We start from the raw sequence: 72089 nt of genomic DNA on the forward strand, positions 1-72089 counted from the left end.
CTGATCCGCAACTACAGAAAATGTTTGGTTGAGGTTATTGCTGCCACAGGAGCGTCAGCATACGTTTCCCACAATGCACTGTGAATGTTTACACGGTGTGTTCAATAAAGACATGAAAACATATGATTGTTTGTGTGTTGTTAGTTTAATCAAGCAGACTGTGTTTGTCTGTTGTTGTGACTTAGATGAAGATCAGATACAATTTTAGGACCAATTTATGCAGAAAGCCAGATAATTCTAAAGGGTATCACAACCTTTTTCTTCCCACTGTACACGATATAGAGTGCTACATACATTAGGATGTCTTATGGACAGGCTGACTGGGATGTGGAAGAAACAGAAGCTTCAACAGGAAATACATTTGGTTTTATATTCTGCACATGTGTTTTTATTAAGGTTCAGAATAAGAATGTGAAAGTCCTTGAGTGGCCAAAGCCCACATTTTTGGAAAGACTTGAAGTGCTGTTCACCGCCACTCCCCATCTAACTTAACATACATAGCCTGAGACAAAATCTGCAGAGAAGAATGGGAGAAAATTCTTAAATCCAGATGTACAAAGCTGATACAGACATACCCAAGACAACTCAAAGCTGATACAGACATACCCAAGACAACTCAAAGCTGATACAGACATACCCAAGACAGCTCAAAGCTGATACAGACATACCCAAGACAACTCAGAGCTGATACAGACATACCCAAGACAAGTCAAAGCTGACACAGACATACCCAAGACAACTCTAAGCTGATACAGACATACCCAAGACAAGTCAAAGCTGATACAGACATACCCAAGACAACTCTAAGCTGATACAGACATACCCAAGACAACTCTAAGCTGATACAGACATACCCAAGACAACTCTAAGCTGATACAGACATACCCAAGACAACTCTAAGCTGATACAGACATACCCAAGACAACTCTAAGCTGATACAGACATACCCAAGACAAGTCAAAGCTGATACAGACATACCCAAGACAACTCTAAGCTGATACAGACATACCCAAGACAACTCTAAGCTGATACAGACATACCCAAGACAAGTCAAAGCTGATACAGACATACCCAAGACAACTCTAAGCTGATACAGACATACCCAAGACAACTCTAAGCTGATACAGACATACCCAAGACAAGTCAAAGCTGATACAGACATACCCAAGACAACTCTAAGCTGATACAGACATACCCAAGTCAAGTCAAAGCTGATACAGACATACCCAAGACAACTCTAAGCTGATACAGACATACCCAAGACAACTTAAGCTGATACAGACATACCCAAGACAACTCTAAGCTGATACAGACATACCCAAGACAACTCTAAGCTGATACAGACATACCCAAGACAAGTCAAAGCTGATACAGACATACCCAAGACAACTCTAAGCTGATACAGACATACCCAAGACAACTCTAAGCTGATACAGACATACCCAAGACAAGTCAAGTTTGTCTGCTTTGTTTTATTCAGCTGATACAGACATACCCAAGACAACTCTAAGCTGATACAGACATACCCAAGACAACTCTAAGCTGATACAGACATACCCAAGTCAAGTCAAAGCTGATACAGACATACCCAAGACAACTCTAAGCTGATACAGACATACCCAAGACAAGTCAAAGCTGATACAGACATACCCAAGACAACTCTAAGCTGATACAGACATACCCAAGACAACTCTAAGCTGATACAGACATACCCAAGACAACTCTAAGCTGATACAGACATACCCAAGACAACTCTAAGCTGTAAACGCCTACAAAGGTGGTTCTACATCCCAGAGTATTGACTGTGTGAATACTTTTTTTTAAAGAAGAATAATTTTACCCCCTTTTTCTCTTCCCAATTTCGAAGTATCCAATTGTTAGTCGCTACTATCTTGTCTCATCGCTACAACTCCTGTACGGGCCCAGATTCTCTGGTGGCACAGCTGGCGCTGCAGTGCCCTTAGCAGTGGTTACGTAAATGTGATGTTTCTGTATTTTCAATATATTAGCAAAAATTTATAAAATAATGTTTTCAATATTTCATTATGAGGTATTGTGTGTAGATGGGTGAAGAAAATGTTTTTATCAATTTTAAATGCAGGCTGTGACACAACAAGATGTGGAATAAGTCAAGGAGTATGAATGCTTTCTGAAGACAATGGATCTCATGATGCACAGTAAAGATCTTTTGACTCTCTGACATGCAATTGGCCAGAAGAAGAGCAGGAGAACTCCAAATAAAGGTCATGTCAGTCAGAAGTGATCTCATCAGTTTGTCTGCTTTGTTTTATTACAATGTTATAAATACAGAAATGAAGTCCGAAGTACACTTTACGAATCAGACAATCACAGACACAGAGCCACTAGTATACAACTAAATACATAGCTAACTTTCCAGTTGTTTATCTTAAAGAGGAAACAGGGAGAGGATGGAGAGAGAGAGAAAGAGGAGTGAGGAGGAGAGAGGGGAGTGAGGGGAGAGAGAGAGGAGTGAGGGGGAGAGAGAGGAGTGAGGGGAGAGAGAGAGGAGTGAGGGGGGAGAAAGGAGTGATGGGGAAAGAGAGGAGTGATGGGGAGAGAGAGGAGTGAGGGGAGAGAGAGAGGAGTGAGGGGAGAGAGAGGAGTGAGGGGAGAGAGGGGAGTGAGGGGAGAGAGGGGAGTGAGGGGAGAGAGAGAGGAGGGAGGGGAGAGAGGGGAGTGAGGGGAGAGAGAGGAGTGAGGGGAGAGAGGGAGTGAGGGGAGAGAGAGAGAGAGTGAGGGGGAGAGAGAGGAGTGAGGGGGAGAGAGAGAGGAGTGAGGGGGAGAGAGAGGAGTGGGGAGAGAGGGAGAGAGGGGAGAGAGGAGTGAGGGGGAGAGAGAGGAGTGAGGGAGAGAGAGGGGAGTGAGGGGGAAGAGAGGGAGTGAGGGGAGAGAGAGAGGAGGAGGGGGAGAGAGAGGAGTGAGGGGGAGAGAGAGGAGTGAGGGGAGAGAGAGAGGAGTGAGGGGAGAGAGAGGAGTGAGGGGGAGAGAGGGGAGTGAGGGGAGAGAGAGAGGAGTGAGGAGGGGAGAAAGGAGTGATGGGGAGAGAGAGGAGTGAGGGGGAGGAGGGGGGAGTGAGGGGGAGAGAGAGGAGTGAGGGGGAGAGAGGGGAGTGAGGGGAGGAGAGAGAGGAGTGAGGGGGAGAGAGGGGAGTGAGGGGAGAGAGAGGAGTGAGGGGAGAGAGGGGAGTGAGGGGAGAGAGAGAAGAGTGAGGGGAGAGAGAGGAGTGAGGGGAGAGAGAGAGGAGTGAGGGGAGAGAGAGAGGAGGGAGGAGGGGAGAGAGAGGAGTGAGGGGGAGAGAGAGGAGTGAGGGGAGAGAGAGAGGAGTGAGGGGGAGAGGGGAGTGAGGGGGGGAGAGAGAGGAGGAGAGGGGAGAGAGAGGGGTGAGGGGGAGAGAGAGGAGTGAGGGGGGAGAGGGGAGAGAGGGGAGAGAGAGAGAGGAGTGAGGGGGAGAGAGGGGAGTGAGGGGGAGAAAGGAGTGATGGGGAAAGAGAGGAGTGAGGGGGAGAGAGAGAGGAGTGAGGGGGAGAGAGAGAGGGGACAGAGAGACAGAGAGTGGTAGAGATGCGCGAGAGAGGAGAGACAGACATTTGAAATATCTAAATTATTTTGTAAGTGTAATGTTTACTGTTCATTTCTGATTGTTCATTTTGTTTATTGTCTATTTCACTTGCCTTAGCAATGTAAACAATGTGACTGTACAAAAGACGAGGTGAATCCAGGTGAATCCAGGTGAGTCCAGATGAAAGCTTTGATCCCTTATTGATGTCACCTGTTAAATCCACTTCTATCAGTGTAGATGAAGGGGAGGAGACGGGTTAAAGAAGGTTTTTAAAGTCTTGACACAACTGAGACATGGATTTGTGTACGTGAGCCATTCAGAGGGTGAACGGGCAAGACAAAAGGTGTACATGCCTTTAAACGGGGTGTGGTAGTAGGTGGTAGTAGGTGGTAGTAGGGGGTAGTAGGTGGTAGTAGGTGGTAGTAGGTGGTAGTAGGTACCTGGCGCACCAGTTTGAGTGTCCCAAGAACTGCAAAGCTGCTGGGGTTTTCCACGATCAACAGTTTTTGGTGTGTATCAAGAATGGTCCACCACCCAAAGGGCATCCAGCCAACTTGACACATCTGTGGGAAGCATTGGAGTCAACATGGGCCAGCATCCCTGTGGAACGCTTTCAACACCTTGTAGAGTCCCCGTGGAATGCTTTCAACACCTTGTAGAGTTCATGCCCCAACGAATTGAGGCTGTTCTAAGGGCAAAGGGGGGTGCAACTCAGTATAAGACATGTGTTGCTAATGTTTTGTACACTCAGTGTATGTTTCCCATGCCAATAAAGCCCTTCAAATTAAATTGAGAGAGACAGAGGGAGAGGTGTGAAACAGGGAAGGGACTCAGGGGCTATGCTAATTTGGTAGAGAGAAGACCTAACTCACTCCATTAAATTAATCAATACAGAAACATTTTACATTTGGCTAGAAATTCAAAAGGAAATGATCTTAACAGAAACAAATGTTCTCCTGTGTGCTACCTATACCCCCCATTAGAATCCCCATACTTTAATGAAGACAGCTTCTCCATCCTAGAGGGGGAAATCAATCATTTCCAGGCCCAGGGACATGTACTAGTCTGTGGTGACCTAAATGCCAGAACTGGACAAAAACCTGACACCCTCAGCACACAGGGAGACAAACACCTACCTTGAGATGACATCATTCCCTCCCACATATGCCCCACTAGGCACAACTACGACAACATAACCATCAAAAACGGGTCACAACTCCTGCAGCTCTGTCGCACGCTGGGTATGTACATAGTCAATGGTGGGCTTTGAGGGGTATCCTATGGTAGGTACACCTATAGCTCATCTCTTGGCAGTAGTACTGTAGACTACTTTATCACTGACCTCAACCCAGAGTGTCTCAGAGTCAGCCCACGGACACCCCTATCAGACCACAGCAAAATCACAGTGTAGTTGAACAGAGCAATAATACTTCATCATGAGGCATCAAAGCCCAAGGAACTGAGTAATATTAAGAAATGGAAGGAATGTAGTTTGGAAACCTACCAAAAAAACAATTAGGCAACAACAAATTCAATCCATTTTAGACAACTTCCTGGACAAATCGTTCCACTGTAATTTGTATTTATTTATTTTATTTCACCTTTATTTAACCAGGTAGTAGATCATCCTTTATTTAACCAGGTAGACCAGATCACCTTTATTTAACCAGGTAGACCAGATCACCTTTATTTAACCAGGTAGATCAGATCACCTTTATTTAACCAGGTAGATCAGATCACCTTTATTTAACCAGGTAGACCAGATCACCTTTATTTAACCAGGTAGACCAGATCACCTTTATTTAACCAGGTAGACCAGATCACCTTTATTTAACCAGGTAGACCAGATCACCTTTATTTAACCAGGTAGACCAGATCACCTTTATTTAACCAGGTAGACCAGATCACCTTTAACCAGGTAGACCAGATTTAACCAGGTAGACCAGATCACCTTTATTTAACCCAGATCACCTTTATTTAACCAGGTAGACCAGATCACCTTTATTTAACCAGGTAGACCAGATCACCTTTATTTAACCAGGTAGACCAGATCACCTTTACCAGATTAACCAGGTAGACCAGATCACCTTTATTTAACCAGGTAGACCAGATCACCTTTATTTAACCAGGTAGACCAGATCACCTTTATTTAACCATCACCTTTATTTAACCAGGTAGACCAGATCACCTTTATTTAACCAGGTAGACCAGATCACCTTTATTTAACCAGGTAGACCAGATCACCTTTATTTAACCAGGTAGACCAGATCACCTTTATTTAACCAGGTAGACCAGATCACCTTTATTTAACCAGGTAGACCAGATCACCTTTATTTAACCAGGTAGACCAGATCACCTTTATTTAACCAGGTAGACCAGATCACCTTTATTTAACCAGGTAGACCAGATCACCTTTATTTAACCAGGTAGACCAGATCACCTTTATTTAACCAGGTAGACCAGATCACCTTTATTTAACCAGGTAGACCAGATCACCTTTATTTAACCAGGTAGACCAGATCACCTTTATTTAACCAGGTAGACCAGATCACCTTTATTTAACCAGGTAGACCAGATCACCTTTATTTAACCAGGTAGACCAGATCACCTTTATTTAACCTTTATTTAACCAGGTAGACCAGATCACCTTTATTTAACCAGGTAGACCAGATCACCTTTATTTAACCAGGTAGACCAGATCACCTTTATTTAACCAGGTAGACCAGATCACCTTTATTTATCACCAGGTAGACCAGATCACCTTTATTTAACCAGGTAGACCAGATCACCTTTATTTAACCAGGTAGACCAGATCACCTTTATTTAACCAGGTAGACCAGATCACCTTTATCACCAGATCACCTTTATTTAACCAGGTAGACCAGATCACCTTTATTTAACCAGGTAGACCAGATCACCTTTATTTAACCAGGTAGACCAGATCACCTTTATTTTAACCAGGTAGACCAGATCACCTTTATTTAACCAGGTAGACCAGATCACCTTTATTTAACCAGGTAGACCAGATCACCTTTATTTAACCAGGTAGACCAGATCACCTTTATTTAACCAGGTAGACCAGATCACCTTTATTTAACCAGGTAGACCAGATCACCTTTATTTAACCAGGTAGACCAGATCACCTTTATTTAACCAGGTAGACCAGATCACCTTTATTTAACCAGGTAGACCAGATCACCTTTATTTAACCAGGATCACCTTTATTTAGACCAGATCACCTTTATTTAACCAGGTAGACCAGATCACCTTTTATTTAACCAGGTAGACCAGATCACCTTTATTTAACCAGGTAGACCAGATCACCTTTATTTAACCAGGTAGACCAGATCACCTTTATTTAACCAGGTAACCAGGTAGACCAGATCACCTTTATTTAACCAGGTAGACCAGATCACCTTTATTTAACCAGGTAGACCAGATCACCTTTATTTAACCAGGTAGACCAGATCACCTTTATTTAACCAGGTAGACCAGATCACCTTTATTTAACCAGGTAGACCAGATCACCTTTATTTAACCAGGTAGACCAGATCACCTTTATTTAACCAGGTAGACCAGATCACCTTTATTTAACCAGGTAGACCAGATCACCTTTATTTAACCAGGTAGACCAGATCACCTTTATTTAACCAGGTAGACCAGATCACCTTTATTTAACCAGACCAGATCACCTTTATTTAACCAGATCACCTTTATTTAACCAGGTAGACCAGATCACCTTTATTTAACCAGGTAGACCAGATCACCTTTATTTCACCCTTTATTTAACCAGGTAGACCAGATCACCTTTATTTAACCAGGTAGACCAGATCACCTTTATTTAACCAGGTAGACCAGATCACCTTTATTTAACCAGGTAGACCAGATCACCTTTATTTAACCAGGTAGACCAGATCACCTTTATTTAACCAGGTAGACCAGATCACCTTTATTTAACCAGGTAGACCAGATCACCTTTATTTAACCAGGTAGACCAGATCACCTTTATTTAACCAGGTAGACCAGATCACCTTTATTTAACCAGGTAGACCAGATCACCTTTATTTAACCAGGTAGACCAGATCACCTTTATTTAACCAGGTAGACCAGATCACCTTTATTTAACCAGGTAGACCAGATCACCTTTATTTAACCAGGTAGACCAGATCACCTTTATTTAACCAGGTAGACCAGATCACCTTTATTTAACCAGGTAGACCAGATCACCTTTATTTAACCAGGTAGACCAGATCACCTTTATTTAACCAGGTAGACCAGATCACCTTTATTTAACCAGGTAGACCAGATCACCTTTATTTAACCAGGTAGACCAGATCACCTTTATTTAACCAGGATCACCTTTATTTAACCAGGACCAGATCACCTTTATTTAACCAGATCACCTTTATTTAACCAGGTAGACCAGATCACCTTTATTTAACCAGGTAGACCAGATCACCTTTATTTAACCAGGTAGACCAGATCACCTTTATTTAACCAGGTAGACCAGATCACCTTTATTTAACCAGGTAGACCAGATCACCTTTATTTAACCAGGTAGACCAGATCACCTTTATTTAACCAGGTAGACCAGATCACCTTTATTTAACCAGGTAGACCAGATCACCTTTATTTAACCAGGTAGACCAGATCACCTTTATTTAACCAGGTAGACCAGATCACCTTTATTTAACCAGGTAGACCAGATCACCTTTATTTAACCAGGTAGACCAGATCACCTTTATTTAACCAGGTAGACCAGATCACCTTTATTTAACCAACCAGGTAGACCAGTATTTAACCAGATCACCTTTATTTAACCAGGTAGACCAGATCACCTTTATTTAACCAGGTAGACCAGATCACCTTTATTTAACCAGGTAGACCAGATCACCTTTATTTAACCACAGATCACCTTTATTTAACCAGACCAGATCACCTTTATTTAACCAGGTAGACCAGATCACCTTTATTTAACCCAGATCACCTTTATTTAACCAGGTAGAGGCCAGATCACCTTTATTTAACCAGGTAGACCAGATCACCTTTATTTAACCAGGTAGACCAGATCACCTTTATTTAACCAGGTAGACCAGATCACCTTTATTTAACCAGGTAGACCAGATCACCTTTATTTAACCAGGTAGACCAGATCACCTTTATTTAACCAGGTAGACCAGATCACCTTTATTTAACCAGGTAGACCAGATCACCTTTATTTAACCAGGTAGACCAGATCACCTTTATTTAACCAGGTAGACCAGATCACCTTTATTTAACCAGGTAGACCAGATCACCTTTATTTTTAACCAGGTAGACCAGATCACCTTTATTTAACCAGGTAGACCAGATCACCTTTATTTAACCAGGTAGACCAGATCACCTTTATTTAACCAGGTAGACCAGATCACCTTTATTTAACCAGGTAGACCAGATCACCTTTATTTAACCAGGTAGACCAGATCACCTTTATTTAACCAGGTAGACCAGATCACCTTTATTTAACCAGGTAGACCAGATCACCTTTATTTAACCAGGTAGACCAGATCACCTTTATTTAACCAGGTAGGTAGACCAGATCACCTTTATTTAACCAGGTAGACCAGATCACCTTTATTTAACCAGGTATTTAACCAGGACCAGATCACCTTTATTTAACCAGGTAGACCAGATCACCTTTATTTAACCAGGTAGACCAGATCACCTTTATTTAACCAGGTAGACCAGATCACCTTTATTTAACCAGGTAGACCAGATCACCTTTATTTAACCAGGTAGACCAGATCACCTTTATTTAACCAGGTCCAGATCACCAGATCACCTCTATCTAACCAGGTAGACCAGATCACCTTTATTTAACCAGGTTAGGCCAGTTGAGACCAAGTTCTCATTTACAACTGCAACCTGGCCAATATAAAGCAAAGCAGTGCGACTCAAACAACAACAACAAAGTTACACATGGAATAAACAAACGTACAGTCAATAATACAATAGAAAGTGTATATATACAGTGTGTGGTAATGAGGTGAGATAAGGGAGGTAAGGCAATAAATAGGCCATGGTGGCGAAGTAAATACAATATAGCAATTAAACACTAGAGTGATAGAAGGTGAATGTGCAAGTAGAAATACTGGGGTGCAAAGGAGCAAAATAAATAAATAACGGTATGGGGATGAGGTAGTTGGATGGGCTGTTTACAGATGGGCTGTGTACAGGTGCAGTGGTCTGTGAGCTGCTCTGACAGCTGGAGCTTAAAGTTAGTGAGGGAGATATGATCCTCCAGCTTCAGTGATTTTTATAGTTTGTTCCAGTCATTGGCAGCAGAGAACTGGAAGGAAAGACGACCAAAAGAGGAATTTGCTTTGGGGGTGACCAGTGAAATATACCTGCTGGAGTGCATGCTATGAGTGGGTGCTGCTATGGTGACCAGTGAGCTGAGATAAGGCAGGGTTTTACCTAGCAAAGACTTGTAGATGACCTGGAGCCAGTGGGTTTGGCGACAAGTATGAACCGAGGGCCAGCCAACAAGAGCGTACAGCGTAATAGCGAAGGTGTGAACTTAGCAGTAGAAAATCTTAACAGTATATTTGACCTCTCAGCTTCCCTATCAAATCTAAAAATCTCAAATAGAAAACCGAAGAAAATGAACAACAATGGACAAATGGTTTGATGAAGAATGCAAAAACCCAAAAAAGATATTGAGAAACCTGTCCAACCAAAAAATATAGAGACCCGGAAACACTGAGTCTACGCCTTCTCTATGGTGAATCACTAAAACAATACAGAAATACACTACGGAAAAAGAAGGAACAGCATGTCAGAAATTAGCTCAATGTAATTGAAGAATCGATAGACTCTAACCACTTCTGGGGAAAATTGGAAAACACTAAACAAACAACAACACAAATAATTATCTATCCAAAATGGAGATGTATGGGTAAACCACTTCTCCAATCTTTTTGGTTCTATAACAAAGAACAAACAGCAAAAACATATACATGATCAAATACAAAGTTTAGAATCAACTATTAAAGACTACCAGAACCCACTGGATTCCAGAACCCACTTGATTCCAGAACCTGCTGGATTCTCCAATTACCTTGAATGAGCTACAGAACAAAATAAAAACCCTTCAACCCAAAAAGGCCTGTGGTGTCGATGGTATCCTTAATGAAATGATCAAATATACAGACAACAAATTCCAATTCGCTACACTAAAACTCCTTAACATCCTCCTCAGCTCTGGCATCTTCCCCAATATTTGGAACCAAGGACTGATCACCCCAATCCACAAAAGTGGTGACAAATTTGACCCCAATAACTACTGTGGGATTTGAGTCAACAGCAGCCTTGGGAAAATCCTCTGCATTATCATTAACAGCAGACCTGTACATTTCCTCAATGAAAGCAATGTACTGAGCAAATGTCAAAAAAAATGTTTAACCAAATTATCATATGACAGACCACGTATTCACCCTGCACACCCAAATTGACAAACAAACAAACCAAAACAAAGGCAAAGTCTTCACATGCTTTGTTGATTTAAAAATGCTTCGACTCAATTTGGCATGAGGGAAAGTGGTGTTGGGGGAAAAACATACAACATTATAAAATCCATTTACACAAACAACAAGTGTGCGGTTAAAATTGGCAAAAAACACACACATTTCTTCACACAGGGTCGTGGGGTTAGACAGGGATGCAGCTTAAGCCCCACCCTCTTCAACATATATATCAACGAATTGGCGAGGGCACTAGAACAGTCTGCAGCACCCGGCCTCACCCTACTAGAATGTGAAGTCAAATGTCTACTGTTTGCTGATGATCTGGTGCTTCTGTCCCCAACTAAGGAGGGCCTACAGCAGCACCTAGATCTTCTGTACAGATTCTATCAGACCTGGACCCTGACAGGAAATCCCAATAAGACCAAAATAACGGTGTTCCCAAAAAGGTCCAGTCGCCAGGAGCACAAATACAAATTCCATCTAGACACTGTTGCCCTAGAGCACACAACAAACTACAGGTAACTTCGAGAAAGCTGTGAACGATCTGAGAGACAAGGCAAGAAGGGCATTCTATGCCATCAAAAGGAACATAAAATTCAACATACCAATTAGGATCTGGCTAAAAATACTTGAATCAGTCATAGAGCCCATTGCCCTTTATGGTTGTGAGGTCTGGGGTCCGCTCACCAACCAAGAATTCACAAAATGGGACAAACACCAAATTGAGACTCTGCATGCAGAATTCGGCAAAAAATATCCTCTGTGTACAACGTAGAACACCAAATAATGCCTGCAGAGCAGAATTAGGCCGATAACAGCTAATGATCAAAATCCAGAAAAGAGATGTTAAATTCTACAACCATCTAAAAGGAAGTGATTCCCAAACCTTCCATGAACCTGGAGAAGAGTCCCCTAAACACGCTGGTCCTGGGGCTCTGTTCACAAACACAAACACGCCCCACAGAGCCCCAGGACAGCAACACAATTAGACCCAACCAAATCATGAGAACAAAAAGATAATTACTTGACACATTGGAAAGAATTAACAAAAAAACAGAGCAAACTGGAATGATATTTGGCCCTAAACAGAGAGTACTCAGTGGCAGAATACCTGACCACTGTGACTGACCCAAATTTAAGGAAATTTTTGACTATGTACAGACTCAGTGAGCATAGCCTTGCTATTGAGAAAGGCCGCCGTAGACAGACCTGGCTCTCAGGAGAAGACAGGCTTTGTTCACACTGCCCACAAAATGAGGTGGAAACTGAGCTGCACTTCCCAACCTCCTGCCCAATGTATGACCATATTAGAGACATATTTCCCTCAGATTACACAGATCCACAAAGAATTTGAAAACAAACCCGGTTTTGATAAACTCCCATATCTACTGGGTGAAATTCCACAGTGTGACATCACAGCAGCAAGATGTGTGACCTGTTGCCACAAGAAAAGGTCAACCAGTGAAGAATAAACACCATTGTAAATACAACCCATATTTATGTTGATTTATTTTCCCTTTTGTACTTTAACCATTTGCACATCGTTACAACACTGTATATAGACATATAATATGACATTTGTAATGTCTTTGTGTAATGTTGACTGTTAATTTGTATTGATTATTTCACTTTTGTATATTATCTACTTCACTAGCTTTGGCAATGTTAACATATGTTTCCCCTACCAATAAAGCCCCTTGAATTGAATTGAATTGAGAGAAAGGTAGAGAGAGAGAGAGCGAGGGAGAGAGAGAGAGGGAGAGAGAGAGGGAGAGAGAGAGAGAGAGAGCGAGGGAGAGAGAGAGAGGGAGAGAGAGAGGGAGAGAGAGAGAACACACGCTGCTCTTCCCCTGTCCCTGTATCCCTGTCTCTTTAAGAGCCTGCAGGAGGAGGGAGGGAGAGAAAGAGAACACACGCTGCTCTTCCCCTGTCCCTGTATCCCTGTCTCTTTAAGAGCCTGCCGGAGGAGGGGGTGAGACAGGGAGCGTGTGGGGGAGGGGTATTGGATGGGGTGGACCAGTCCTTCAGTAATGAGCAGATTTTAGAGCGAGAGAGAGAGAGAGAAAGCAAGGGAGAGAAGAGATCGAGAGACCAACATCATATGACTTGTGGGAAACTGGATATATTAATGACCCAGACATAAGGGGGTTGAGCTCTAAATACAGAAGATTAAGAGGAAAGGAAGACAATCATTATATATATATTTTGTTGTTGCATCAACCCTCCTCCCATGTTGTTCAGGAGAGAATGCAGCTCCATCGCTACAGCGCTGCAGGAGCACAGTGAGGAGGAGGAGGAGGAAGGAGAGAACAAGACAGAAGAAGAGGGGAGCAAAGGGGAATACACAGTCCGTTAGGTCGTCTGAGGTGTGTGTGTTCAGTGTGTGTGTGTGTGTGTGTGTTTACGGATGTGTGTGTTCGGATGTTTCCAGCCCATTCTATAGCTATAGCCCATCTCTGTTTATTTCTGGGGCGTACTGGTGAGGATCTCTCTCCCGATCTCTCCCTCCCGTCTCTATCCTCTCTCCCTCTCCCGTCTCTATCCTCTCTCCCTCTCCCGTCTCTATCCTCTCTCCCTCTCCGGTCTCTATCCTCCCTCTCCCATCTCTATCCTCTCTCCCGTCTCTATCCTCTCTCCCTCTCCCGTCTCTATCCTCTCTCCCTCTCCCGTCTCTATCCTCTCCCTCCCGTCTCTATCCTCTCTCTCCCTCTCCCGTCTCTATCCTCTCTCCCTCTCCCGTCTCTATCCTCTCTCCCTCTCCCGTCTCTATCCTCTCTCCCTCTCCCATCTCTATCTCCTCTCTCCCTCTCCCGTCTCTATCCTCTCTCCATTTCTGTGTGCCAGTACGGCACAGCTAGACGGGTGGTGGTGGTATGTCTGATTGAGCTCGCTGTGGCACTGCTGCCGTCAGGGCCTCTGGGACTATTAGAAAAGCCTGGGCCTAGCCTGTCTGGAGTGCCCCAGCCAACGGAGAGGTGAGTGGGTTAGTGCCATCCCAGCTGGCGAGGAGGGTGGAGGAGGAGGAGGAGGGTGGAGGAGGAGGAGGAGGAGGAGGAGGAGGAGGAGAGGAGGAGGAGCGCATACAGCCGTGGGAAGCAGAATGCTCGGCCGGCAGTAGCATCTAGCATCCTTAACGTCGCGCCAGGTCCAGACCGAGATCCAGACCCTGCCACCTCCATTGACAGACAGATGAAACCTCTCTCTCCGTCCCAGGTGATGTTCTCTGGACCAAGCCCTGATTTGTACAAGACGGGGAACCTGTTTTTGATTCCATTATCATTAAAAAAACAACAACAAGAAGGTAAAGGGAAATACTAGGAGATCTAAACCTCCATGATTCTATCTCCATCTTCGCCTCCCGGCCCTGATCTTTCTGTGTAAATCTGATTTACTCTTCTTGACGTTCTGAGGATTTTGCCTAAACCTGTTTCATGCATGTCCACTGGAGGCAGGTTTGACTTTGATGACGGGGGGTCGTACTGTGGAGGGTGGGAGCAGGGCAAGGCCCATGGCCGGGGGGTCTGCACAGGGCCACAGGGTCAGGGGGAGTACGCCGGGGCCTGGAGCCACGGCTTCGAGGTCCTGGGCGTCTACACCTGGCCCAGCGGGAATAGTTACCAGGGCACGTGGGCGCAGGGGAAACGCCACGGCGTCGGCGTGGAGAGCAAGGGCCGCTGGGACTACAGGGGGGAGTGGACGCAGGGCTTCAAGGGACGCTACGGCCAACTGGAGAGCACGGTCAGCGGGGCCCGTTACGAAGGGACCTGGAGCAACGGCCTGCAGGATGGATACGGGACTGAGACGTACTCTGATGGAGGTAAGGAAGGGACACAGCAAGCCATCACGCTGAGGTTGCTCTTTACTATGCATCACACTTGTATTCATTCTATGTTGGTGTTAAGCCACTATAAAACAGGTGCTATAAGGGTCACTCTACCCTCTCCTTATCCTGTACCTCTCATCCTCCTTTCAACCCTCATCCCATTGTATTCTGTTCTCTCCATCTCTCTTCATACAGTATCTCTACCTACCTCCCCTTGTATCTGAAATGGTTATCCCATATCTGAGAACTATTTCAGCTGGGATTGATAACAATATACAGGTCACCTCCCCAGTCGGCAGTAATAGGTCTGAAACATGCAGAGAATCAGATATGAGCCCCTGCAGACTGGCACTAGATCCTAGAGAACATTCAGGACTCTGTCTGGATCTGGGCTAGCTGAATCAGAGAGGAGCCCTGGAGACTGGCACTAGATCCTAGAGAACATTCAGGACTCTGTCTGGATCTGGGCTAGCTGAATCAGAGAGGAGCCCCTGTAGACTGGTACTAGATCCTAGAGAACATTCAGGACTCTGTCTGGATCTGAGCTAGCTGAATCAGAGAGGAGCCCCTGTAGACTGGTACTAGATCCTAGAGAACATTCAGGACTAGGTCTGGATCTGGGCTAGCTGAATCAGAGAGGAGCCCCTGTAGACTGGTACTAGATCCTAGAGAACATTCAGGACTCTGTCTGGATCTGAGCTAGCTGAATCAGAGAGGAGTCCCTGTAGACTGGCACTAGATCCTAGAGAACATTCAGGACTCTGTCTGGATCTGGGCTAGCTGAATCAGAGAGGAGCCCCTGTAGACTGGCACTAGATCCTAGAGAACATTCAGGACTCTGTCTGGATCTGGGCTAGCTGAATCAGAGAGGAGCCCCTGTAGACTGGCACTAGATCCTAGAGAACATTCAGGACTCTGTCTGGATCTGGGCTAGCTGAATCAGAGAGGAGCCCCTGTAGACTGGCACTAGATCCTAGAGAACATTCAGGACTCTGTCTGGATCTGGGCTAGCTGAATCAGAGAGGAGCCCCTGTAGACTGGCACTAGATCCTAGAGAACATTCAGGACTCTGTCTGGATCTGGGCTAGCTGAATCAGAGAGGAGTCCCTGTAGACTGGCACTAGATCCTAGAGAACATTCAGGACTCTGTCTGGATCTGGGCTAGCTGAATCAGAGAGGAGTCCCTGTAGACTGGCACTAGATCTTAGAGAACATTCAGGACTAGGTCTGGATCTGGGCTAGCTGAATCAGAGAGGAGTCCCTGTAGACTGGCACTAGATCCTAGAGAACATTCAGGACTAGGTCTGGATCTGGGCTAGGCCCTATGTGTGTGTGCAAGCTTTACAAAGACAGAGTATGTAGGCTATATTGCTATTTCCAGTTCTGTAATAAAGTGGTGTGAGAGAAGAACACTTCATGTGGACTAGCAGTATAGTACATGTTACCACGCTGAAAAGACAAACAATGATGCTGCCAGTAATAACATTCAGGACTCTGTCTTATCTGGCCTGCTGAATCAGTGCAGGAGCCCCTGTACTGGCACTAGATCTGACATTCAGGCCTCTGTCTTATCTGAAGCCTGCTGAATCATTTATCAGTCCCTGTACTCTCACTATTCCCCCTCCTCTATTCCCCAAACCTATATTCCTCCTCCTCTATTCCTCCTCCTCTATTCCTCCTATTCTCCTCCTCTTCATCCTCCTCTATTCCTCCTCCTCTATTTCTAGGTCCCCTCTCTTCCCTCCTCCTATTCCTCCTGCATTCCCCCTCTTATCAAAGACATTCCTCCTCCTCTATTCCCCTCCTATTCCTATTTCCAGTTCCCCCTGTATTCCTCCTCCTCTATTCCTCCTCCTCATTGCCCCTAGCTCTATAGTCCATGTTATTCCCCCTCCTCTATTCCCCTCCTGATGCTCCCCTCTATTCCTCACTCCTCTATTCCCCCTGCATCTATTGTTCCTCCTCTATTCATCCTACTATTAGCCTCTGACTGCCTGCCACCATTCCTCCTATCTATTCCCCCTCCTTGAATCGTTATATCCCTCAGCATCTCTATTCCCCCTCCTCTATTCCCCAAACCTCTATTCCTCCTCCTCTATTCCTATTCCTCCTCTATCCCCCTCCTCTATTCCTCCTCCTCTATTCCCCCTCCTCTATTCTTCCTCCTCTATTCCCCCTTCTATTCCCCCTCCTCTATTCCCAACCCTCTATTCCTCCTCCTCTATTCCCCCTCCTCTATTCCTCCTCCTCTATTCCTCCTCCTCTATTCCCCCTCCTCTATTCCCCTCTCCTCTATTCCCCCTCCTCTATTCCCCTCCTCTATCCCCCTTTATTCTCCTCTATTCCCCCTCCTCTATTCTCCTCTCTTCCCCCTCCTATATTCCCCCTCCTCTCTTCCTCCTCCTCTATTCCTCCTGTTCCATTCCCCCTTCTCTATCCCCCTCTCTTCCTCCTCCTCTATTCCCCCTCCTCTTTGCCTTCTCCTCTATTCCCCCTCCTCTATTCCTCTATTCTCCTCTATTCCCCCCCCCTCCTCCTCTATTGCCCCTTCTCTATTCATCCTTGTCTATTCCCCCTCCTCTATTCCCCCCTCCCCCTCTCTTCCCCCCTCTATTCCTCACTCCTCTATTCCCCCTCTTCCTATTCTTCCTCCTCTATTCCTCCTCCACTATTCCCCTCCTCTATGCCTTCTCCTCTATTCCTCCTCCTCTATTCCCCCTCCTCTATTCCCCCTCCTCTATTCCTCCTCCTCTATTCCCCCTCCTCTATTCCTCTCTCCTCTATTCCCCCTCCTCTATTCCTCCTCCTCTATTTCCCCCTCCTCTATCCCCCTCCTCTATTCTTCCTCCTCTATTCCCCCCCTATTCCTCTATTCTTCCTCCTCTATTTCCCCCTCTATTCCTCCTCCTCTATTCCCCCTCCTCTATTCTTCCTCCTCTATTCCTTCTCCTCTATTCCCCCTCCTCTATTCTTCCTCCTCTATTCCCCCTCCTCTATTCTTCCTCTTCTATTTCTCCTCTCTTCCTCTATTCCCCCTCCTCTATTCTTCCTCCTCTATTCCCCTCCTCTATTCTTTCTATTCTCCTCTATTCCCCCTCCTCTATTCTTCCCTTCCCCCTCTATTCCCCCCCCTCTATTCTTCCTCTCTATTCCTCCTCTATTCCTATTCTTCCTCCTCTATTCCCCCTCCTCTATTCTTCCTCCTCTATTCCCCCTCCCCCTCCTCTATTCTTCCCTACTATATCCTCTATTCATCCCTCCTCTATTCTTCCTCCTCTATTTCCTCTCTCCCTCTATTCCCTCCTCTATTCTTCCTCCTCATTCCCCCTCCTCTAGACACCTCCTCTACTGTAATTCCCGCTCCTCTATTCTTCCTCCTCTAGACCCCTCCTCAGCCCCTCCTCTATTCTTCCTCCTCTATTCTGCCTCCTGATTCCCCCTCCTTTGGCATTCCTCCTCTATTTTCTCTATTCTTCCTCCTCTAGGGACAGTTTGAAATTCCCCCTCCTCTATTCCCCTCCTCTATTTGTCTAGCTTTTTGTTTTCCCCTTCTAGGGATCCTCTATTTTCTATTCTTCCTCCTCTATTATTCTCCACAGGGGATCCCCCTCCTCATTCTTCCTCCTCTATTGGTTTCTATTCCCCCTCCCATTTTCCTCAGGTTTCCCCCAAAATATTCTTCTCAATATATTCCCATTTCCTCTATTCTGCCTCCTCTATTCTTCCTCCTCCCCTATTCCAAGGTCCTCTATGGCCTTTCCTATGCTCTACACTTTTCTACACGTTTAGTATACAGTCAACTCTATCCTGCCCTCTGTACATAGTGACAATAGTGGTAGGTGGATCGTTTGTCCAGATCTCAATAGGTTATTCTCCAATCATTCCCCCACATAAATTCTTTCAATTCTCCTCATTCTTTACTATATAACATCCATTCTCTTTCTCTCCCCATCCCTCTCTCGCTCTGCATTATACCACAGCCACCTCTGTACTGTAAATCGCCATGGTAACGCAGAGACAGCAGGTCAGCCTGTCACTGGAGACTCTCTGTGTTCTGCGCCCTGATTGGTGCTTTGGCATTGTCACTGGGGTTTTCTGACTTGGGCGCAAAGGGACAGTTTGAAATTGACTGAGGTGGGCCGGTCCAAAATAAGGGAGGTTTGTCTAGCTTTTGTTTTACTTTGGGTAGGGATGGGGGATTTTTATTTATTTGTATTATTAGGCACAGGGGAGGGTAATGCATTTTCCCTGGTTTACATTCCCCATTTTGCAGGTTTAACAAAATAATTTCTTCAATATAGCCACATTTCCTAATCTGCCTGCACGCTCCTCCCCTACCAAGGTGCTGTGGTATTTCCCTGGTGCTCTACACTTTTCTACACGTTTAGTATACAGTATCCTGCCCTGTAGTCAACTCTATCCTGCCCTCTGTACATAGTGACAATAGTGGTAGGTGGATCGTTTGTCCAGATCTGCAATAGGTTAACTAGCAATCAGGCCACATAAAATCATTCAAATCTGCATCAATTTTCTGATATAAATCCACAAGAACGTAGAGGAATAACTGATTGGCAGAGGAGAGGCCAGGGCAGAGGAGAGGCCAGGTGGAGAGGAGAGGCCAGGTGTAGAGGAGAGGCCAGGTAGAGAGGAGAGGCCAGGTGGTGGAGAGGAGAGGCCAGGTGTAGAGGAGAGGCCAGGTGGAGTGAGAGGCCAGGTGGAGAGGAGAGGCCAGGTGGAGAGGAGAGGCCAGGTGGAGAGGAGAGGCCAGGTGTAGAGGAGAGGCCAGGTGGAGAGGAGAGGCCAGGTGTAGAGGAGAGGCCAGGTGTAGAGGAGAGGCCAGGTGTAGAGTTGAGGCCAGGTGTAGAGGAGAGGCCAGGTGTAGAGGAGAGGCCAGGTGTAGAGGAGAGGCCAGGTGTAGAGGAGAGGCCAGGTGTAGAGGAGAGGCCAGGTAGAGGAGAGGCCAGGTGTAGAGGAGGGCCAGGTGGGAGGAGAGGAGAGGCCAGGTGTAGAGGAGAGGCCAGGTGGAGAGGAGAGGCCAGGTGGAGAGGAGAGGCCAGGTGTAGAGGAGAGGCCAGGTGTAGAGGAGAGGCCAGGTGTAGAGGAGAGGCCAGGTGTAGAGGAGAGGCCAGGTGCAGAGGAGAGGCCAGGTGTAGAGGAGAGGCCAGGTGTAGAGGAGAGGCCAGGTGTAGAGGAGAGGCCAGGTGTAGAGGAGAGGCCAGGTGTAGAGGAGAGGCCAGGTGCAGAGGAGAGGCCAGGTACTGAGGAGAGACCAGGTGTGTCATTACACATGAAATAAGAGTGAAGACACGCAGCTGAAACAAATGTATCTTACTGTATTTAAGGATTCCCTCATATAGAGAGTGGGTTCCCCTATTGGCACGATGCATTATGGGGTTTTCCTTTCACGCCAATGACCCGGGTTCACTCCCTTGTCCTGCCGTTCGGTGCATTGGTGTCAGAAGTGGGAATACTAAAAGGCTCAAATATATCGGTGAGGTACTATAAACTAAAGTGAAAATGCCATTGAATAATGGCGCAAAAGCCCCGATATTTGAATGTTTCATTCCGTCTGGATGAATTGTGGGTCTCCTCTTGATCTAGATGAGGCACCGTACAGGACAGTCTGGCTGTGTTTATCCTTCTGCCCGTCCTCATTCTCCCAAGTCGTCCTACATTGTGTAGCCACACAGTCTCATGCGCCCAGCAGGCCCAGTTATTCAGGAAAGATTAACGCGCGTTCTGCCTCCTTAACAATCAGAGTAGCTATTCCTTGACCTCAAACGCTTCAATATTGTCTAAATAATGGTCACTTAACTTAACTTTTGACATGTATTCATTTCACTAGGCTACTTAAAAAGGTGTCCTGTAGGCTACCTGCGCATGTTCATCCTCTCCACTGTAATATAAAGAGATAAAGAGACATCTGCCCCCCCCCACACACACACACACACACACACACACACACACACACACACACACACACACACACACACACACACACACACACACACACACACACACACACACACACACACACACACACACACACACACACACACACAGTAAATGTCAAACTGTCCCCAATCTAGGCCGTTTGATAACAAAGCAACTCCATTGAACCGGGATGAGCCGAGAGAGGCAGGGAGGGGTGCCAGGGGAAGGAAGGGAGGAAGAGAGGGAGGTAGAGTGAGGGAGGAAGAGAGGGAGGTAGAGTGAGGGAGGAAGAGAGGGAGGTGGAGTGAGGGAGGAAGAGAGGTAGAGATAGGGAAAGGTAGAGAGATAGAGTGAGGGAGGAAGAGAGGGAGGTAGAGGGAGGGAGGAAGAGAGGGAGGTAGAGGGAGGGAGGAAGAGAGGTAGAGACAGGGAAAGGTAGAGGTAGAGTGAGGGAGGAAGAGAGGGAGGTAGAGTGAGGAAGGAAGAGAGGGAGGTAGAGGGAGGGAGGAAGAGAGGTAGAGACAGGGAAAGGTAGAGGTAGAGTGAGGGAGGAAGAGAGGTAGGTAGAGTGAGGGAGGAAGAGAGGTAGAGATAGGGAAAGGTAGAGAGGGAGGTAGAGTGAGGGAGGAAGAAGAGAGGTAGAGATAGGGAGGGAGAGAGGTAGAGGTAGGTGAGGGAGGAAGAGAGGAAGGTAGAGTGAGGGAGGAAGAGAGGAGGTAGAGTGAGGGAGGGAGAGGTAGAGTGAGGGAGGAAGAGAGGTAGGTAGAGTGAGGGAGGAAGAGAGGGAGGTAGAGTGAGGGAGGAAGAGAGGTATAGATAGGGAAAGGTAGAGGTAGAGTGAGGGAGGAAGAGAGGGAGGTAGAGTGAGGGAGGAAGAGAGGTAGGTAGAGTGAGGGAGGAAGAGAGGTAGGTAGAGTGAGGGAGGAAAAGGGATAGAGGTAGAGTGAGGGAGGAAGAGAGGGAGGTAGAGTGAGGGAGGAAGAGAGGGAGGTAGAGTGAGGGAGGAAGAGAGGTAGGTAGATAGGGAAAGGTAGAGGTAGAGTGAGGGAGGAAGAGAGGGAGGTAGAGTGAGGGAGGAAGATAGGTAGGTAGAGTGAGGGAGGAAGAGAGGTAGGTAGAGTGAGGGAGGAAGAGAGGGAGGTAGAGTGAGGGAGGAAGAGAGGAAGGTAGAGTGAGGGAGGAAGAGAGGGAGGTAAAGTGAGGGAGGAAGAGAGGTAGGTAGAGTGAGGGAGAAAGAGAGGGAGGTAGAGTGAGGGAGGAAGAGAGGTAGGTAGAGTGAGGGAGGAAGAGAGGGAGGTAGAGTGAGGGAAAGGAAGAGGAGGTAGAGTGAGGGAGGAAGAGAGGTAGGTAGAGTGAGGGAGGAAGAGAGGGAGGTAGAGTGAGGGAGAAAGAGAGGGAGGTAGAGTGAGGGAGGAAGAGAGGAAGGTAGAGTGAGGGAGGAAGAGAGGTAGGTAGAGTGAGGGAGGAAGAGAGGGAGGTAGAGGGGGGGAGGAAGAGAGGTAGAGATAGGGAAAGGTAGAGAGATAGAGCAGAGGGAGGAAGAGAGGGAGGTAGAGTCAGATGGGAGGAAGATAAGGGAGGTAGAGTGAGGTAATAACACTCCAGAATTAGATAAAATAAAGTTCGGTCTCTCAGGAAGAGAGGTAGAGATAGGGAAAGGTAGAGAGATAGAGTGAGGGAGGAAGAGAGGGAGGTAGAGTGAGGGATTGGCTATAAAAGAGGGAGGTAGATTGTGGGAGGGAGGAACAGAATCGGTATTTAGAGATAGGGAAAGGTAGAGAGCACCATGGGGTCAATAAGTGATGCAGAGGGGACCATGGAAACCAGATCCGTGGCTGCTGTGTTGAAAGAGGTTGTTTACCAGCGTAGCCTGTTTAGTTCTAATATCAGATGTACCGCAATGGTTTAAATAACCAGCAGATAACCTTGGTGTTATTTGGTTTATGATTTAGCGGAGGCGACCGTAATAACACTCCAGAATTAGATCAAAAATAAATCAAAATAAAGACTGCGTCACGAGAGAGAGTTCGGTCATCTCACCTGGGAGATTAATATAGCATGCACGAGCTGACACATTTTCCACTACCCAATAGACGTGCTATTGTCGCTATTTACCAACAGCTACACATGATATTTAACCTGTTGTGTGAGTGTAGGCTAATAACATGACGTGTGCGTCGTGTATTTACATGGGGTCGGCGCAGCATAGCTTTGTCTATTGCGATCTGCATTTCAGCACCATGGACAGGTCCCGATCTCTTACACTTTGACAGACGTGACACCGGTCAGCGAAGGTTCACGAGACGTCATTCCTCTGTTTTTAGATGATTGAAATGGAGGTGAAATAACCGTTTATTAGGCCACTAAAACGTGTTTATGTTCGCGTTAAAAACCTCATTTACTGAAATTAGATGTAAACAATCTTTATGGCGTGAATCCACTGATATTTAAAACAACATAAGATAAAACGGATCATTATTTGCGGTCCGGGTTGTCAGCGTGATGTTGTGAAATAAAACCTAACATCTTAGTTTTAACCTGGTTGTCATAATGCCTGCGTGAAAATGATATTTAACCTGTTGTCATGGCGTGATTGCGGTCCGTGATATTTAACCTGTTGTCATGGCGTGATGTGCGGTCCGTGATATTTAACCTGTTGTCATGACGTGATGTGCGGTCCGTGATATTTAACCTGTTGTCATGACGTGATGTGCGGTCCGTGATATTTAACCTGTTGTCATGACGTGATCCATGATATTTAACCTGTTGTCCGTGATATTTAACCTGTTGTCATGGCGTGATGTGCGGTCATGATATTTAACCTGTTGTCATGGCGGTGATGTTGTCATGCGGTCCATGATATTTAACCTGTTGTCATGACGTGATGTGCGGTCCGTGATATTTAACCTGTTGTCATGACGTGATGTGCGGTCATGATATTTAACCACTGTGTGACGCGTTGATATTTAACACTTTTTGTTATTCTCCCGATCTTCTCGGGTCTGATGGTCTGATGGACCCACAACATTATTAGGTTTTTAAATCAATTCAGCCATAACAATTTAAGTAAACATACTTAATACTAAATACTTAGATGTTGACTTATATAAATTACAAGCAGTATAGACAGCATACATGGCTAATATTTGCCATTTACCTGCTCGATCACACTTATCAATAAAATTGCTATTATTTCTTTTTTTATAAAATGTAATTATAATCAAATTGGAAGGACAAATTTTACATATAGTATTTTATGGAAATGATAAATGAGCCCCATTGAACACAAATGAAGGCCAGTTGACACACCACATGAGAGACAGAGTTTCTGTGTTTTACAAATGTATTTATATAAGGACACAAGACGAGACCCCGATGCAGACACACAAGAGAATGGCCATGGACAGGCAAAAGGTCAAAACCAGTTCAGAGTCCAGGAGGTACAGAGTGGCAGGCAGAATGGTCAGACAGGCAGAATGGTCAGGCAGGCAGAATGGTCAGGTAGGCAGAATGGTCAGGCAGGCAGAATGGTCAGGTAGGCAGAATGGTCAGGCAGGCGGATACAGAGTGGCAGGCAGAATGGTCAGGCAGGCAGAATGGTCAGGCAGGCAGAATGGTCAGGTAGGCAGAATGGTCAGGTAGGCAGAATGGTCAGGCAGGCGGGTACAGAGTGGCAGGCAGAATGGTCAGGCAGGCAGAATGGTCAGGCAGGCGGGTACAGAGTGGCAGGCAGAATGGTCAGGCAGGCAGAATGGTCAGGCAGGCGGGTACAGAGTGGCAGGCAGAATGGTCAGGCAGGCAGAATGGTCAGGCAGGCGGGTACAGAGTGGCAGGCAGAATGGTCAGGCAGGCAGAATGGTCAGGCAGGCGGGTACAGAGTGGCAGGCAGAATGGTCAGGCAGGCGGGTACAGAGTGGCAGACAGAATGGTCAGGCAGGCAGAATGGTCAGGCAGGCAGAATGGTCAGGCAGGCAGAATGGTCAGGCAGGCGGGTACAGAGTGGCAGGCAGAATGGTCAGGCAGGCAGAATGGTCAGGCAGGCAGAATGGTCAGGCGGGCGGGTACAGAGTGGCAGGCAGAATGGGCAGGCAGGCAGAATGGTCAGGCAGGCAGAATGGTCAGGCGGGCGGGTACAATGCCTTGCCCAGCTCCTCGAGAAAGATCTGTCTCGTCTGGAGCTTCTCTCTGTTCTCTTCTGTATACTTCCGGCCCTTCTTTGGACACTGTGTTAACAACCCTCCAGGCAAGTTTCAATGCCATACAAGTCTCCTTCCGTGGCCTCCAATTGCTCTTAAATACAAGTAAAACTAAATGCATGCTCTTCAACCGATCGATCGCTACCTGCACCTACCCGCCTGTCCAACATCACTACTCTGGACAGCTCTGACTTAGAATACGTGGACAACTACAAATACTTAGGTGTCTGGTTAGACTGTAAACTCTCCTTCCAGACCCAAATCAAACATCTCCAATCCAAAGTTAAATCTAGAATTGGCTTCCTATTTCGCAACAAAGCATCCTTCACTCATGCTGCCAAACATACCCTTGTAAAACTGACCATCCTACCAATCCTGGTTCACCAACTACTTTGCAGACAGAGTTCAGTGTGTCAAATCGGAGGGTCTGCTGTCCGGACCTCTGGCAGTCTCTATGGGGGTGCCACAGGGTTCAATTCTTGGACCGACTCTCTTCTCTGTATACATCAATGAGGTCGCTCTTGCTACTGGTGAGTCCCTGATCCACCTCTACGCAGACGACACCATTCTGTATACTTCCGGCCCTTCTTTGGACACTGTGTTAACAACCCTCCAGGCAAGCTTCAATGCCATACAACTCTCCTTCCGTGGCCTCCAATTGCTCTTAAATACAAGTAAAACTAAATCCATGCTCTTCAACCGATCGCTACCTGCACCTACCCGCCTGTCCAACATCACTACTCTGGACGGCTCTGACTTAGAATACGTGGACAACTACAAATACTTAGGTGTCTGGTTAGACTGTAAACTCTCCTTCCAGACCCATATCAAACATCTCCAATCCAAAGTTAAATCTAGAATTGGCTTCCTATTTCGCAACAAAGCATCCTTCACTCATGCTGCCAAACATACCCTTGTAAAACTGACCATCCTACCAATCCTCGACTTTGGCGATGTCATTTACAAAATAGCCCCAAATACCCTACTCAACAAATTGGATGCAGTCTATCACAGTGCAATCTGTTTTGTCACCAAAGCCCCATATACTACCCACCATTGCGACCTGTACGCTCTCGTTGGCTGGCCCTTCATACTCGTCGCCAAACCCACTGGCTCCATGTCATCTACAAGACCCTGCTAGGTAAAGTCCCCCCTTATCTCAGCTCGCTGGTCACCATAGCATCTCCCACCTGTAGCACACGCTCCAGCAGGTATATCTCTCTAGTCACCCCCAAAACCAATTCTTTCTTTGGCTGCCTCTCCTTCCAGTTCTCTGCTGCCAATGACTGGAACGAACTACAAAAATCTCTGAAATTGGAAACACTTATCTCCCTCACTAGCTTTAAGCACCAACTGTCAGATCAGCTCACAGATTACTGCACCTGTACATAGCCCACCTATAATTTAGCCCAAACAACTACCTCTTTCCCAACTGTATTTTATTTATTTATTTATTTTGCTCCTTTGCACCCCATTATTTTTATTTCTACTTTGCACATTCTTCCATTGCAAATCTACCATTCCAGTGTTTGTAATGTAGTTCGTCTGTTGTTTGTAAAGAGTCAGACCGAAATGCAGCGTGTAGGTTACTCATGACTTTTAATGAAGAAAATAGCGGTACATGAAATAACTGAAAATACGAAAACAACAAACGAGAGAAACTAATTACAGCCTATCTGGTGACTAACACAGAGACAGGTGCAATCACCCACGAAATACAACGCGCACTCAAGCTACCTAAATACGGTTCCCAATCTGAGACAACTAGAATCAGCTGACTCCAATTAGGAATCGCCTCAGGCAGCCAAGCCTAACTAGACACACCCCTACTAATACACACTCCCAATTAATACAAACCCCAATACGAAATACAACATATAAACCCATGTCACACCCTGGCCTACCCAAACATATAACAAAAACACAAGATACAATGACCAAGGCGTGACAGAAACCCCCCCCCTAAGGTGCGGACTCCGGGACGCACCTCAAGAGCATAGGTAGGGTCCGGGTGGGCGTCTGTCCATGGTGGCGGTTCTGGCTCGGGACGTGGACCCCACTCCATAAATGTCCTAGTTCCTCCCCTTCGCGTCCTAGGATAATCCACCTTCTCCGCCGACCATGGCCTAATAGTCCTCACCCTGATCCCCACATAACTGAGGGGCAGCTCGGGACCGAGGGGCAGCTCGGGACCGAGGGCAGCTCGGGACCGAGGGGCAGCTCGGGACAGAGGGGCAGCTCGGGATAGAGGGGCAGCTGAGGACAGAGGGGCAGCTCGGGACAGAGGGGCAGCCCGGGACAGAGGGGCAGCCCGGGACCGAAGCAGCCCAGTACTGAGGGGAAGCTCGGTACTGAGAGGGAGCCCAGTACAGAGAGGAAGCCTAGTACTGAAAGGAAGCTCAGTACTGAAAGGAAGCTCAGTACTGAGAGGAAGCTCAGTACTGAGAGGAAGCTCAGGCAGGTAGTAGGCTCCGGTAAATCCTGGCTGGCTGGTGGACCTGGATGATTCAGGTTGTCTGGCCGATCTAGAAGATCTTGGCAGACTGGCACTTCTGGCGGATCCTGGCAGACTGGCACTTCTGGCGGATCCTGGCAGACTGGCACTTCTGGCGGATCCTGGCAGACTGGTGACGCTGGGCCGACTGGCGGCGCTGGGCAGACAGGAGACTCCGGCAGCGCAGGAGAGGAGAAAAGCTCTGGCTGCGCTGAACAGGCGAGGCGCACTGGACGCGCTGGGCCGACTGGTAGCACTGGTGGCGCTGGACAGACAGGAGACTCCGGCAGCGCAGGAGAGGAGAAAGGCTCTGGCTGCGCTGAACAGGCGGGAGACTCCAACAGTGCAGGAGAGGAGAAAAGCTCTGGCTGCGCTGAACAGGCGAGGCGCACTGGACGCGCTGGGCCGACTGGTAGCACTGGTGGCGCTGGACAGACAGGAGACTCCGGCAGCGCAGGAGAGGAGAAAGGCTCTGGCTGCGCTGAACAGGCGGGAGACTCCAACAGTGCAGGAGAGGAGAAAAGCTCTGGCTGCGCTGAACAGGCGAGGCGCACTGGACGCGCTGGGCCGACTGGTAGCACTGGTGGCGCTGGACAGACAGGAGACTCCGGCAGCGCAGGAGAGGAGAAAGGCTCTGGCTGCGCTGAACAGGCGGGAGACTCCAACAGTGCAGGAGAGGAGAAAAGCTCTGGCTGCGCTGAACAGGCGAGGCGCACTGGACGCGCTGGGCCGACTGGTAGCACTGGTGGCGCTGGACAGACAGGAGACTCCGGCAGCGCAGGAGAGGAGAAAGGCTCTGGCTGCGCTGAACAGGCGGGAGACTCCAACAGTGCAGGAGAGGAGAAAAGCTCTGGCTGCGCTGAACAGGCGAGGCGCACTAGACGCGCTGGGCCGACTGGTAGCACTGGTGGCGCTGGACAGACAGGAGACTCCGGCAGCGCAGGAGAGGAGAAAGGCTCTGGCTGCGCTGAACAGGCGGGAGACTCCAACAGTGCAGGAGAGGAGAAAAGCTCTGGCTGCGCTGAACAGGCGAGGCGCACTGGACGTGCTGGGCCGACTGGTAGCACTGGTGGCGCTGGACAGACAGGAGACTCCGGCAGCGCAGGAGAGGAGAAAGGCTCTGGCTGCGCTGAACAGGCGGGAGACTCCAACAGTGCAGGAGAGGAGAAAAGCTCTGGCTGTGCTGAACAGGCGAGGCGCACTGGAGGCCTGGTGCGTGGTGCTGGAACTGGTGGTACTGGCGCGAGGACACGCACAGGAAGCCTGGTGCGGGAGCTGCTACCGGAGGACTGGTGTGTAGAGGTGGCTCTGGATAGACCGGACCGTGCAGGCGCACTGGAGCTCTTGAGCACCGAGCCTGCCCAAGCTTACCTGGCTCGATGCCCACTCTAGCCCGGCCAATAGGAAGAGCTGGTATGTGCCTCACCGGGCTATGCTCCCGCACTGAAAACACCATGCGCTCCATAGCATAACACGGTGCCTGCCCGGTCTCTCTAGCCCAACGGTGAGCACAGGGAGTATGCGCAGGTCTCCTACCTGGCATAACTATTCTCCCTTCTAGCTCCCCCAATATTTTTTGGGGCTGTTTTTCCGGTTTCCTTGCCAACCGTGTTCCCTCGTATCGTCGGCTCCTATCTCCCGCTGCCTCTGCTCTCCTTAGTGCCTCCACCTGTTCCCATGGGAGGCGATCTCTTTCGGCCAATATCTCCTCCCAAGTGTAACAACCTTTACCATCCAACACGTCTTCCCATGTCCATTCTCCAAATAATTCAGCCTCCCTTTGCTGCTCCAGCTGTCGCTGCCTGTTTAAACCAGCGCCTCTCCGTTTTCCGGCGTGTCTTTTCGTTGATTCGATTCGCCTGTAGCCCTCTTCGCATTGCTGTAGGGAATCCCAGGCGGGCTCCTGCACTCGCTCTGGGTCGGCCGCCCACCTGTCGATTTCTTCCCACGTAGTATACTCCTTGCTTCTGCCGTCCATAACGTCCTCCTTTAGATCCTGCCAGTTCACACGCTGCTCGGTCTGTGAATGGTGGGTGATTCTGTAATGTAGTTCTTCTGTTGTTTGTAGCGAGTCAGACCGAAATGCAGCGAGTAGGTTACTCATGACTTTTAATGAAGAAAATAGCGGTACATGAAATAACTGAAAATACGAAAACAACAAACGAGAGAAACTAATTACAGCCTATCTGGTGACTAACACAGAGACAGGTACAATCACCCACGAAATACAACGCGCACTCAAGCTACCTAAATACGGTTCCCAATCCGAGACAACTAGAATCAGCTGACTCCAATTAGGAATCGCCTCAGGCAGCCAAGCCTAACTAGACACACCCCTACTAATACACACTCCCAATTAATACAAACCCCAATACGAAATACAACATATAAACCCATGTCACACCCTGGCCTACCCAAACATATAACAAAAACACAAGATACAATGACCAAGGCGTGACAGTGTTTTACTTGCTATATTGTATTTACTTTGCCACCATGGCCTTTTTTGGTTCCCCACCACCATACTGCTTTCATATACACACAGTGGTTCCCCACCACCATACTGCTTTCATATACACACAGTGGTTCCCCACCACCATACTGCTTTCATATACACACAGTGGTTCCCCACCACCATACTGCTTTCATATACACACAGTGGTTCCCCACCACCATACTGCTTTCATATACACACAGTGGTTCCCCACCACCATACTGCTTTCATATACACACAGTGGTTCCCCACCACCATACTGCTTTCATATACACACAGTGGTTCCCCACCACCATACTGCTTTCATATACACACAGTGGTTCCCCACCACCATACTGCTTTCATATACACACAGTGGTTCCCCACCACCATACTGCTTTCATATACACACAGTGGTTACCACATACTGCTTTCATATACAGTGGTTCCCCACACAGTGGTTCCCCACCACCATACTGCTTTCATATACACACAGTGGTTCCCCACCACCATACTGCTTTCATATACACACAGTGGTTCCCCACCACCACCATACTGCTTTCATATACACACAGTGGTTCCCCACCACCATACTGCTTTCATATACACACAGTGGTTCCCCACCACCATACTGCTTTCATATATACACAGTGGTTCCCCACCACCATACTGCTTTCATATACACACAGTGGTTCCCCACCACCATACTGCTTTCATATATACACAGTGGTTCCCCACCACCATACTGCTTTCATATATACACAGTGGTTCCCCACCACCATACTGCTTTCATATACACACAGTGGTTCCCCACCACCATACTGCTTTCATATATACACAGTGGTTCCCCACCACCATACTGCTTTCATATACACACAGTGGTTCCCCACCACCATACTGCTTTCATATATACACAGTGGTTCCCCACCACCATACTGCTTTCATATACAGTGGTTCCCCACCACACAGTGGTTCCCCACCACCATACTGCTTTCATATAGACACAGTGGTTCCCCACCACCATACTGCTTTCATATAGACACAGTGGTTCCCCACCACCATACTGCTTTCATATAGACACAGTGGTTCCCCACCACCATACTGCTTTAGACACAGTGGTTCCCCACCACCATACTGACACAGTGGTTCCCCACCACCATACTGCTTTTCATCATATACACACAGTGGTTCCCCACCACCACCACCATACAGTGGTTCCCCACCACCATACTGCTTTCATATACACAGTGGTTCCCCACCACCATACTGCTTTCATATACACACAGTGGTTCCCCACCACCATACTGCTTTCATATATACACAGTGGTTCCCCACCACCATACTGCTTTCATATATACACACAGTGGTTCCCCACCACCATACTGCTTTCATATAGACACAGTGGTTCCCCACCACCATACTGCTTTCATATAGACACAGTGGTTCCCCACCACCATACTGCTTTCATATAGACACAGTGGTTCCCCACCACCATACTGCTTTCATACACACAGTGGTTCCCCACCACCATACTGCTTTCATATAGACACAGTGGTTCCCCACCACCATACTGCTTTCATACACACACAGTGGTTCCCCACCACCATACTGCTTTCATATATACACAGTGGTTCCCCACCACCATACTGCTTTCATATACACACAGTGGTTCCCCACCACCATACTGCTTTCATATAGACACAGTGGTTCCCCACCACCATACTGCTTTCATATAGACACAGTGGTTCCCCACCACCATACTGCTTTCATATAGACACAGTGGTTCCCCACCACCATACTGCTTTCATATACACACAGTGGTTCCCCACCACCATACTGCTTTCATATAGACACAGTGGATCCCCACCACCATACTGCTTTCATATAGACACAGTGGTTCCCCACCACCATACTGCTTTCATATACACACAGTGGTTCCCCACCACCATACTGCTTTCATATAGACACAGTGGTTCCCCACCACCATACTGCTTTCATATACACACAGTGGTTCCCCACCACCATACTGCTTTCATATAGACACAGTGGTTCCCCACCACCATACTGCTTTCATATACACACAGTGGTTCCCCACCACCATACTGCTTTCATATATACACACAGTGGTTCCCCACCACCATACTGCTTTCATATATACACAGTGGTTCCCCACCACCATACTGCTTTCATATACACACAGTGGTTCCCCACCACCATACTGCTTTCATATACACAGTGGTTCCCCACCACCATACTGCTTTCATATACACACAGTGGTTCCCCACCACCATACTGCTTTCATATACACACAGTGGTTCCCCACCACCATACTGCTTTCATATATACACAGTGGTTCCCCACCACCATACTGCTTTCATATATATACACAGTGGTTCCCCACCACCATACTGCTTTCATATAGACACACAGTGGTTCCCCACCACCATACTGCTTTCATATAGACACACAGTGGTTCCCCACCACCATACTGCTTTCATATACACACAGTGGTTCCCCACCACCATACTGCTTTCATATACACACAGTGGTTCCCCACCACCATACTGCTTTCATATACACACAGTGGTTCCCCACCACCATACTGCTTTCATATAGACACAGTGGTTCCCCACCACCATACTGCTTTCATATAGACACAGTGGTTCCCCACCATTCATCCCATCATATAGTCCTTTAAAGACCCCTTTCACCTGCAGTAAACCAGGAAGCAGAGCTGGAATGTTGACGTGAGATAATGTCTCACTCTCTTATAGTTGATTCAAATGGAATAAACAAGCCATGTATGTGATATCAGTTAGTCACTTCCTGCTACCCAACGTGACAATTTTCTCCCAATGAAATACGATGTCACAACGCATGCAGCTATAATGCTTTATAACTTGTTATAAGCACTAACAGCCTTTCATAGTGTCTCATAATAAGACTTATGTTACACCTCTTTCCATCCATGCACCTTTCTGGGGGGGGGGGGTGACCTAATTGGTTATGCCTCTTTCCATCCATGCACCTTTCTGGGGGGGGGGGGGTGACCTAATTGGTTCTGCCTCTTTCCATCCATGCACCTCCATTCACCTTTCTGGGGGGGGGGGTGACCTAAGTGGTTCTGCCTCTTTCCATCCATGCACCTTTCTGGGGGGGGGGGGTGACCTAATTGGTTATGCCTCTTTCCATCCATGCACCTTTCTGGGGGGGTGACCTAATTGGTTATGCCTCTTTCCATCCATGCACCTTTCTGGGGGGGGGTGACCTAATTGTTCTGCCTCTTTCCATCCATGCACCTTTTTTGTGGTGCAATGCATGCCCTCAGATCGCCCTATAATTTGACCCCTGTGACTCTCTCTTATAGGTACGTTCCAGGGCCAGTGGTTGGGGGGGATGCGGCACGGCTATGGGGTCCGGCAGAGTGTGCCATACGGCATGGCGGCCGTCATCCTCTACCCGCTCCGCACGTCCATAAACTCCCTCCGCTCCGAGCACAGCCACGGCCCCTCCACCCCGCTGGAGGACGGCGCCGGGACCACCGTCTCGCCTGCCGACGGGGTGGTGGGAGGCGGGCTGGTCGGGAGTCCCGTGGGGAGGGGGGGCTTCGCTCTGACTGCGCCCAGCGAGGCGGACCGTCGGGGGAAGAGGAAAGGTGAGACTCTGCTGTTTGTGGGCAGCTGGTCGGGATCTATGAGCTAATACTTCCATTAGCCCTGCTTCTCTAGTCCAAATCTATTGGCACTTTGACATGGACTTACTGTTATTATGTCACACTTGTGTTTGTATGTCAGTTGTCCATTTCTGTAAAGTTGCATCGTATCGTATTTTGTAGGATAAATAACGTCGTGTCGTTTCATATCCCAGGCCGTTTCCGCCAGTCGATCCTGAGTGGTCTGAAGCTGCGTCGCTCCGAGTCCAAGAGTTCCCTGGCCAGTCAGCTGAGTAAACAGAGCTCGTTCTGCAGCGAGGCCGGCATGAGCACCGTCTCCTCTGCCGCCTCCGACATACACTCCAACGCTAGCCAGGACGGCGAGCAGGGCGCTCCTGTGGATGCCACGGTCACCGAGGCCTACGCCGGCGAGTGGCGCAGTGACCAGCGGGCGGGTTGGGGCGTGAGCCGGCGCTCCGACGGTCTACGCTACGAGGGGAGTGGGTGGCCAACAAGCGCCATGGTTACGGCTGTACAACGTTCCCGACAGCACCAAAGAGGAAGGGAAGTACAAGCAGAACGCGCTGGTCAGCGGGAAGCGGAAGAACCTGATTCCTCTGAGAGCCAGTAAGATCAGGGAGAAGGTGGAGCGGGCTGTGGAAGCAGCTGAGAAGGCTGCAGACATCGCCAAGCAGAAGGCAGAGATCGCCCTGTCCAGGTGAGACACAGACCCATGGAGTTGATCTCTGTTGCTGTGGTAACAGTAGTCAGGGTTAGCGCTAGCTGCAGACATCGCCAAGCAGAAGGCAGAGATCGCCCTGTCCAGGTGAGACACAGACCCATGGTGTTGATCTCTGTTGCTGTGGTAACAGTAGTCGGGGTTAGAGCTAAGGCTAAGGTTAGGCATAGGTTAGGAAACCGGAGATCTCTGTTGCTGTGGTAACAGTAGTCGGGGTTAGAGCTAAGGCTAAGGTTAGGCTTAGGTTAGGGAACCGGAGATCTCTGTTGCTGTGGTAACAGTAGTGGGGTTAGAGCTAGGGGTACGGTTAGGCTTAGGTTAGGGAGCCGGAGGAGGTGGCCAACATCTATGTCTTTGACAAGTGCACTTAAAGATTCTCTGCTATCTTGCCATGTGCCAAATGGGCCGGTTTCCAGACTAAAAGGCCTAGTTGAGAATATCCATGAAAGGTTGTTTTTAAGTCCAGAAATAGGTTTAATCTGGGTCAGGTAAACTGTCCCTAGGGGTCCGATAGGCCTGTAGTCTCAGCAACTCTTCAAGCAGTATGGTTGTACCGTACTGAGGTAACAGGTCAGGTAAACTGTCCCTAGGGGTCCGATAGGCCTGTAGTCTAAGCAACTCTTCAAGCGGTATGGTTGTACCGTACTGAGGTAACAGGTCAGGTAAACTGTCCCTAGGGGTCCGATAGGCCTGTAGTCTAAGCAACTCTTCAAGCAGTATGGTTGTACCGTACTGAGGTAACAGGTCAGGTAAACTGTCCCTAGGGGTCCGATAGGCCTGTAGTCTCAGCAACTCTTCAAGCAGTATGGTTGTACCGTACTGAGGTAACAGGTCAGGTAAACTGTCCCTAGGGGTCCGATAGGCCTGTAGTCTAAGCAACTCTTCAAGCAGTATGGTTGTACCGTACTGAGGTAACAGGTCAGGTAAACTGTCCCTAGGGGTCCGATAGGCCTGTAGTCTAAGCAACTCTTCAAGCAGTATGGTTGTACCGTACTGAGGTAACAGGTCAGGTAAACTGTCCCTAGGGGTCCGATAGGCCTGTAGTCTCAGCAACTCTTCAAGCAGTATGGTTGTACCGTACTGAGGTAACAGGTCAGGTAAACTGTCCCTAGGGGTCCGATAGGCCTGTAGTCTCAGCAACTCTTCAAGCAGTATGGTTGTACCGTACTGAGGTAACAGGTCAGGTAAACTGTCCCTAGGGGTCCGATAGGCCTGTAGTCTCAGCAACTCTTCAAGCAGTATGGTTGTACCGTACTGAGGTAACAGGTCAGGTAAACTGTCCCTAGGGGTCCGATAGGCCTGTAGTCTAAGCAAGCAACTCTTCAAGCAGTATGGTTGTACCGTACTGAGGTAACAGGTCAGGTAAACTGTCCCTAGGGGTCCGATAGGCCTGTAGTCTCAGCAACTCTTCAAGCAGTATGGTTGTACCGTACTGAGGTAACAGGTCAGGTAAACTGTCCCTAGGGGTCCGATAGGCCTGTAGTCTCAGCAACTCTTCAAGCAGTATGGTTGTACCGTACTGAGGTAACAGGTCAGGTAAACTGTCCCTAGGGGTCCGATAGGCCTGTAGTCTCAGCAACTCTTCAAGCAGTATGGTTGTACCGTACTGAGGTAACAGGTCAGGTAAACTGTCCCTAGGGGTCCGATAGGCCTGTAGTCTCAGCAACTCTTCAAGCAGTATGGTTGTACCGTACTGAGGTAACAGGTCAGGTAAACTGTCCCTAGGGGTCCGATAGGCCTGTAGTCTCAGCAACTCTTCAAGCAGTATGGTTGTACCGTACTGAGGTAACAGGTCAGGTAAACTGTCCCTAGGGGTCCGATAGGCCTGTAGTCTCAGCAACTCTTCAAGCAGTATGGTTGTACCGTACTGAGGTAACAGGTCAGGTAAACTGTCCCTAGGGGTCCGATAGGCCTGTAGTCTCAGCAACTCTTCAAGCAGTATGGTTGTACCGTACTGAGGTAACAGGTCAGGTAAACTGTCCCTAGGGGTCCGATAGGCCTGTAGTCTCAGCAACTCTTCAAGCAGTATGGTTGTACCGTACTGAGGTAACAGGTCAGGTAAACTGTCCCTAGGGGTCCGATAGGCCTGTAGTCTCAGCAACTCTTCAAGCAGTATGGTTGTACCGTACTGAGGTAACAGGTCAGGTAAACTGTCCCTAGGGGTCCGATAGGCCTGTAGTCTCAGCAACTCTTCAAGCAGTATGGTTGTACCGTACTGAGGTAACAGGTCAGGTAAACTGTCCCTAGGGGTCCGATAGGCCTGTAGTCTCAGCAACTCTTCAAGCAGTATGGTTGTACCGTACTGAGGTAACAGGTCAGGTAAACTGTCCCTAGGGGTCCGATAGGCCTGTAGTCTCAGCAACTCTTCAAGCAGTATGGTTGTACCGTACTGAGGTAACAGGTCAGGTAAACTGTCCCTAGGGGTCCGATAGGCCTGTAGTCTCAGCAACTCTTCAAGCAGTATGGTTGTACCGTACTGAGGTAACAGGTCAGGTAAACTGTCCCTAGGGGTCCGATAGGCCTGTAGTCTAAGCAACTCTTCAAGCAGTATGGTTGTACCGTACTGAGGTAACAGGTCAGGTAAACTGTCCCTAGGGGTCCGATAGGCCTGTAGTCTAAGCAACTCTTCAAGCAGTATGGTTGTACCGTACTGAGGTAACAGGTCAGGTAAACTGTCCCTAGGGGTCCGATAGGCCTGTAGTCTCAGCAACTCTTCAAGCAGTATGGTTGTACCGTACTGAGGTAACAGGTCAGGTAAACTGTCCCTAGGGGTCCGATAGGCCTGTAGTCTCAGCAACTCTTCAAGCAGTATGGTTGTACCGTACTGAGGTAACAGGTCAGGTAAACTGTCCCTAGGGGTCCGATAGGCCTGTAGTCTCAGCAACTCTTCAAGCAGTATGGTTGTACCGTACTGAGGTAACAGGTCAGGTAAACTGTCCCTAGGGGTCCGATAGGCCTGTAGTCTCAGCAACTCTTCAAGCAGTATGGTTGTACCGTACTGAGGTAACAGGTCAGGTAAACTGTCCCTAGGGGTCCGATAGGCCTGTAGTCTCAGCAACTCTTCAAGCGGTATGGTTGTACCGTACTGAGGTAACAGGTCAGACAAATTCTGAAGTTGTTCACCAAGCAAGCAAACCATTTCCTTAGAAAAACGAACCCATACAGATTGATTGTTTTGGATGACTGTATTATGTCAAGTAAAACAAATAAAAATAAAAAATGAAGACATCCTGTTGTGGTGAATTGATTACATTTGAGCCGATGATACTGTCAAAAAGAGAACAGTAAGGGATTGTGGTGATACAGTGGATGGCTGAGCTGTCCTGTTGGGACCATGGTGATACAGTGGATGGCTGTTCTGTCCTGTTGGGACCATGGTGATACAGTGGATGGCTGAGCTGTCCTGTTGGGACCATGGTGATACAGTGGATGGCTGAGCTGTCCTGTTAGGATCATGGTGATACAGTGGATGGCTGAGCTGTCCTGTTGGGACCATGGTGATACAGTGGATGGCTGAGCTGTCCTGTTGGGACCATGGTGATACAGTGGATGGCTGTTCTGTCCTGTTGGGACCATGGTGATACAGTGGATGGCTGAGCTGTCCTGTTGGGACCATGGTGATACAGTGGATGGCTGAGCTGTCCTGTTGGGACCATGGTGATACAGTGGATGGCTGAGCTGTCCTGTTGGGACCATGGTGATACAGTGGATGGCTGAGCTGTCCTGTTGGGATCATGGTGATAGAGTGGATGGCTGAGCTGTCCTGTTAGGATCATGGTGATAGAGTGGATGGCTGTTCTGTCCTGTTAGGATCATGGTGATAGAGTGGATGGCTGTTCTGTCCTGTGGGATCATAGTGATAGAGTGGATGGCTGTTCTGTCCTGTTAGGATCATGGTGATACACACACACACACACACACACACACACACACACACACACACACACACACACACACCTACCTTTTTTTCTCGCACTGTTGGTTAGAGCCTGTAAGTCAGCATTTCACTGTGAGGTCTACTACACATGTTGTATTGAGGATTTCACTGTGAGGTCTACTACACCTGTTGTATTGAGGATTTCACTGTGAGGTCTACTACACCTGTTGTATTCAGCATTTCACTGTAAGGTCTACTACACATGTTGTATTGAGGATTTCACTGTGAGGTCTACTACACCTGTTGTTGTCAGCATTTCACTGAGGTCTGTCCACCTGTTGTATTCAACATTTCACTGGAGGTCTACTACACCTGTTGTATTCAGATTTCACTGTAAGGTCTACTACACCTGTTGTATTCAGCATTTCACTGTAAGGTGACATTTCACTGTAAGGTCTGACATTTACTCATGAGGTGCTGACCTGTTGCACCCTCTACAACCACTGTGATTATTATTATTTGACCCTGCTGGTAATCTATGAACATTTGAACATCTTGGCCATGTTCTGTTATAATATCCATGGCACAGCCAGAAGAAGACTGGCTCATAGTCTGGTTCCTCTTTAGGTTTCTTCCTAGGTTCTGGCCTTTCTAGTGGAGTTTTTCTAGCCACCGTGCTTCTACACCTGCATTGCTTGCTGTTTGGGGTTTTAGGCTGGGTTTCTGTACAGCCCTTTGTGACATCAGCTGATGTAAGAAGGGCTTTATAAATACATTTGATTGATTGATTGATTGATAGAGTGGATGGCTGAGCTGTCCTGTTAGGATCATGGTGATAGAGTGGATGGCTGAGCTGTCCTGTTAGGACCATGGTGATACAGTGGATGGCTGAGCTGTCCTGCTGGGATCATGGTGATAGAGTGGATGGCTGAGCTGTCCGGTTAGGATCATGATGATAGAGTGGATGGCTGAGCTGTCCTGCTGGGATCATGGTGATAGAGTGGATGGCTGAGCTGTCCTGTTAGGACCATGGTGATAGAGTGGATGGCTGAGCTGTCCTGTTAGGATCATGGTGATAGAGTGGATGGCTGTTCTGTCCTGTTAGGATCATGGTGATAGAGTGGATGGCTGAGCTGTCCTGTTAGGATCATGGTGATAGAGTGGATGGCTGTTCTGTCCTGTTAGGATCATGGTGATAGAGTGGATGGCTGAGTTGTCCTGTTAGGACCATGGTGATAGAGTGGATGGCTGTTCTGTCCTGTTAGGATCATGGTGATAGAGTGGATGGCTGTTCTGTCCTGTTAGGACCATGGTGATAGAGTGGATGACTGTTCTGTCCTGCTGGGATCATGGTGATAGAGTGGATGGCTGTTCTGTCCTGCTGGGATCATGGTGATAGAGTGGATGGCTGTTCTGTCCTGTTAGGATCATGGTGATAGAGTGGATGGCTGTTCTGTCCTGTTAGGACCATGGTGATAGAGTGGATGGCTGTTCTGTCCTGTTAGGACCATGGTGATAGAGTGGATGGCTGAGCTGTCCTGTTGGGACCATGGTGATACAGTGGATGGCTGAGCTGTCCTGTTAGGATCATGGTGACAGAGTGGATTGCTGAGCTGTCCTGTTAGGATCATGGTGATAGAGTGGATGGCTGTTCTGTCCTGTTAGGATCATGGTGATAGAGTGGATGGCTGTTCTGTCCTGTTAGGACCATGGTGATAGAGTGGATGGCTGTTCTGTCCTGTTAGGACCATGGTGATAGAGTGGATGACTGTTCTGTCCTGCTGGGATCATGGTGATAGAGTGGATGGCTGTTCTGTCCTGTTAGGACCATGGTGATAGAGTGGATGGCTGAGCTGTCCTGTTAGGACCATGGTGATAGAGTGGATGGCTGTTCTGTCCTGTTAGGACCATGGTGATAGAGTGGATGGCTGTTCTGTCCTGTTAGGACCATGGTGATAGAGTGGATGGCTGTTCTGTCCTGCTGGGATCTGTTTGTGGAAACATTCCACTCCTTGCCAATCGTTGTCAAACACATTTGACACAAGGAGAGGAATGTTATCAGAAAACGGGTTCTGGATGCCATTCTAGTATAAAATCCATCCCTAAAATGGATGCAAAGGGCTGAACAGAAAACCAGGCCATTTAGCTGAATGTTCCGGGGGAAATATTACACTCACCGGAGGAACAGTCTGAGAAAGAGAACCATCCTGATAAAGAAGAAACCCCAGGCCAGACAGATACAAGGTGTAAACAACAGTCCTTAAGGCAACACACAACCCAGGCCAGACAGATACAGTCCTTAAGGCAACACACAACCCAGGCCAGACAGATACAGTCCTTAAGGCAACACACAACCCCAGGCCAGACAGATACAGGGTGTAAACAACAGTCCTTAAGGCAACACACAACCCCAGGCCAGACAGATACAGGGTGTAAACAACAGTCCTTAAGGCAACACACAACACAAAACCCAGGCCAGACAGATACAGGGTGTAAACAACAGTCCTTAAGGCAACACACAACACAAAACCCCAGGCCAGACAGATACAGGGTGTAAACAACAGTCCTTATCTGTCTGGCCAGACAGATACCGGGTGTAAACAACAGTCCTTAAGGCAACACACAGCACAAAACCCAGGCCAGACAGATACAGGGTGTAAACAACAGTCCTTAAGGCAACACACAGCACCAAGACAATCTACACACAGATTTAAATCTACAACCAGCATCTACATCAAGCATTTTAATATCTCTGTCTCTCTCTCTCTCTCTCTCTCTCTCTCTCTCTCTCTCTCTCTCTCTCTCTCTCTCTCTCTCTCTCTCTCTCTCTCTCTCTCTCTCTCTCTCTTTCTATGTGTCTCTCTCTCTCTCTCTGTCTCTGTCAATCTCTGTCTCTGTCTCTGTCTCTCTCGCTCTCTCTGTGTCTCTCTCTCTGTCAATCTCTGTCTCTGTCTTTGTCTCTCTCTCTGTCAATCTCTGTCTCTGTCGCTCTCTCTCTTTCTCTGTCTCTTTCTCTCTGTGTCTCTCTCTCTCTCTCTCTGTCTCTGTCTCTCTCTTTCTCTGTCTCTTTCTCTCTGTGTCTCTCTCTCTGTCTCTCTCTGTCTCTCTCTGTCTCTGTCTCTCTCTTTCTCTGTTTCTTTTCTCTCTGTCTCTCTGTCTCTGTCTCTCTCTTTCTCTGTTTCTTTCTCTCTCTGTCTCTCTCTCTGTCTCTGTCTCTGCCTCTCTCTCTTTCTCTGTTTCTTTCTCTCTCTGTCTCTCTCTCTGTCTCTGTCTCTGCCTCTCTCTCTTTCTCTGTTTCTTTCTCTCTCTGTCTCTCTCTCTGTCTCTGTCTCTGCCTCTCTCTCTTTCTCTGTTTCTTTCTCTCTCTGCCTCTCAGGATGAGCCACGCGAGGGGAAAGGCGGATGCAGCTGAAGGTGTGGCCCTGAAGGCTAGCGAGGAATGTCGGATGGCCAGGGTCGCTGCCAAGGAACTCTCGCCGTCATTCCATACCCATGGAAACGGTGAATCCAACGGTGAGTCAATCACAGAGAAATTGACTTAGCTACAGTAACTACTGTACACATGCCCAACCAGGCAGAGAAAAATAATTCAAATCAATTGGAGAATTTGAAGTAACTTTATTGAAACGTCCTTTACAGACAATCTGGGCTGGATTCAGTCAGTAGTGTACCCAAATTCTAAGTCTCATTATGTTGTCCTCTTACCTGAGTTAACACAGTACATGGTGTACTGTGCTGTGTAATATTACCTGTGTAATATTATTGACCTTTTATTTTCCTCTTACTTGAATTAACACAGCTGTGTAATCCTGATGTACAGTTCCAGTTTTACAACACCTACACATTCTAGGATTTTTCTTTATTTAAAAAAAAACTATTTTCTACATTGTAGAATAATAGTCAATAATAGTCAAGACATCCACACTATGACATAACACATGTGGATACATGTAGTAACCAAAAAAAGTGTTAAACAAATGAAAATATATTTTCGATTTTCGATTTCTTCAAAGTAGCCACCCTTTGCCTTGATGACAGTTTTGCAAACTCTTAGCATTCTCTCAACCAGCTTCACCTGGAATGCTTTTTCAACAGTCTTGAAGGAGTTCCCACATATGCTGAGCACTTGTTGGCTGCTTTTCTCTCACTCTGTGGTCCAGATCATCCCAAGCCATCTCAATTGGATTGAGGTTGGGTGATTGTGTAGGCCATCGGATGCAGCACTCCATCCCTCTCCTTCTTGGTCAAATAGCCCTTACACAGCCTGGAGGTGCGTGGAGTTCATTGTCATGTTGAAAAACAAATGAAAGTCCCACTAAGTGCAAACCAGATTGGATGGCGTTTTGCTGCAGAATGCTGTGGTAGCCATGCTGTTTGAGTGTGCCTTGAATTCTAAATAAATCACTGACAATGTCACCAGCAAAGCACCCCCACATCAACAAACCTCCTCCTCCATGCTTCACGGTGGGAACCACACATGCGGAGATCATCCGTTCACCTACTCTGCATTTCACAAAGACAAGGCGGTCGGAACCCAAAAATCTCCAGTTTGGACTCATCAGACCAAAGGACAGATTTCCACCGGTCTAATGTCCATTGCTCATGTTTCTTTGGCCCAAGCAAGTCTCTTCTTATTGGTGTCCTTTAGTCGTGGTTTCTTAGCAGCAATTTGACCATGAAGACCTGATTCTCACAGTCTCCTCTGAACAGTTGATGTTGAGATGTGTCTGTTACTTGAACTCTGTGAAGCATTTATTTGGGTTGCAATCTGAGGCTGGTAACACTAATGAATTTATCCTCTGCAGCAGAGGTAACTCTGGGTCTTCCTGTCCTGTGGTGGTCCTCATGAGAGCCAGTTAACTCTAATGAACTCATCCTCTGCAGCAGAGGTAACTCTGTGTCTTCCTTTCCTGTGGTGGTCCTCAGGAGAGCCAGTTTCATCACAGCGCTTGATGGTTTTTGCGACTGCACTTTCATGCCTTAAAGCAATGGTGGACTGTCATTTCTCTTTGCTTATTTGAGCTGTTCTTGCCATAATATGGACTTGGTCTTTTATCAAATAGGGCTATCTTCTGTATATCACCCTATACCATGTCACAACGCAACTGATTGGCTCAAACGCATTTAAAGGAAAGAAATTCCACAAACAAACTTTTAACAAGGCAAACCGTTTAATTGAAATGAATTCCAGGTGACTACCTCATGAAGCTGGTTGAGAGAATGCCAAGAGTGTGCAAAGATGTCGTCAAGGCAAAAGGGTGGCTACTTTGAAGAATCTGAAATATAAAATACATTTTGAATTGTTTAACCCTTTTTGGTTACTACATGATTCCATAGGTGTTATTTCATAGTTCTGATGTCTTCACTATTATTCTACAATGTAGAAAATAGTACGAATATAGAAAAACCCTTGAATGAGTCGGTGTGTCCAAACTTTTGACTGTTCTGTATGTCTGGTGGATCTCTGCCAAATCCCCTCTTTCATTGTGTTTCGTCTCTTCCCGCCTGTCTGCCTTTCTGCCTGCCTGTCTGTCTGCCTGTCTGCGTGCCTGTCTGTGTGCCTGTCTGTCTGCCTGTCTGCGTGCCTGTCTGTCTGCCTGTCTGTGTGCCTGCCTTTCTGCCTGTCTGCGTGCCTGTCTGTCTGCCTGTCTGTCTGCCTGTCTGCATGCCTGTCTGTCTGCCTGTCTGTCTGCCTGTCTGTCTGCCTGTCTGTCTGTCTGCCTGTCTGTCTGCCTGTCTGTCTGCCTGTCTGCGTGCCTGTCTGTCTGCCTGTCTGTCTGCCTGTCTGCGTGCCTGTCTGTCTGCCTGTCTGTCTGCCTGTCTGCGTGCCTGTCTGTCTGCCTGTCTGTCTGCCTGTCTGCGTGCCTGTCTGTCTGCCTGTCTGCGTGCCTGCCTTTCTGCCTGCCTGTCTGTCTGCCTGTCTGCGTGCCTGTCTGTCTGCCTGTCTGCGTGCCTGTCTGTCTGCCTGTCTGTCTGCCTGTCTGTCAGGTCTGGAGTGCCAGCGGCCCAATAAGCACCAGGACAACAAAGACCGCGAGATCATTTCCACGGGAACTGACAGTCCTGAGCTGTGCACCCCGGACACCACGCCTCCCTTGATAACGCCTGACCTCAGCCCAGTCCTGAGCGTCCCCCCCTCGCCCCCCTGCAGCCCGCCGACCTCTAAACAAGGCCACTCTCACCGTCCCAGAAACGCCTGCTTCATGCGGCAGAGCGCTGTGGACGACCAGGGAGGAGGAGCAGAGATACAGGTGCTAGTGGAGGGGCGGGGCATGGATCTCCAGAGGGGAGGGGCTAACAACTGGACAGAGGACATGTATCCGGACCGGGGGGGTCACAGCAGCCAATCCACCACCCCGTCTCTACTGGAGGAGCAGGAGGGACAAGTCAACGGCCACCAGCAGGTCCCGTCCAACCACAAACCGAGGGACAAGGCCTCGACCAACCACAAGTCCCGGGAACACACTTCCTCTTCCTATAGGTCGTGGGAGCACTCCTCCTCGTACAACCAGAAGCCCTCAAAGCACACCTCATCCAATCACAAGTCGAGGGAGTACATGCAGTCCAATCACAAAACATGGGATCATTCCTCCTCCTCCACCAATCACAGGGCCTGTGAGAATGCCTCTTCCAATTACAAGCAGCAGGTGCACATTTCATCCAATCACAAAGCCTTGGAGCATAACCTGTCCAATCACAAGACTTCTGAGCATGCTTCTTCCAATCACAAGTCGTGCCAAGATTATACCTGCTCCAATCACATCCCAGGGGACAATGTCTCCTCAGCCAATCACAACGACCCCCCAGAACATGTGTACCCCAACCACCACTCCAAGCAGCAGCACATCTCATCCAATCACAAGCTTAGCAAGCATGCCTTGCCCGACCCCGGGCTCGACAGCCCCGCAGAGGGCTGGACTGCCGAAGGCGCCCTGCAGTGGAGCCCTGCCCACTCACGCCTCATGGACAGAGAGGAAGAGGAGGACAGGCTGGGAGACTACACAGTAGACATGAGGTTCCAGCCCCTGGACTCCACTACCCAGAGGTCCCCTGGCCATTGCCCCAAAAGCAGGATGCGCCCGCGGGGCCTGCGGCCGGTCAAGGAGGGCTCCATGGACTCTGTACAGATGCTGGACACTCTGAATGTGGGGGCGGAGCAGGAGGAGTGGCCCCTGCACAGGGACCTCACTCTCTCCCCACCTCTCAAGTCTCAGCCAATCACCTTGGAGCAGGATGGGGAGCATCACACCCTCAAATCAAACTCAGTGAGTGATTTATTGGTATCAGATAGATCTGTAAACTGGACCTCAGGTTTTAAATACTAATACTATACTCTTAACTGTAGAATGAAGTCTGAGAATTAACACTTTCTCTCTCTTCTCTCTCCTCTCTCCTCCCGTCTCTCTCTCCCCTCTCCACTCATCTGCTTTCTCTCTCTCACTCTCTCCTCTTGTCTATCTCTCTCCTCTCTCCTCTCTTCTCCGTTCTCTCTCTCTCTCTCTCTCTCTCTCTCTCTCTCCTCCTGTCTCTCTCTACTCTCCTCTCTCCTCTTGTCTATCTCTCTCCTCTCTCCTCTCTCCTCTCTTCTCCGTTCTCTCTCTCTCTCTCTCTCTCTCTCTCTCTCTCTCTCTCTCCTCTCTGTCTCTCTCTCTCTCTCTCTCTCTCCTCCTGTCTCTCTCTCTCTCCTCTCTCCTCCTGTCTCTCTCTCCTCTCCTCTCTCCTCCTGTCTCTCTCTCCTCTCCTCTCTCCTCCTGTCTCTCTCTCCTCTCCCTCTCCTCCTGTCTCTCTCTCCTCTCTCCTCCTGTCTCTCTTCCCTCTCCTCTCTCCTCCTGTCTCTCTCTCTCTCCTCTCTCCTCCTGTCCCTCTCTCCTCTCCTCTCTCCTCCTCCCCTCTCCTCCTGTCTCTCTCTCCTCTCTCCTCCTGTCTCTCTTCCCTATCCTCTCTCCTCCTGTCTCTCTCTCCTCTCCTCTCTCCTCCTCTCCCCTCTCCTCCTGTCTCTCTCTCCTCTCTCCTCCTGTCTCTCTTCCCTCTCCTCTCTCCTCTCTCCCCTCTCCTCTCTTCTCCTTTCTCTCTCTCTCTCCTCTCTCCTCCTGTTTCTCTCTCTCCTCCTGTCTCTCTCTCTCCTCCTGTCTTTCTCACCTCCTTTCTCTTTCCTTCTGTCTCTCTCTCTTCTCTCTCCTCCTTTCACTCTCTCTCCTCTCTCTACACCTGTCTCTTCTCTCTCCTGTCTCTTCTCTCTCCTCCTGTCTCTCTCTCTCTCCTCCTGTCTCTCTCTCTCCTCCTGTCTCTTCTCTCTCCTCCCGTCTCTCTCTCCCTCCTCTCTCCTCCTATCTCTCCCAGGGCTCCAGCTCTGTCCTGGTTGTCATGGTTATTTTACTCAACATTGGAGTAGCCCTCCTCTTCATCCATTTCTTTATTTAACCTTCCTTCTATGATCTATTAAGTCGTGTTATGATGATGATGATAATGATGATGACTTATATTACATAAGTTATTATTGATCCAGACGTGACTCTGCCACGTGGAGCAGCGTGGGAGGAGCGTGGGAGGAGCATGGGAGGAGCGGAGGAGCAGTGTGGGAGCAGTGTGGGAGCAGCGTGGGAGCAGCGTGGGAGCAGCGTGGGAGCAGCGTGGGAGTCGACAGCATGGTGTTTCTATTGTCGTTAACCTCCTGCCTTCCCCAGCCCTTTGATGTTTAGCTCATCTCATGTCACAGACTCAGTTAAGGTATATAATTCAACGGATTTATCCATCTGCCTTGAGTTTATAAAACACTTAAAAAAAAAATGTAATTTAATTTTTTTAATGAATTGCCCTTTTTTTGTTGTGCTTGCAACCACGTGGAAAGGTATTTTGACTGTGGAAAGGAGTGGAACAGCAGCTTTGAGATGGTGATGATGCGATGTGGTGGCGTAGTCGGCCACAAACGGGTTCTGTTAGTAGGGCACCTGCTGTATGGAGGACAGGATACACAGGGCGCAGACTATGTCCACTGGGCCCATCCATCCAAGACTAGTGTACAGCACCCTCTGTCCTACACTGTATCCCACTTAACAATATGACATGCTAGCCCATGGTGATCCCACTTCTTCTTCTTCACCCACCTTAGCCCCTAACCCTATACCCGATGGCCTCATCCACCAACCGCTGGGGTGCCTCTCAAATGGCACCCTATTCCCTATATAGTGTACTACTTTTGACCAGAGCTCTATGGGGGCTACGGTTAAACACAGTGCATGATGGGTATAAGGTGGCATTAGGGATGCAGTCCAAACTATGCTGCAAGAGTAGATCCATGTTAAAGGGCTCCGCCATGTTTATTATCCTGTTCACTATAACACACACACACACGCACGCACGCACACACACACACGCACACGCACACGCACACGCACGCACGCACACACACACACACACACACACACACACGCACGCACGCACGCACGCACACACACACACACACACACACACACACACACACACACACACACACACACACACACACACACACACACACACTAACTCACACACACACACACTAACTCACACATACACACACACTCTCTCTCATGCACACTCTCTCTCTCACACACACACACACACACTGTCCTACATGCACACTCACACATACACACTCTCTCACACACACATACTCACTCTCACACACATACAGTCACACAGTCACACACACACGCAGTCATACACACACACACACACACACAGTCATACACACACACACAGTCACACACACACAGCCATTGCATTAAAACAGCATCTTTCTATCCCTCTGTCTGTTCCATCTGTTGTTCTTCATTTGTCCACAAACCCTCCTAGATGATCCATTCTTATGATTCACTGCAACTACGAACCGAGAGTTGGGATCAATGCCGTTTCACATTCAGTCGAATCAGGACACGGACATTTTTAAGATTTACGATTCGATTCATGAATTGAATAAAAACCCACACTTTTCTATTCATTTTTTTTTTTTTAATTCATGAATGATCTCAACCCCTACGCAACAAAACACACGTAGTGTCCACACACACACACACACACACACACACACACACACACACACACACACACACACACACACACACACACACACACACACACACACACACACACACACACACACACACACACACACACACACACACACACACACACACACACACACACAGGACTATGGAGGTGGGAGAATTCAGGCCCCTGTGTACAGCGTTGAGACTGTTACGTTATAACACTGATTCTAAATATATATATATATATATGTATGTATGTATCATTATTATTCAAATGTTTGTTACTGTTGAGCATTTTGCCAGACAGAGAGAATGCTGAGTGCCTCGTATTTATTTATTTTTTATTAATGTAATGATTCACTTGATGAAACCCCCCTCGTGGGAAATGCAGTCTGGGAGGGGGAGGTGGGTGACCTTCAGAATGGTGAACGGTTGACCCCGCCTGAAGTGGCATGCACCGTTTAGTCCCTCTCCCTGTCGGCCTTCTTCCAGAACAGTCCACAGGGAGAACTGGGTCTCTTCCAGACTAGTCCAAAGTCCCAAATGGAGCCCTCTTCCCTATATAGCTAGTGCACTGCTTTGGGAGAACAGGTGGTCCAGAATGGTGCATGGTATATAGTGAATAGGGTGCTATTTGGGAATACAAGTGTGTTCTCCTTCAGTGTCACTTCCAGACATGCTGGGGGACCCCATGTTTTTCAGCATGTTTGTTTAGCCTGCTCAATCTGGTGTCAGTCAGTTTGTGAGTCTCTCTCTCGCTCTCTCTCCGGCTCTCCTGGTGTTTTCATCCAGCTACAGGTGGCTGACGCTGAGACAGAGACCATCATCGGTGTCAAATAAATTTTAAAAAAACGCTAGCTTTAAAAAAATAAACTCTTGTGGATTTTCAAAATGTCGATCCAGAGTTTTATGAATGAGCTTTAAAAAAAAAAAAATCTGTTCCGCCTTTTTATACTCGGCACCCGGTGACATCATGTTGTGACATCATGTTGTGACATCATGTTGTGACATCATGTCGTGACATCATGTTGTGACATCATGTTGTGACATCATTGCATGCCCAAGCATGCTCTTTTCTTACGTTTTTTTGGTTTCTGACATGTGGAGAAAAATAATGAAAATGTTTGAAATGACTGTGTGTGTCGGTGTTGGTTACTGCCGCTCTCCTCCATATTATAGCCTCACACACACACACACACACACACACACACACACACACACACACACACACACACACACACACACACACACACACACACACACACACACACACACACACACACACACACACACACACACACACACACACACACACACACACACACACACACACACATAACGTATAGTGGACTGGATTTCAGATGTTAAAATACTTTTCCTAGTGTCTGAATGTATAGTAACGACAGGCTGACTGTAGTGACTTGTCTTTCTGCAGTATGTTTCTGTGTAAAAAAGGTCAGCCAGCACTCAACAAAACAACCTTCAGAACCCCAGTCACTCTTCACTCCTGTCATCATTGGCTGTTTAAAAAACTTTATTTATAAAACCAAAAATTAACATTCAAAGTGCAGCACAGGAAGGACACTTAGAACAATGTCTTGGGTATTTCATATAAAAGAGTTTGAAAACATTCAGAGCAAACAGAGTATTTAAAAAATAAAAAATAAACAATAACAAGACAAGGCACAGGAAGTGTGAAGAAAGCTTCAGGAATATCTCTGTCGGTAGAATACAGACAGTAACAACCCGATGATAACATTAGATAACTAGTTCAATAGGTCATCTCCTCCTCCAGCCGGCTCTCTCTCTCTCTCTCTCTCTCTCTCTCTCTCTCTCTCTCTCTCTCTCTCTCTCTCTCTCTCTCTCTCTCTCTCTCTGTCTGTCTGTCTGTCTGTCTGTCTGTCTGTCTGTCTGTCTGTCTGTCTGTCTGTCTGTCTGTCTGTCTGTCTGTCTGTCTGTCTGTCTGTCTGTCTGTCTGTCTGTCTGTCTGTCTGTCTGTCTGTCTGTCTGTCTGTCTGTCTGTCTGTCTGTCTGTCTGTCTGTCTGTCTGTCTGTCTGTCTGTCTGTCTGTCTGTCTGTCTGTCTGTCTGTCTGTCTGTCTGAATGGAGCCTGGGGACGCTAGAGCTCTGACTTCTCATTCTGAATTCTAGTCACTATTTTACCTTCCCGAGATGTGCACTTCCTAAAGAACGAACTTCTTCAGGACCAAATATCATGCCTTCATACAACCAGTTATGTACGGGGAAGGGGGGCGGGGGAGACCTAGTCAGTTGTCCAACTGAATGTATTCAACTGAAATGTGTCTTCCACATTTAACCCAACCCCTCTGAATCAGAGCTGCCTTAATCCACATCCACGTCTTCGGCGCCCGGGGAACAGTATCCGGGTTGGGGTCAATTCCATTTCAATTCAGGAAGTACAATGAAGTTAATATTCTCTTCAATGAGGAAACTGGTTTACTTTCTGAATGGAACTGAAATTGAGCCCAACCCTGCTTAGTACTCCTCTAGAACTTCCCAGTATAACATTTAAAGACACGCTCAAAATAAGGAAAACACAACAGTCTACATAAGTGCTATTTAAATATAGGAAGAAATGTAAACAAAAGACCAGAATACTGGAAAGACAGTTTGAAAATGTCGAGAACAGACAGCAAGGTGGGTTCTGTGTAAACAACCAGATTGTTAGGCCTCTACTTACTAGTTGGTCCCCCACCCCTTTCTTCTGGACACAATAACCCCCATCCCCACTGGTTAGGGGTCAAAGGTTAGGGATCAGAGGTCATAGAGTATTCAGAGTGATCAGCCTGAGATGAACACACATTGACCGTCCAGCACTGCTTCAGTGGTGATACAGCGGCTTGGGTTGCAGTGGAGAAAAGGATGAGTCCATGAGTCCTGAGGAACCACGTTCAGCAGCTTCTGACAGAACACGGTCAACAAGCAAGAACCCCATCTCTACTAGTATACCCTTTACACCCTTTCATCACCACCAGTACTAGTAGTAGTAGAAACCCATCTCTACTAGTACACCCTTTCATCACCAGCAGTAGCAGTACTAGTAGTAGTAGAAACCCATTTCTACTAGTACACCCTTTACACCCTTTCATCACCACCAGTACTAGTAGTAGTAGAAACCCATCTCTACTAGTACACCCTTTCATCACCAGCAGTAGCAGTACTAGTAGTAGTAGAAACCCATTTCTACTAGTACACCCTTTCATCACCAGCAATAGCAGTACTAGTAATAGTAGAAACCCATCTCTACTAGTACACCCTTTCATCACCATCAGTAGCAGTACTAGTAGTAGTAGAAACCCATCTCTACTAGTACACCCTTTACACCCTTTCATCACCACCAGTAGCAGTACTAGTAGTAGTAGAACTAGTAGCAGTACTAGTAGTAGTAGAACTAGTAGCAGTACTAGTAGTAGTAGCAGTACTAGTAGTAGTAGCAGTACTAGTAGTAGTAGAACTAGTAGCAGTACTAGTAGTAGTAGAACTAGTAGCAGTACTAGTAGTAGTAGCAGTACTAGTAGTAGTAGAACTAGTAGCAGTACTAGTAGTAGTAGAAACCCATCTCTACTAGTACACCCTTTACACCCTTTCATCACCATCAGTAGCAGTACTAGTAGTAGTAGAACCCCATCTCTACTAGTACACCCTTTCATCATCAGCAGTAGCAGTACTAGTAGTAGTAGAAACCCATCTCTACTAGTACACCCTTTACACCCTTTCATCACCATCAGTAGCAGTACTAGTAGTAGTAGAAACCCATCTCTACTAGTACACCCTTTCATCATCAGCAGTAGCAGTACTAGTAGTAGTAGAACTAGTAGCAGTACTAGTAGTAGTAGAAACCCATCTCTACTAGTACACCCTTTACACCCTTTCATCACCATCAGTAGCAGTACTAGTAGTAGTAGAAACCCATCTCTACTAGTACACCCTTTCATCATCAGCAGTAGCAGTACTAGTAGTAGTAGAAACCCATCTCTACTAGTACACCCTTTACACCCTTTCATCACCATCAGTAGCAGTACTAGTAGTAGTAGAAACCCATCTCTACTAGTACACCCTTTCATCACCAGCAGTAGCAGTACTAGTAGTAGTAGAAACCCATCTCTACTAGTACACCCTTTCATCATCAGCAGTAGCAGTACTAGTAGTAGTAGAAACCCATCTCTACTAGTACACCCTTTCATCATCACCAGTAGCAGTACTAGTAGTAGTAGAAACCCATCTCTACTAGTACACCCTTTACACCCTTTCATCACCAGCAGTAGCAGTACTAGTAATAGTAGAAACCCATCTCTACTAGTACACCCTTTACACCCTTTCATCACCACCAGTAGCAGTACTAGTAGTAGTAGCAGTACTAGTAGCAGTAGAAACCCATCTCTACTAGTACACCCTTTCATCATCACCAGTAGCAGTACTAGTAGTAGTAGAACCCCATCTCTACTAGTACACCCTTTACACCCTTTCATCACCAGCAGTAGCAGTACAAGTAGTAGTAGAACCCCATCTCTACTAGTACACCCTTTCATCATCAGCAGTAGCAGTACTAGTAGTAGTAGAACTAGTAGCAGTACTAGTAGTAGTAGAAACCCATCTCTACTAGTACACCCTTTACACCCTTTCATCACCAGCAGTAGCAGTACTAGTAGTAGTAGAACCCCATCTCTACTAGTACACCCTTTCATCATCAGCAGTAGCAGTACTAGTAGTAGTAGAAACCCATCTCTACTAGTACACCCTTTACACCCTTTCATCACCATCAGTAGCAGTACTAGTAGTAGTAGAACCCCATCTCTACTAGTACACCCTTTCATCATCAGCAGTAGCAGTACTACTAGTAGTAGAACCCCATCTCTACTAGTACACCCTTTCATCATCAGCAGTAGCAGTACTAGTAGTAGTAGAAACCCATCTCTACTAGTACACTCTTTCATCATCAGCAGTAGCAGTACTAGTAGTAGTAGAAACCCATCTCTACTAGTACACCCTTTCATCATCAGCAGTAGCAGTACTAGTAGTAGTAGAAACCCATCTCTACTAGTACACCCTTTACACCCTTTCATCACCAGCAGTAGCAGTACTAGTAGTAGTAGAACCCCATCTCTACTAGTATACCCTTTACACCCTTTCATCACCACCAGTACTAGTAGTAGTAGTAGTAGAAACCCATCTCTACTAGTACACCCTTTCATCATCAGCAGTAGCAGTACTAGTAGTAGTAGAAACCCATCTCTACTAGTATACCCTTTACACCCTTTCATCACCAGCAGTAGCAGTACTAGTAGTAGTAGAAACCCATTTCTACTAGTACACCCTTTCATCACCAGCAATAGCAGTACTAGTAATAGTAGAAACCCATCTCTACTAGTACACCCTTTCATCACCATCAGTAGCAGTACTAGTAGTAGTAGAAACCCATCTCTACTAGTACACCCTTTACACCCTTTCATCACCACCAGTAGCAGTACTAGTAGTAGTAGAACTAGTAGCAGTACTAGTAGTAGTAGAACTAGTAGCAGTACTAGTAGTAGTAGCAGTACTAGTAGTAGTAGCAGTACTAGTAGTAGTAGAACTAGTAGCAGTACTAGTAGTAGTAGAACTAGTAGCAGTACTAGTAGTAGTAGCAGTACTAGTAGTAGTAGAACTAGTAGCAGTACTAGTAGTAGTAGAAACCCATCTCTACTAGTACACCCTTTACACCCTTTCATCACCAGCAGTAGCAGTACTAGTAGTAGTAGAACCCCATCTCTACTAGTACACCCTTTCATCATCAGCAGTAGCAGTACTAGTAGTAGTAGAAACCCATCTCTACTAGTACACCCTTTACACCCTTTCATCACCATCAGTAGCAGTACTAGTAGTAGTAGAAACCCATCTCTACTAGTACACCCTTTCATCATCAGCAGTAGCAGTACTAGTAGTAGTAGAACTAGTAGCAGTACTAGTAGTAGTAGAAACCCATCTCTACTAGTACACCCTTTACACCCTTTCATCACCATCAGTAGCAGTACTAGTAGTAGTAGAAACCCATCTCTACTAGTACACCCTTTCATCATCAGCAGTAGCAGTACTAGTAGTAGTAGAAACCCATCTCTACTAGTACACCCTTTACACCCTTTCATCACCATCAGTAGCAGTACTAGTAGTAGTAGAAACCCATCTCTACTAGTACACCCTTTCATCACCAGCAGTAGCAGTACTAGTAGTAGTAGAAACCCATCTCTACTAGTACACCCTTTCATCATCAGCAGTAGCAGTACTAGTAGTAGTAGAAACCCATCTCTACTAGTACACCCTTTCATCATCACCAGTAGCAGTACTAGTAGTAGTAGAAACCCATCTCTACTAGTACACCCTTTACACCCTTTCATCACCAGCAGTAGCAGTACTAGTAATAGTAGAAACCCATCTCTACTAGTACACCCTTTACACCCTTTCATCACCACCAGTAGCAGTACTAGTAGTAGTAGCAGTACTAGTAGCAGTAGAAACCCATCTCTACTAGTACACCCTTTCATCATCACCAGTAGCAGTACTAGTAGTAGTAGAACCCCATCTCTACTAGTACACCCTTTACACCCTTTCATCACCAGCAGTAGCAGTACAAGTAGTAGTAGAACCCCATCTCTACTAGTACACCCTTTCATCATCAGCAGTAGCAGTACTAGTAGTAGTAGAACTAGTAGCAGTACTAGTAGTAGTAGAAACCCATCTCTACTAGTACACCCTTTACACCCTTTCATCACCAGCAGTAGCAGTACTAGTAGTAGTAGAACCCCATCTCTACTAGTACACCCTTTCATCATCAGCAGTAGCAGTACTAGTAGTAGTAGAAACCCATCTCTACTAGTACACCCTTTACACCCTTTCATCACCATCAGTAGCAGTACTAGTAGTAGTAGAACCCCATCTCTACTAGTACACCCTTTCATCATCAGCAGTAGCAGTACTACTAGTAGTAGAACCCCATCTCTACTAGTACACCCTTTCATCATCAGCAGTAGCAGTACTAGTAGTAGTAGAACTAGTAGCAGTACTAGTAGTAGTAGAAACCCATCTCTACTAGTACACCCTTTACACCCTTTCATCACCATCAGTAGCAGTACTAGTAGTAGTAGAAACCCATCTCTACTAGTACACCCTTTCATCACCAGCAGTAGCAGTACTAGTAGTAGTAGAAACCCATCTCTACTAGTACACCCTTTCATCATCAGCAGTAGCAGTACTAGTAGTAGTAGAAACCCATCTCTACTAGTACACCCTTTCATCATCACCAGTAGCAGTACTAGTAGTAGTAGAAACCCATCTCTACTAGTACACCCTTTACACCCTTTCATCACCAGCAGTAGCAGTACTAGTAATAGTAGAAACCCATCTCTACTAGTACACCCTTTACACCCTTTCATCACCACCAGTAGCAGTACTAGTAGTAGTAGCAGTACTAGTAGCAGTAGAAACCCATCTCTACTAGTACACCCTTTCATCATCACCAGTAGCAGTACTAGTAGTAGTAGAACCCCATCTCTACTAGTACACCCTTTACACCCTTTCATCACCAGCAGTAGCAGTACAAGTAGTAGTAGAACCCCATCTCTACTAGTACACCCTTTCATCATCAGCAGTAGCAGTACTAGTAGTAGTAGAACTAGTAGCAGTACTAGTAGTAGTAGAAACCCATCTCTACTAGTACACCCTTTACACCCTTTCATCACCAGCAGTAGCAGTACTAGTAGTAGTAGAACCCCATCTCTACTAGTACACCCTTTCATCATCAGCAGTAGCAGTACTAGTAGTAGTAGAAACCCATCTCTACTAGTACACCCTTTACACCCTTTCATCACCATCAGTAGCAGTACTAGTAGTAGTAGAACCCCATCTCTACTAGTACACCCTTTCATCATCAGCAGTAGCAGTACTACTAGTAGTAGAACCCCATCTCTACTAGTACACCCTTTCATCATCAGCAGTAGCAGTACTAGTAGTAGTAGAACTAGTAGCAGTACTAGTAGTAGTAGAAACCCATCTCTACTAGTACACCCTTTACACCCTTTCATCACCATCAGTAGCAGTACTAGTAGTAGTAGAAACCCATCTCTACTAGTACACCCTTTCATCACCAGCAGTAGCAGTACTAGTAGTAGTAGAAACCCATCTCTACTAGTACACCCTTTCATCATCAGCAGTAGCAGTACTAGTAGTAGTAGAAACCCATCTCTACTAGTACACCCTTTCATCATCACCAGTAGCAGTACTAGTAGTAGTAGAAACCCATCTCTACTAGTACACCCTTTACACCCTTTCATCACCAGCAGTAGCAGTACTAGTAATAGTAGAAACCCATCTCTACTAGTACACCCTTTACACCCTTTCATCACCACCAGTAGCAGTACTAGTAGTAGTAGCAGTACTAGTAGCAGTAGAAACCCATCTCTACTAGTACACCCTTTCATCATCACCAGTAGCAGTACTAGTAGTAGTAGAACCCCATCTCTACTAGTACACCCTTTACACCCTTTCATCACCAGCAGTAGCAGTACAAGTAGTAGTAGAACCCCATCTCTACTAGTACACCCTTTCATCATCAGCAGTAGCAGTACTAGTAGTAGTAGAACTAGTAGCAGTACTAGTAGTAGTAGAAACCCATCTCTACTAGTACACCCTTTACACCCTTTCATCACCAGCAGTAGCAGTACTAGTAGTAGTAGAACCCCATCTCTACTAGTACACCCTTTCATCATCAGCAGTAGCAGTACTAGTAGTAGTAGAAACCCATCTCTACTAGTACACCCTTTACACCCTTTCATCACCATCAGTAGCAGTACTAGTAGTAGTAGAACCCCATCTCTACTAGTACACCCTTTCATCATCAGCAGTAGCAGTACTACTAGTAGTAGAACCCCATCTCTACTAGTACACCCTTTCATCATCAGCAGTAGCAGTACTAGTAGTAGTAGAAACCCATCTCTACTAGTACACTCTTTCATCATCAGCAGTAGCAGTACTAGTAGTAGTAGAAACCCATCTCTACTAGTACACCCTTTCATCATCAGCAGTAGCAGTACTAGTAGTAGTAGAAACCCATCTCTACTAGTACACCCTTTACACCCTTTCATCACCAGCAGTAGCAGTACTAGTAGTAGTAGAACCCCATCTCTACTAGTATACCCTTTACACCCTTTCATCACCACCAGTACTAGTAGTAGTAGTAGTAGAAACCCATCTCTACTAGTACACCCTTTCATCATCAGCAGTAGCAGTACTAGTAGTAGTAGAAACCCATCTCTACTAGTATACCCTTTACACCCTTTCATCACCAGCAGTAGCAGTACTAGTAGTAGTAGAAACCCATTTCTACTAGTACACCCTTTCATCACCAGCAATAGCAGTACTAGTAATAGTAGAAACCCATCTCTACTAGTACACCCTTTCATCACCATCAGTAGCAGTACTAGTAGTAGTAGAAACCCATCTCTACTAGTACACCCTTTACACCCTTTCATCACCACCAGTAGCAGTACTAGTAGTAGTAGAACTAGTAGCAGTACTAGTAGTAGTAGAACTAGTAGCAGTACTAGTAGTAGTAGCAGTACTAGTAGTAGTAGCAGTACTAGTAGTAGTAGAACTAGTAGCAGTACTAGTAGTAGTAGAACTAGTAGCAGTACTAGTAGTAGTAGCAGTACTAGTAGTAGTAGAACTAGTAGCAGTACTAGTAGTAGTAGAAACCCATCTCTACTAGTACACCCTTTACACCCTTTCATCACCAGCAGTAGCAGTACTAGTAGTAGTAGAACCCCATCTCTACTAGTACACCCTTTCATCATCAGCAGTAGCAGTACTAGTAGTAGTAGAAACCCATCTCTACTAGTACACCCTTTACACCCTTTCATCACCATCAGTAGCAGTACTAGTAGTAGTAGAAACCCATCTCTACTAGTACACCCTTTCATCATCAGCAGTAGCAGTACTAGTAGTAGTAGAACTAGTAGCAGTACTAGTAGTAGTAGAAACCCATCTCTACTAGTACACCCTTTACACCCTTTCATCACCATCAGTAGCAGTACTAGTAGTAGTAGAAACCCATCTCTACTAGTACACCCTTTCATCATCAGCAGTAGCAGTACTAGTAGTAGTAGAAACCCATCTCTACTAGTACACCCTTTACACCCTTTCATCACCATCAGTAGCAGTACTAGTAGTAGTAGAAACCCATCTCTACTAGTACACCCTTTCATCACCAGCAGTAGCAGTACTAGTAGTAGTAGAAACCCATCTCTACTAGTACACCCTTTCATCATCAGCAGTAGCAGTACTAGTAGTAGTAGAAACCCATCTCTACTAGTACACCCTTTCATCATCACCAGTAGCAGTACTAGTAGTAGTAGAAACCCATCTCTACTAGTACACCCTTTACACCCTTTCATCACCAGCAGTAGCAGTACTAGTAATAGTAGAAACCCATCTCTACTAGTACACCCTTTACACCCTTTCATCACCACCAGTAGCAGTACTAGTAGTAGTAGCAGTACTAGTAGCAGTAGAAACCCATCTCTACTAGTACACCCTTTCATCATCACCAGTAGCAGTACTAGTAGTAGTAGAACCCCATCTCTACTAGTACACCCTTTACACCCTTTCATCACCAGCAGTAGCAGTACAAGTAGTAGTAGAACCCCATCTCTACTAGTACACCCTTTCATCATCAGCAGTAGCAGTACTAGTAGTAGTAGAACTAGTAGCAGTACTAGTAGTAGTAGAAACCCATCTCTACTAGTACACCCTTTACACCCTTTCATCACCAGCAGTAGCAGTACTAGTAGTAGTAGAACCCCATCTCTACTAGTACACCCTTTCATCATCAGCAGTAGCAGTACTAGTAGTAGTAGAAACCCATCTCTACTAGTACACCCTTTACACCCTTTCATCACCATCAGTAGCAGTACTAGTAGTAGTAGAACCCCATCTCTACTAGTACACCCTTTCATCATCAGCAGTAGCAGTACTACTAGTAGTAGAACCCCATCTCTACTAGTACACCCTTTCATCATCAGCAGTAGCAGTACTAGTAGTAGTAGAAACCCATCTCTACTAGTACACCCTTTCATCATCAGCAGTAGCAGTACTAGTAGTAGTAGAAACCCATCTCTACTAGTACACCCTTTCATCATCAGCAGTAGCAGTACTAGTAGTAGTAGAAACCCATCTCTACTAGTACACCCTTTACACCCTTTCATCACCAGCAGTAGCAGTACTAGTAGTAGTAGAAACCCATCTCTACTAGTACACCCTTTCCTCATCACCAGTACTAGTAGTAGTAGAAACCCATCTCTACTAGTACACCCTTTACACCCTTTCATCACCAGCAGTAGCAGTACTAGAAGTAGTAGAAACCCATCTCTACTAGTACACCCTTTCCTCATCACCAGTACTAGTAGTAGTAGAAACCCATCTCTACTAGTACACCCTTTACACCCTTTCATCACCAGCAGTAGCAGTACTAGTAGTAGTAGAAACCCATCTCTACTAGTACACCCTTTCATCACCAGCAGTAGCAGTACTAGTAGTAGTAGAAACCCAACTCTACTAGTACACCCTTTCATCATCAGCAGTAGCAGTACTAGTAGCAGTAGAACCCCATCTCTACTAGTACACCCTTTCATCATCAGCAGTAGCAGTACTAGTAGTAGTAGAAACCCATCTCTACTAGTACACCCTTTACACCCTTTCATCATCAGCAGTAGCAGTACTAGTAGTAGTAGAACTAGTAGCAGTACTAGTAGTAGTAGAAACCCATCTCTACTAGTACACCCATTCATCATCAGCAGTAGCAGTACTAGTAGTAGTAGAAACCCATCTCTACTAGTACACCCTTTACACCCTTTCATCATCAGCAGTAGCAGTACTAGTAGTAGTAGAACTAGTAGCAGTACTAGTAGTAGTAGAAACCCATCTCTACTAGTACACCCTTTCATCATCAGCAGTAGCAGTACTAGTAGTAGTAGAAACCCATCTCTACTAGTACACCCTTTCATCATCACCAGTAGCAGTACTAGTAGTAGTAGAAACCCATCTCTACTAGTACACCCTTTCATCATCACTAGTAGCAGTACTAGTAGTAGTAGAAACCCATCTCTACTAGTACACCCTTTCATCATCACTAGTAGCAGTACTAGTAGTAGTAGAAACCCATCTCTACTAGTACACCCTTTCATCACCAGCAGTAGCAGTACTAGTAGTAGTAGAAACCCATCTCTACTAGTACACCCTTTCATCACCAGCAGTAGCAGTACTAGTAGTAGTAGAAACCCATCTCTACTAGTACACCCTTTAATCATCACCAGTAGCAGTACTAGTAGTAGTAGAAACCCATCTCTACTAGTACACCCTTTCATCATCACCAGTAGTAGCAGTACTAGTAGTAGTAGAAACCCATCTCTACTAGTACACCCTTTACACCCTTTCATCATCATCAGTAGCAGTACTAGTACTAGTAGAAACCCATCTCTACTAGTACACCCTTTCATCATCACCAGTAGTAGCAGTACTAGTAGTAGTAGAAACCCATCTCTACTAGTACACCCTTTCATCATCATCAGTAGCAGTACTAGTAGTAGTAGAAACCCATCTCTACTAGTACACCCTTTCATCATCACTAGTAGCAGTACTAGTAGAAACCCATCTCTACTAGTACACCCTTTCATCATCACTAGTAGCAGTACTAGTAGTAGTAGAAACCCATCTCTACTAGTACACCCTTTCATCATCACCAGTAGTAGCAGTACTAGTAGTAGTAGAAACCCATCTCTACTAGTACACCCTTTCATCATCATCAGTAGCAGTACTAGTAGTAGTAGCAGTACTAGTAGTAGTAGAAACCCATCTCTACTAGTACACCCTTTACACCCTTTCATCATCAGCAGTAGCAGTACTAGTAGTAGTAGCAGTACTAGTAGTAGTAGAAACCCATCTCTACTAGTACACCCTTTCATCATCACTAGTAGCAGTACTAGTAGTAGTAGAAACCCATCTCTACTAGTACACCCTTTCATCATCAGCAGTAGCAGTACTAGTAGTAGTAGAAACCCATCTCTACTAGTACACCCTTTCATCATCACCAGTAGCAGTACTAGTAGTAGTAGAAACCCATCTCTACTAGTACACCCTTTCATCATCACCAGTAGCAGTACTAGTAGTAGTAGAAACCAATCTCTACTAGTACACCCTTTACACCCTTTCATCACCAGCAGTAGCAGTACTAGTAGTAGTAGAACTAGTAGCAGTACTAGTAGTAGTAGAAACCCATCTCTACTAGTACACCCTTTACACCCTTTCATCATCACCAGTAGCAGTACTAGTAGTAGTAGCAGTACTAGTAGTAGTAGCAGTACTAGTAGTAGTAGCAGTACTAGTAGCAGTAGAAACCCATCTCTACTAGTACACCCTTTACACCCTTTCATCATCAGCAGTAGCAGTACTAGTAGTAGTAGAACTAGTAGCAGTACTAGTAGTAGTAGAACTAGTAGAAGTACTAGTAGTAGTAGAAACCCATCTCTACTAGTACACCCTTTCATCATCACTAGTAGCAGTACTAGTAGTAGTAGAACTAGTAGCAGTACTAGTAGTAGTAGAACTAGTAGCAGTACTAGTAGTAGTAGAAACCCATCTCTACTAGTACACCCTTTACACCCTTTCATCATCACTAGTAGCAGTACTAGTAGTAGTAGAAACCCATCTCTACTAGTACACCCTTTCATCATCAGCAGTAGCAGTACTAGTAGTAGTAGAACTAGTAGCAGTACTAGTAGTAGTAGAACTAGTAGCAGTACTAGTAGCAGTAGAAACCCATCTCTACTAGTACACCCTTTCATCATCACTAGTAGCAGTACTAGTAGTAGTAGAACTAGTAGCAGTACTAGTAGTAGTAGAACTAGTAGCAGTACTAGTAGTAGTAGAACTAGTAGCAGTACTAGTAGTAGTAGAAACCCATCTCTACTAGTACACCCTTTCATCATCACTAGTAGCAGTACTAGTAGTAGTAGAAACCCATCTCTACTAGTACACCCTTTACACCCTTTCATCATCACCAGTAGCAGTACTAGTAGTAGTAGAACTAGTAGCAGTACTAGTAGTAGTAGAAACCCATCTCTACTAGTACACCCTTTCATCATCACTAGTAGCAGTACTAGTAGTAGTAGAAACCCATCTCTACTAGTACACCCTTTCATCATCAGCAGTAGCAGTACTAGTAGTAGTAGAACTAGTAGCAGTACTAGTAGTAGTAGAAACCCATCTCTACTAGTACACCCTTTCATCATCACTAGTAGCAGTACTAGTAGTAGTAGAAACCCATCTCTACTAGTACACCCTTTCATCATCAGCAGTAGCAGTACTAGTAGTAGTAGAACTAGTAGCAGTACTAGTAGTAGTAGAAACCCATCTCTACTAGTACACCCTTTCATCATCACTAGTAGCAGTACTAGTAGTAGTAGAAACCCATCTCTACTAGTACACCCTTTACACCCTTTCATCATCACCAGTAGCAGTACTAGTAGTAGTAGAACTAGTAGCAGTACTAGTAGTAGTAGTAGTAGCAGTACTAGTAGCAGTAGAAACCCATCTCTACTAGTACACCCTTTCATCATCACTAGTAGCAGTACTAGTAGTAGTAGAAACCCATCTCTACTAGTACACCCTTTACACCCTTTCATCATCAGCAGTAGCAGTACTAGTAGTAGTAGAACTAGTAGCAGTACTAGTAGTAGTAGAACTAGTAGCAGTACTAGTAGTAGTAGAAACCCATCTCTACTAGTACACCCTTTCATCATCAGCAGTAGCAGTACTAGTAGTAGTAGAACTAGTAGCAGTACTAGTAGTAGTAAAAACCCATCTCTACTAGTACACCCTTTACACCCTTTCATCACCAGCAGTAGCAGTACTAGTAGTAGTAGAAACCCATCTCTACTAGTACACCCTTTACACCCTTTCATCATCAGCAGTAGCAGTACTAGTACTAGTAGAACTAGTAGCAGTACTAGTAGTAGTAGAAACCCATCTCTACTAGTACACCCTTTCATCATCACTAGTAGCAGTACTAGTAGTAGTAGAAACCCATCTCTACTAGTACACCCTTTCATCATCAGCAGTAGCAGTACTAGTAGTAGTAGAACTAGTAGCAGTACTAGTAGTAGTAGAACTAGTAGCAGTACTAGTAGCAGTAGAAACCCATCTCTACTAGTACACCCTTTCATCATCACTAGTAGCAGTACTAGTAGTAGTAGAACTAGTAGCAGTACTAGTAGTAGTAGAACTAGTAGCAGTACTAGTAGTAGTAGAACTAGTAGCAGTACTAGTAGTAGTAGAAACCCATCTCTACTAGTACACCCTTTCATCATCACTAGTAGCAGTACTAGTAGTAGTAGAAACCCATCTCTACTAGTACACCCTTTCATCATCAGCAGTAGCAGTACTAGTAGTAGCAGTACTAGTAGCAGTACTAGTAGTAGTAGAACCCCATCTCTACTAGTACACCCTTTCATCACCAGCAGTAGCAGTACTAGTAGTAGTAGAAACCCATCTCTACTAGTACACCCTTTCATCATAAGCAGTAGCAGTACTAGTAGTAGTAGAAACCCATCTCTACTAGTACACCCTTTCATCATCAGCAGTAGCAGTACTAGTAGTAGTAGAAACCCATCTCTACTAGTACACCCTTTACACCCTTTCATCACCAGCAGTAGAAGTACTAGTAGTAGTAGAAACCCATCTCTACTAGTACACCCTTTACACCCTTTCATCACCAGCAGTAGCAGTACTAGTAGTAGTAGAACTAGTAGCAGTACTAGTAGTAGTAGAAACCCATCTCTACTAGTACACCCTTTCATCATCAGCAGTAGCAGTACTAGTAGTAGAAGCAGTACTAGTAGTAGTAGAACTAGTAGCAGTACTAGTAGTAGTAGAAACCCATCTCTACTAGTACACCCTTTCATCATCAGCAGTAGCAGTACTAGTAGTAGTAGCAGTACTAGTAGTAGTAGAACTAGTAGCAGTACTAGTAGTAGTAGAACCCCATCTCTACCAGTACACCCTTTACACCCTTTCATCACCATCAGTAGCAGTACTAGTAGTAGTAGAAACCCATCTCTACTAGTACACCCTTTACACCCTTTCATCATCACCAGCAGCAGTACTAGTACTAGTAGAACCCCATCTCTACTAGTACACCCTTTACACCCTTTCATCACCATCAGTAGCAGTACTAGTAGTAGTAGAAACCCATCTCTACTAGTACACCCTTTCATCACCATCAGTAGCAGTACTAGTAGTAGTAGAAACCCATCTCTACTAGTACACCCTTTCATCATCATCAGTAGCAGTACTAGTAGTAGTAGAAACCCATCTCTACTAGTACACCCTTTACACCCTTTCATCACCATCAGTAGCAGTACTAGTACTAGTAGAAACCCATCTCTACTAGTACACCCTTTCATCACCAGCAGTAGCAGTACTAGTAGTAGTAGAAACCCATCTCTACTAGTACACCCTTTCATCATCATTAGTAGCAGTACTAGTAGTAGTAGAAACCCATCTCTACTAGTACACCCTTTCATCATCACTAGTAGCAGTACTAGTAGTAGTAGAAACCCATCTCTACTAGTACACCCTTTACACCCTTTCATCACCATCAGTAGCAGTACTAGTACTAGTAGAAACCCATCTCTACTAGTACACCCTTTCATCATCATCAGTAGCAGTACTAGTAGTAGTAGAAACCCATCTCTACTAGTACACCCTTTCATCATCAGCAGTAGCAGTACTAGTAGTAGTAGAAACCCATCTCTACTAGTACACCCTTTACACCCTTTCATCATCAGCAGTAGCAGTACTAGTAGTAGTAGAAACCCATCTCTACTAGTACACCCTTTCATCATCAGCAGTAGCAGTACTAGTAGTAGTAGAAACCCATCTCTACTAGTACACCCTTTACACCCTTTCATCACCATCAGTAGCAGTACTAGTAGTAGTAGAAACCCATCTCTACTAGTACACCCTTTCATCATCATCAGTAGCAGTACTAGTAGTAGTAGAAACCCATCTCTACTAGTACACCCTTTCATCATCACTAGTAGCAGTACTAGTAGTAGTAGAAACCCATCTCTACTAGTACACCCTTTACACCCTTTCATCATCAGCAGCAGCAGTATCAGTACTAGTAGTACTAGTAGCATCAGTACTAGTAGTACTAGTAGTATCACTACTAATAGTACTAGTAGTATCTGTACTAGTAGTATCAGTACTAGTAGTACTAGTAGTATCAGTACTAGTAGTACTAGTAGTATCAGTACTAGTAGTATCAGTACTAGTAGCAATAGTAGTATCAGTACTAGTAGCAATAGTAGTATCAGTACTAGTAGTACTAGTAGTATCAGTACTAGTAGTACTAGTAGTATCAGTACTAGTAGTACTAGTAGTATCAGTACTAGTAGTACTAGTAGTAGCAGTACTAGTAGTACTAGGAGTATCAGTACTAGTAGCACCAGTAGTATCAGTACTAGTAGCACTAGTAGTATCAGTACTAGTAGTACTAGTAGTAGCAGTACTAGTAGTACTAGTAGTAGCAGTACTAGTAGTACTAGGAGTATCAGTACTAGTAGCACCAGTAGTATCAGTACTAGTAGCACTAGTAGTATCAGTACTAGTAGCACTAGTAGTATCAGTACTAGTAGTACTAGTAGTACTAGTAGTATCAGTACTAGTAGTACTAGTAGTATCATTACTAGTAGTACTAGTAGTAGCAGTACTAGTAGTACTAGTAGTATCAGTTCTAGTAGCACTAGTAGTATCAGTATTAGTAGAACAAGTAGTATCAGTACTAGTAGAACTAGTAGTATCAGTACTAGTAGTACTAGTAGTATCAGTGCTAGTAGTACTAGTAGTATCAGTACTAGTAGTATCAGTACTAGTCGTACTAGCAGCAGTACTAGTAGTAGTATCAATAGCAGTACTACTAGTAGTAGTAGTAGTAGCACTACTAGTAGCACTACTAGTAGTAGTACTAGTAGTAGTATTAGTACTAGCAGTAGCAGTAGCAGTACTAGTAGTAGTAGCAGTACCAGTAGTAGCAGTACTAGTAGTAGCAGTAGTAGTAGTAGTAGTAGCAGCAGTAGCAGTAGTACTAGTAGTAGCAGTAGTACTAGTAGCAGTAGTACTAGTAGTAGCAGTACTAGTAGTACTAGTAGCAGTACCAGTAGTAGCAGTACTAGTAGTAGCAGTACTAGTAGTATCAGTAGCAGTAGTAGCAGCAGTAGCAGTAGTACTAGTAGTAGTAGCAGTACTAATAGTTGTACTAGTAGTAGTAGCAGTACTAGAAGTAGCAGTACTAGTAGTAGTAGTAGCAGTACTAGTACTAGTAGTAGTACTAGTAGTAGTAGCAGTACTAGTACTAGTAGTAGTAGCAGCAGTAGTAGCAGTACTAGTAGTAGTATCATTACTAGCAGTAGCAGTAGTAGCAGTACTAGTAGTAGTAGCAGTACTAGTAGTAGCAGTACTAGTAGTAGCAGTACTAGTAGTAGCAGTACGAGTAGTAGCAGTACGAGTAGTAGTATCAATACTAGTAGTAGCAGTAGTAGCAGTACTAGTAGCAGTAGTACTAGTAGTAGTATCAGTACTAGTAGTAACAGTACTAATAGTAGTAGCAGTACTAGCAGTAGCAGTAGTAGCAGTAGTACTAGTAGTACTAGTAGTAGTATCAGTACTAGCAGTAGCAGGAGTAGCAGTACTTGTAGTAGCAGTACCAGCAGCAGCAGTGGTATTAGTAGTAGTATATTTAATTCATCTAGATGTCATCTTGATGTGTACTCTACATTAACCTTGTTAGTAGAAGTCATAGTTTAGTATATTGATGTGTGCTGTACATTATCCTTGTTAGTAGAAGTGATAGTTTAGTATATTGATGTGTACTCTACATTATCCTTGTTAGTAGAAGTCATAGTTTAGTATATTGATGTGTGCTGTACATTAACCTTGTTAGTAGAAGTCATAGTTTAGTATATTGATGTGTGCTGTACATTATCCCTGTTAGTAGAAGTCATAGTTTAGTATATTGATGTGTGCTGTACATTAACCCTGTTAGTAGAAGTGATAGTTTAGTATATTGATGTGTACTCTACATTATCCCTGTTAGTAGAAGTGATAGTTTAGTATATTGATGTGTACTCTACATTATCCCTGTTAGTAGAAGTCATAGTTTAGTATATTGATGTGTACTCTACATTATCCCTGTTAGTAGAAGTCATAGTTTAGTATATTGATGTGTACTCTACATTATCCTTGTTAGTAGAAGTGATAGTTTAGTGATTTTCTACAGAAAGTGACAGCAATGTTAAATTACTCACTGATGCCATTGATGATCCAGCTGGGTTTTTTCTGCCACCAATAGACGGGTACCAATAGACGGGTACCAATAAACGGGTACCAATAGACGGGTACCAATAGACGGGTACCAATAAACGGGTACCAATAGACGGGTACCAATAGACGGGTACCAATAGACGGGTACCAATAGACGGGTACCCCAGTGGCGATGATACCAAAGCCGATGCCACACTCCACGGACGTCTTCCCAAATGACACCGCAATGAGGAACACACACGCTACCACAAAACTCACCGGGAGTAGGAGATTCACCTGGAACACACACACTACGATGTAGGACCCACAGGAGAAACACACAGAAACACACACACACACACACACACACACACACACACACACACACACACACACACACACACACACACACACACACACACACACACACACACACTACGATGTAGGACCCACAGGAGAAACACACAGAAACACACACACACACACACACATACACACTACGATGTAGGACCCACAGGAGAAACACACAGAAACACACACACACACACACATACACACTACGATGTAGGACCCACAGGAGAAACACACAGGAACACACACACACACACACTACGATGTAGGACCCACAGGAGAAACACACAGAAACACACACACACACTATGATGTAGGACCCACAGGAGAAACACACAGAAACACACAGAAACACACACACACTACGATGTAGGACCCACAGGAGAAACACACAGAAACACACACACACACACACACTACGATGTAGGACCCACAGGAGAAACACACAGAAACACACACACACTACGATGTAGGACCCACAGGAGAAACACACAGAAACACACACACACACACTACGATGTAGGACCCACAGGAGAAACACACAGAAACACACACACACACACTATGATGTAGGACCCACAGGAGAAACACACAGAAACACACACACACACTACGATGTAGGACCCACAGGAGAAACACACAGAAACACACACACACACACACACTACGATGTAGGACCCACAGGAGAAACACACAGAAACACACACACACACACTACGATGTAGGACCCACAGGAGAAACACACACACACACACACACAATACGATGAAGGACCCACAGGAGAAACACACAGAAACACACACACACACACTACGATGAAGGACCCACAGGAGAAACACACAGAAACACACACACACACACACTACGATGTAGGACCCACAGGAGAAACACACAGAAACACACACACACACACACTACGATGAAGGACCCACAGGAGAAACACACAGAAACACACACACACACACTACGATGTAGGACCCACAGGAGAAACACACAGAAACACACACACACACACACACACTACGATGTAGGACCCACAGGAGAAACACACAGAAACACACACACGCACACTACGATGTAGGACCCACAGGAGAAACACACAGAAACACACACACACACACTATGATGTAGGACCCACAGGAGAAACACACAGAAACACACACACACACACACTACGATGTAGGACCCACAGGAGAAACACACAGAAACACACACACACACACACACTATGATGTAGGACCCACAGGAGAAACACACAGAAACACACACACACACACACTATGATGTAGGACCCACAGGAGAAACACACAGGAACACACACACACACACACTACGATGTAGGACCCACAGGAGAAACACACACACACACACACACACACACACACACACACACACACACACGCACACACACTACGATGTAGGACCCACAGGAGAAACACACAGAAACACACAGAAACACACACACACACACTACGATGTAGGACCCACAGGAGAAACACACAGAAACACACACACACACACACACACACACACACACACACACACACACACACACACACACACACACACACACACACACACACACACACACACACACACACACACACTACGATGTAGGACCCACAGGAGAAACACACAGAAACACACACACACACACACACACTACGATGTAGGACCCACGGGAGAAACACACAGAAACACACACACACACACACTACGATGTGGGACCCACAGGAGAAACACACAGAAACACACACACACTACGATGTAGGACCCACAGGAGAACACACACACACACACACACACACACACACACACACACACACACACACACACACACACACACACACACACACACACACACACACACACACACACACACACACACACACACACACACACACACACACTACGATGAAGGACCCACAGGAGAAACACACAGAAACACACACACACACACTACGATGTAGGACCCACAGGAGAAACACACAGAAACACACACACACACACACACACTACGATGTAGGACCCACAGGAGAAACACACACACACACAGGCAGACTTACCTTGATGGGGCGCTCCAGTTCAGGTCTCTTGTGTCGCAGCCACATCATGCCGATGATGGTCATGGCGACGCAGAGACAGTTAAAGAAGCTGAAGAAGTTGATGATAGAAAAGATGTCGCTGGATAGTGTGTACAGCACCGTCACTATGTACTGAGAGAGAGAAAGACAACATACAGCACCGTCACTATGTACTGAGAGAGAGAGACAACATACAGCACCGTCACTATGTACTGAGAGAGAGACAACATACAGCACCGTCACTATGTACTGAGAGAGAGAGAGACAACATACAGCACCATCACTATGTACTGAGAGAGAGACAACATACAGCACCATCACTATGTACTGAGAGAGAGAGAGACAACATACAGCACCGTCACTATGTACTGAGAGAGAGACAACATACAGCACCGTCACTATGTACTGAGAGAGAGAGAGACAACATACAGCACCGTCACTATGTACTGAGAGAGAGACAACATACAGCACCTTCACTATGTACTGAGAGAGAGAGAGACAACATACAGCACCATCACTATGTACTGAGAGAGACAACATACAGCACCGTCACTATGTACTGAGAGAGAGAGAGACAACATACAGCACCGTCACTATGTACTGAGAGAGACAATATACAGCACCGTCACTATGCACTGAGAGAGACAACATACAGCACCATCACTATGTACTGAGAGAGACAACATACAGCACCGTCACTATGTACTGAGAGAGAGACAACATACAGCACCGTCACTATGTACTGAGAGAGAGACAACATACAGCACCATCACTATGCACTGAGAGAGAGACAACATACAGCACCATCACTATGTACTGAGAGAGACAACATACAGCACCGTCACTATGCACTGAGAGAGACAACATACAGCACCGTCACTATGCACTGAGAGAGAGACAACTTACAGCACCATCACTATGTACTGAGAGAGACAACATACAGCACCGTCACTATGTACTGAGAGAGACAATATACAGCACCATCACTATGTACTGAGAGAGAGACAACATACAGCACCATCGCTATGTACTGAGAGAGAGAGACAACATACAGCACCGTCACTATGTACTGAGAGAGAGACAACATACAGCACCATCACTATGTACTGAGAGAGACAACATACAGCACCATCACTATGCACTGAGAGAGAGAGACAACATACAGCACCGTCACTATGCACTGAGAGAGAACATACAGCACCATCACTATGTACTGAGAGAGAGAGACAACATACAGCACCATCACTATGTACTGAGAGAGAGAGACAACATACAGCACCGTCACTATGTACTGAGAGAGAGAGACAACATACAGCACCGTCACTATGTACTGAGAGAGAGAGACAACATACAGCACCATCACTATGTACTGAGAGAGAGAGACAACATACAGCACCGTCACTATGTACTGAGAGAGAGAGACAACATACAGCACCGTCACTATGTACTGAGATAGAGAGACAACATACAGCACCGTCACTATGTACTGAGAGAGACAACATACAGCACCATCACTATGTACTGAGAGAGAGAGACAACATACAGCACCGTCACTATGTACTGAGAGAGAGACAACATACAGCACCGTCACTATGTACTGAGAGAGAGACAACATACAGCACCATCACTATGTACTGAGAGAGAGAGACAACATACAGCACCGTCACTATGTACTGAGAGAGAGACAACATACAGCACCATCACTATGTACTGAGAGAGAGACAACATACAGCACCGTCACTATGTACTGAGAGAGACAACATACAGCACCATCACTATGTACTGATAGAGACAACATACAGCACCGTCACTATGTACTGAGAGAGACGATATACAGCACCGTCACTATGCACTGAGAGAGAGAGACAACATACAGCACCATCACTATGTACTGAGAGAGAGACAACATACAGCACCGTCACTATGTACTGAGAGAGAGAGACAACATA

At 46.2% G+C, this 72089-nt stretch overlaps 1 pseudogene; it reads left to right on the plus strand.

Annotated features, from left to right (window-relative positions):
* The first annotated feature begins 13891 nt into the window (after positions 1-13891).
* Positions 13892-47685, plus strand: LOC124019855 (annotated as a pseudogene).
* Positions 47686-72089: the final 24404 nt, after the last annotated feature.

This window comes from Oncorhynchus gorbuscha, unplaced genomic scaffold (assembly GCF_021184085.1).
Source record: "Oncorhynchus gorbuscha isolate QuinsamMale2020 ecotype Even-year unplaced genomic scaffold, OgorEven_v1.0 Un_scaffold_697, whole genome shotgun sequence".
In the NCBI taxonomy this organism is placed as follows: Eukaryota; Metazoa; Chordata; class Actinopteri; order Salmoniformes; family Salmonidae; genus Oncorhynchus; species Oncorhynchus gorbuscha.